Below are 71,550 nucleotides of genomic sequence, written 5' to 3' on the forward strand. Positions count from 1 at the left end.
AGTTGCTGGAGCACTAAAAGGAAGAGAAAAGTATCCGGTACGTGCTTCTACAAGAAACTAATCCAATTCTACTTTTAGGTACTAAGGACATGTACGACACATTTGCCTGCTGGTCTTTGCTGGGAGATGACCAATTAGTTTGTAGAGGAGATGGGTGACAACCCACGTGAGCACTGAAAGACTAACAATGGGAGGAGGGGGGAGGAACGGGGGGATTTAGCATGAGAAAAGAGATGCTGGCCTGGGAAAAGGTGCTAGGACCACCCTCAGGGGGGAGAGAGGAGGGACCACACATGAGCGAGCTGGGGCAGAGAAGGTTCAGGGCCGCTCGACACCACGGCATTCCACACTGCGCTGAGCCTAAAAACAGCCTCCTGTGTTTGTTTGAGTTGGGAGACTGGCAAAACTGACCATCTGAATCACTGCAGTCTCTATGTAAACCTGACAATAAACAGAGGAACACTACAAAATCTTCCTGTTAAAGCGATGGTGAAGTGTTTTCACAGGAGAAGTGTACACACAACTCAGTGTCAAAAAATAACTTAATTTTGTTTACAAAACAAATGTCTTACACATTTGTGTGTCGATTTGTTTTTCTAAAAAAAGTCTGGCTAGATATTTGAATGTGCATGTTTGAAACGGGTTCACAAATGTCTTTCTCCAGAGTCCAGACCAAGCCATTTAAAGCAGCAGCAGCAAGGATTATTATTTGAACACTGGGAAGCTAGCCATCTGAAAGGTGTATAGAAACCTGTACCAGAAATAACCACCCACTAAACTCCACCATGCTGATAAAGCATGTCAATTTCTTTTTTTCAGGATATAGTTGGCTGTAATGATAATTTCTTTGCTACCCATTGATGACTAGTGATAATGATGTCCTTGCATCAAATTAATTTGAAGATATTAAAACTAGTTGCCATTAATATGGCAATATGTATATATACAACGTGTATGTGTGTATATATTGCATATGTATATATACAATGTGGCATATATATGCAATATTTACACTCCATTGTCTTGCCCATGGTGTTAAAGTAACAATGTTTACACTTCATTGTCTTGTCTTCATGAAGTCACAAATAGATTTGTTCTAGTTATTAAATGAGCTTTAGTTAAGACTTGAAAATTTGCAATCAAATGAGGTCCCACTATGTGTTGGGTTTCAGAACAAGAACCTCCACAGTAGAATGGACTGAGACCCTACACGCACTAGGTGGGGGAAATGTTTTATTGTTATACGACCCATCTAAATCCCCCACAGAAGGGTTGAACAGTTAACATGGCCAGCGAAAGCTCTGCAGTCCAGTTCTGATGGAGGCTGCCGGGTTGGGTTGGGTTGGGTTGGGTTGGGTTGGGGTGGGGTGGGGCAGGGGGCACTCTTTCCTTCCCACAATGGCCATCCATATCCTTGATACCCCAAACTAGATACTGTATACAAGGCCCCCCACCAGCCATTCTGCTCAAGGGCAACGGGCCCTGCTGCTTGTAGTTCTCTTCAAGACGTCGGATGTGGTCCTTCATGGGGGGTGGGGGAGGGGACTTTGAGGTCAGTTGGAGCAGTTGTGCGTTGGGTGGGGTGGAGGAGCGTCACTTGCGCTGGACCTGCGTGAAACTGGAGGGCAGCTGGATGGGCTGTAAGGGGGCAGCAGGCTGGTACGGTGGCGGCTTCTTGCGTAGGTCTGGCGATGACGTGCTCTTGAGTGATGGCAGGAGCTGATTGCGCTTGATGATCTGGAGGGCTAGCTGTGTATTGCCTGTAACAGTTTGCCAGAGAATTGCCTTAATGTTTGATTAAGGACAGAAATGTAGATGTGTGTGTAAGTACTGCTTCCTAAAGGCATACATGTGCATGTGTGCATCCACTAGTCATCTTCAGACATACCATTCTGTAGCTCCAAGTAGACACCCAGGAGAATGGCTTCTGGAGGAATCTCCTTTGTGTTCACCATGGATGCAGCCTAGGGAAGCAGAGCAGCCTGAGCTTCATGTCTCTACTCAAAAGTTAACCACTGAAACGCACTTTACACTGCAGCCTACCCACTGCACCCGACCATCAAGCCATGTTTGCAGGGCACAGACAAATTCAGAAGGGAATGGTACATCTGTCTGGCTGCTGAGCATTCAACCAACAAACATCATCTGCAAGTTCCGCGGAGCAAAGACTGAAGTGAGAATGCGAAAAGTGTGTGGAGTAGAACAGGAGTGTACCTGGTGCAGGCACTTGCGGGCCTTCTCATACTCGCTCCTCAGGCAGTAGGCACTGCCCAGGTTGAAGAGCATCATGGCGCGTGCTGAGGTTACAGTGCTGGGGTAACACAGAGGAGTCTGCTTCCCTGCTGCACACACACACACTTTTTTTTTTTATTGCAGCAGACTTAAGGGCCTGTAGTCTAATTAATTTCTTTCCATAGGAGCAACAAAGGCTCTGATAGGCTCAAATAGGACTAATAGGCAAATTCTATTTGCTCATTACTACAGAGAAAGCTGTGTGAGTCATGGTTAATAAGCCATGTCAGAATAATCAAATTTCAATAAACTGTCAAGTATCTGTACAGTACATACACACATACAAAGCAGCTAAAAAAACATTGCTTTAAACTGCTATAAAACATGTTGATGTATCTAAATGCTGATGGTAATAATGGCACTCTCATGTTTGAATATATGTTTTGGCTGCTGTTGTGAAGATGGCGTAGAAGACTTGTACTCACAAGACTCCACTGGCTCCAGGTCTCCTTTATCAGTGCCTGTGGGAGAACACACACACACACACACACACACACACACACACACACACACACACACACACACACACACACACACACACACACACACACACACACACACACACACACACACACACACACACACACACACACACACACACACACACACACACACACACACACACACACACACACACACACACCATGCTTCTCATGTTACTCTGCACAATGTGTCAAAGAGTTAGTATTTAGTGCTGCAAATGACATCTGAGCCCTTCATATATAGATCTTACACATCCCTCATAATAAATCCTACTGATTTAGCAGTTTTTCTGTCTTGTTATACGTCAGCGTAGCCTTTTCTTGCAGCAGTGAAAATAGGCTAGTGTGTGAGCATTACGCTTGCTCACGTGGTGGCCAGAGCCATACATGAGCAGTGTTTCCCATACATTGACTTATTTGTGGCGGCCCACCACAATATCAACACTGACCACCAAACAATGATTTTCTATGTTGTACTGTTTAAATTGGATGGAATTCGTTCTTTGAAGAGCTATGTGCACCTTTGCGCAGCCTTTCCTTGTCTCTCAACAAACCTACATGCACGTTTAAAGAAAACAAAAAATCCTGCAGTTGACTGGCTAAACCGTGCTTAAATCTGCATCATAACCACGCTGCGTTAATTTGTTAAAAACTGTTGCATTCATCACAAATAGAATTCAATTCTGTGGGAAACACTGATGAGTAAGACATGAGTTCCAGCCCTTGAGGGATTACCATGTCCATGTGCACTAATGCTTTACTTAACCGTCTCACAGACGCGCCAAACGAGAGGACGTGCAACACTGACTCTTAAAGCTGTGCCTAGGCCCCTCCCCTTAATCTTGGCCATCCACTCAGTAGCATTTGTGTGGAAGAGAACGCAGCTCAATGGAATAGTTGCTGAATGGGTCGGTTTCCTGTGCTAGAGCCAGTGGATCACCTGAGCTCACCTGATTCCTCTGTATCTATTACAGCACAGGTGGGTGGCCCTGGGCTCCTCTTACATAATCATTAAGTACATGGTGACAGTGTGTACTTCCTGTGCTTACTGTCTAATCAGACTGAATTTAAACTACTGGACACATGGAAACTGGCCCATGGCCAAGCAATGGGTTAAATTCAGCAAGCACACAGTAGGGGTGGGCGATATATATCGTCTGCGATAATATCGTGATTGTTGTTTTAAAGATGTGCAAATTTACATTATTAAGTATTTAAATTACTTATGGGGAATAAAACCTCTCGAAATCACGCATTGAAACCCCATACATTCACTAAATCCAGGAGGTGTATGCAAGAGAAGCCCCGTTGCAGCAGAGCACATGATCGCTAGTGGGTCTACGTTGTCACATGCAGGCCTAATGTCAACCAACATGATCAAGGCTATGATCAAGACATAGCCTACTTGGGATTTTGTGCAGCTACTTCTGTTCATGTAGCATTGATGAGACAGTCACATTTTTTCCTACATGGTATTATATGGAGAGAAAACATTTGCCTTTGTGTATTTTAATAGTCAGTTATAAACAAAGAACTCTTCTCATGTAACCCTTTTGTAAATGGACTGAAGTTCGCTCTAAATATCTACGTGTATCGATTATGCTAACCGTTAGCATCTCTATGGGATTTCTCATATACATTAGCCTTAAGCTAACGCATTAGTTTCTATTCTGTAACTTGGAATGCTAGCCTATATGATTTCTCTTAAACAAAACATCGAAGGAAATAACTGAGATGTACTCTGTTGGTCTGCTTAGTTTTACAGTGAATCCTAAATAAAGGTTTTTGAAAGGAACTTCAGCTTCAGACTTTCTCTTGGGAAACTGTTAGGCCTAGTCATCTTTTCTAATGTAGCTGGCTAGACCATGTCATTGCCACACACACAAGTGGGGGCAAAATTGGAAATGTGTCAGAGTGACAATGCATTGGTTGATTTGGTTAAAAAGTCACAGGTTAGGTTATTGGTTATTATTGTATTGATGCTATTCATAATGAGCTGTAAAGTAATTCAGACTTTTACATTTTTTTTTAAAGGATATCGACTAATTATCGTTATCGTCAAAATCACAAAAAAATAGAGATATTATTTTTTGTCCATATTGCCCACCCCTAGCACACAGTGTGTGTGTGCGCATGTGTGTGTGTGCGTGTGTGTGCGCATGTGTGTGCCTGTGTGTGCCTGTGTGTGCCTGTGTGTGCGTGTGTGTGCGTGTGTGTGCGTGTGTGGTTAGGAGAGGTGAACAGTAAATGCGTGTGTAGCGGTGTCTGCATGTTGGGTGAATGAGATGGCGTTTGGGTTGTAGACACTTTGAGAGCATGCGCAGGCAAGAGAGGGAGGACGCACCCTGGTCCTGCTCGCTGGGTGACACTCCTAGTGACACATCAGTCACATTCTCCGGGTTGAGGTGGGCGATGGCGTCCGAGATGCGGTCCAGCGAGATGAGCGCTTCCGCTGCATACAAGTGCCCTAAAAACCTGCGGCCACAGACAGCACCCACAAAATAGAACTGATCGGTCATGCTGATGGCACAGAATATTCCAGAATTGAAAATGCCACAGAGAATAAAAAAGGTTCTGAAAGAGAATCTCCTTAAGATCACCTCACAGTACTCATTCATTGACCAGTCACACAGTGTGACCTGACAAAATGACTGAGTAATGAATGAGTATATCCCAAGTACATCGCTATGATACAGTACTGTGAACATCAATGGCACAAAACTGGGCCCGTTGTGTTAGGAGTCACTGGGTGTTACAGTGGTATCCCAGCACATGCTTAGAGAGTAAAGGTGGAACAATGCAGGCTCCACAGCTGAACTCTGGCTCTTTGTTAAGATAGGGAGGAAGTGCATATGGGAGGGGCCCTGGGGTTGATCTGTGGAGGACAACCGCTGCTGGGGGCTGGGCAACTGACGCCACCCAATCAATCATGTGGTGTCATTTAAAGGTGCAGTCAGCTTAGGGCCCGCCCACCTATCAATCAAGATCGACAGCTAAAGAGCCGGAATGTTTGAAAGAAAAACAGCAGACCGGGAATCATGGCCAGAGTCTGTGTCCATAAAAGCTCCATGAAAGAGAGCCATGTGACGGAGGACAAGAGAAGAGTGAGAGAGAAGAGAGAGAGAGAGAGAGAGAGAGAGAAGAGAGAGAGAAGAGAGGGAGTAAAAGAGACAGAGGGGAGACAAAGAAGAGTGAGAGTGAAGAGACAGAAGAGAGAGAGAGAGGGAGAAGGAAACAAGATCTAAGCAGAGAGTCGGATAAAAGAGGAAAGGGGTGGGGGGTGGGACTTACTTTAGGGAGCCACACAGCTTGGGCTGATACAGGAGCTTCTCCGAGTGGCTGAGAGCCATCAGGTTATCCCCCAACGCCAGTGCCACATAAGCACTGCACGCTAGGATAGAACACCTACACACACACACACACACACACAATATTAATCTTATTAGATATCTCTTCCAAAACTGAGCACAGCTTACATATTAAACACATGAGAGATGTCTGAGACTGTAAAACTGAGAGCCTCGTCCAAACTGAAGGAACACAAACAGGCAGGATGTTAAGAGCCCAGCAAGGCCCCCGGCTTTTACGAGTCCTGCTGGGCTCGTAGGGTGTGTGAACGGGCGGCTAATAACATGTGGGCTTTTCTGTGACTCAGCAGCCCGGGCAGTGACAGCCTCCATTTCCCGACAACGCTCCTGTACGGCCTCCAGCGCTCACACCACAGGGGGCCCCCCCCCCCCCCCCCCCCCCCCCCCGACGGACCAGAGCATTCTCAGGTGTGGCTGTGGCCAGAGAGGACTCATTAGAGAGAGACAGAGAGAGAGAGAGAGAGAGAGAGAGAGAGAGAGAGAGAGAGAGACAGAGAGAGAGACAGAGAGAGAGAGAGAAAAAGAAAAAGAGACAGAGAAAGAGCGAGTGAGAGACTAGGAGACATTTCGAATGCTGGCTGGCAGCGTTTCTAAAGTGGCTGGCTGGTTGAAATAGGAGTGATGCGGGGAGAGATTTCTGGGAAGAGAAACTGGAGAAAGTGGCTGGCGCGCTCATAAACTTGTCAAGGTATGGAGCGCTGGAGGGTGTCACCACAAGGTCAGCCTGCTGTTGTTCACATATGAAAGAGGGGAGAGAGAAAGGGAGGGAGAGGAAGAGAGGGAGAGGGAGGGGGAGTAAGAGAGAGAGAGGAAAAGAGGGAGAGGCCTTTTTCTAATCAGCTGCAGACGAAAAACAGGAGGAGGTAGGTGACAGGAACAAGACGGGCTACAGAGAGCTGAGCGGAGGCTGTGTGTGCAACCACCAGAAGAGGGTCAGAGGCTCTGGAGGAGGTGAAGCCGTTTAATAGTCACGTTAGGAAGTGTCTGAGCTCAAGCCTGGACATACATACTCTTGCAGGTACATGCTTACATGCAAAGTAGTGAAGACAAGCAAGCTGTACACAACAACTTGTAAAAGACACAGAATACTGCAGACTTGTGCTCCTGAATGTTCTCTAAATGCCAGTGGGCACAGTAAGGGACACATTCCACTAGGCCAGTGGCCAACAGCTTACACAGTGGAAACATATTATAATACGAATATTAGAAAAAGAAGTTGTACAACAGCTCTAGGGGATCACTTGGGCTTGAACCCAAATATGTGTTGCTATGATAAAATCATAACTGAATTAATGAATGTGTCGTATAAGTGAACACACACACATGCCATGCCATAAATCAAGTCTCCATATTTAATTATATACACTCTGATTCAGGCTGTGGGACCTGGCTGGTAGTGTAAATACAATGTTAGAGCTCAGTGGATTTGCTTAGGCCTATTCTGGTAAAACTAGCACCATGCACACGTCAAACATTTACACGGAGTGGGTGAGGCGGACACTGAGCACATGAGTAACTGGAAGACTCCGTGTCTGTTTACCAGCCTAGCAGTGTAGAGGGCAGGTAAGACAGAGAGCTAAAAATGCACACTTACACGCACGCACGCACGCCTGCACGCACGCACGCACGCACATACGTGTGGTGTTAGAGAGTGTGAGCATGGACAAATGGGAGTGCATCAACATGGTTAAATATGCAGCGGGCGGCACACTTGAGCTCCTACCTCAGGTTCTCCACCTCTTGTTTCCTCAGAGGCGAGGACGGCGCAGCGGGGATGAACTTCTCTCCGTCTTGGCCCTTCCCACTGCAGGGGTCAGGTACACACCAGTTCCATTACACAATAGCAACAGAGAACTACAATACAGAACATACAAGTCTAATATCATACAAACAGAGTCAAATAAAAGTTACATTTATTTGTATCTTGTAGTGTCATAACTACTGTAGTAAATAGTCAATGCTGAGTGAGAGTGTGTGTGTGTGTGTGTGTGTGTGTGTGGGGGGGGGGGGGGGGGGGGGGCTATGTATAAGGATGTGTGATGAGCACTGATTATCGTAATCGTTTACTTGCACATTGCCAAATCAGAGCTGTCACAGCTATTGCTAGTACTCTGTGGGTGTGTGTCTTAATCTCATTGGGTGGCTCCTGTAATCTGCCCTGTGTGGGGCATCTCAATGGCTCACTGCCCCGGCTGCTCTTTGTGTGTGTGTGTGTGTGTGTGTGTGTGTGTGTGTGTGTGTGTGTGTGTGTGTGTGTGTGTGTGTGTGTGTACCTTGCTGCATCAGTGCCCTTACGGCTGCTCTTTGTGTGTGTGTGTGTGTGTATGTGTGTGTACCTTGCTGCATCAGTGCCCTCGGCGCTGCTCTCTGTACTGGGCGGCTGCTCTCTGGCCTCGGGCAGCTGGGTCTCTGGCAGCAGCAGGAGAGCGTTGCGTAGACAGATGGCTGCAAACTCCATACTGGCCACAGGGATGGCTGCTGACTGACCCTCACTGAATGCACACACAAAAATAAGACAAAAGCATGCACACACACACATGCCACACACACACACACACACACACAGGATGGTTTAAAGCACCAATTCCAAATAGGTAATACAAGCTCATGTTTCACAGAAGTTACTCTGACGCCATCTGCTGGTCAATGTCAATGATGGATGATGGAACTAGCAGACACTGAGACAACAGCCCACTACAATTCAAAAACAGCCACTGTCAGGTGGACCAGTGGGGTATACTACGAAGCACGTTAGACATATCTAGGCTATGTAGACATATCGAGGCTTGACAAAGCCTTGACTCAGGGGTATACGTTAAGTGATACTACGATAGCAGTTATGTGGTATATTTGTCACACTAGGCTTTCAGCTCAGATCTGTGCTCGTTCTCAGTGTTGGGATGACGTTGGCCAATCGTGAAACGTGGAGATGCACAAGACCGCCTATATTTAAAAACAATTACTTCCACATTCATGAGCGATAGCTTAATCTACACTGCGGTCATTTTTTGTGTTTAACCTATAACATCAAATAAATCAACTGTCATCAATTGTTGTATGGTATGCACATCCATAGTGGGATATTTGCACGCACAGCACTATTAAAGCGCATTCGAGATCCAAAATGTTAGTAGAGGCGGACCTCCACCTGTAAGATATATGACAGAATCCTACACGTGAGATAACTTTGTTTTTAAGAAAATTGATTGGTCAGTGGGTGGTAGATTACACGATTTGAGCTATAACTTAGCACATAACCTCCTCCCGACCAGGTTTGGTTGACAGCATAAGATACCATGGTGATATAGCGACACTAAAACAGATCAACTTTCGTGTCACAGCATACCCTGGCTTTGAGCGTAACATACCTCGCTAACCCACTAATCGAGATTCGTAGTACACCCCACTGGTGGAGGGGTTCTCTTTACGAACCTGTAGACTGTGTTCTGTGTGGACTGGGAGGCCAGTACTATCTTACGGTGGTAGCCCTGGCCCACAATGGACTGGACAATCCCCTTCTTGCTGGGCAGGCCCTTGTTCTCCTGTTCAGAGCTCTGAGAAAACCAAACAGGAGGGATAGCATTACCACCACAGCAGTGTGGAGTCACAATGCAGCCTTTCTGGCTGCAGAGGTGGACTATGAACCAGGGTAGAGTATGAAACTTGAATCTGAAATGGAATACTGCTAGGCACTGTGGCGGTTTTAGAAAGGCCAAAGACAAAGTAGTGTTTCCGTTATTCCAACCTGACCTGTGGGCACATATCTGTCTTTTGTACAACACAGGCAATAATTTTTATGTATCTCTCAGTCTTTATAGACCAGACTTAGACAAGAAGACTTTCAGTCACCACAGACACTACACAGCCTTGATTTGTTGTGCACTGTCTTGCATGCGCATTCTAATATTTTTTCCCTGAACACGCTGCTAACTTGCCGTCCTTGGCGGAGGATGCATATGTAACAGCGCTACGTACCCCTTTGTTGGCAGCAATGCAGCACTCTGCCAGGCGCAGCCAAAGGCGTGGGTTGGCATGGTACACTTGCACCGCCTCCATCAGGCACTCAAAGGCAGCCAGCGGCCGGCCCAGGTGCAGCAGCTGAATGCCACAGTTGTAGAGCAGCTCGTGGCGCTTGTTAGCTAGGAGGGCACACATGGGGATGCCTGTGAACTTCTTACCTGCAGAGAGGAGAACACAGGGTGCAGAGAGGAGAGAGGAGAACACAGGGTGCAGAGAGGAGAACACAGAGGGCAGAGAGGAGAACACAGGGTGCAGAGAAAAGAACACAGGGTGTAGAGAGGAGAACACAGGGTGCAGAGAGCAGAACACAGAGGAGAACACAGGGTGCAGAGAAAAGAACACAGGGTGCAGAGAGGAGAACACAGGGTGTAGAGAGGAGAACACAGGGTGCAGAGAGCAGAACACAGAGGAGAACACAGGGTGCAGAGAGGAGAACACAGGGTGCAGAGAAAAGAACACAGGGTGCAGAGAGGAGAACACAGGGTGCAGAGAGGAGAACACAGAGGGCAGAGAGGAGAACACAGAGGGCAGAGAGGAGAGAGGAGAACACAGGGTGCAGAGAGGAGAACACAGGGTGTAGAGAAAAGAACACAGGGTGCAAGTCAGCTCCCGTTTGGGGGTTTTACTATTCACCATCCCTTCTAGTCCTTTGTGCAGTCTACACATTGGCATTAAGCAATTATTCTCTTATTTCAAATGGACAAAGCAGTTTGCAGCTCAAATAAGACACATCCCTAACAGGTACATTAAGCTTAGTGCACAGCTGAAGGACAGCCAGATGCTTTGCACCAGCTGCTTTGAAGGACCTCCATAATTGCACCAAAACATTCCAGACCGTTCCACATCTCCTGTAGCCTAGAAATCTAGACCCACCCTAGCGTTACATTACATTTGCTGCCAGGGCTAGTCTAGCAACTCTCCGTTGGCTTGTGAGCTCGAAAAATTAAACTTCTATCAGGCCAATCAAATCGTGTATAGAGTCGTTAGGCAGGCTTAACATAATGATTGATGGCAGAGTTGCAACGGTTTGGCTTGAATTCTCTGCTACTTGAAAACAAAGAAAATGGATGTTGCTGTTGGCGAACAGTGTGACATGAGTTAAGCTTTTTTTAAGTTGGCAAAAGTTTGAACTAGCCAGCTCCGCTGGTGGGAAAACGCTTGGGACTCATAGTGCTGTCCTATTGCGTGCAGAGGGAATTTGAAAGACAACCGATTATCCCGCCCCTCAGACTGAGCACTGCGAACGGTGAGTGCCCAGACCCTACATTTTAATGTGGGTCTGGCTCGTCAGGCTACATCTCCTGCCCTTGAGCCAAGAAAATATTGCATAGCAAAGATGTGCACAATGCAGTTATGCGCACTAAAGCACTGATATATCACAGCAAAACCTTGACAATGTCCAAAACACAACATTGCCGTTTGCAGCATATCATGAAATCACGCTACAACAAACCTGTTAAAGCGAGAACGTCACATAAGTGATATGCAGATGCTTGCAAACAGCCCAATACAGCCTCACAGGCATTTCAGTTACACACAATCACAAACCCATATTCTTTACAAAAGAAGTCATTACTCATAGTTTAGTAAGCAGTTTGTTCCCCTTTACAGATGTGCAGGTCACTCACTCTGTCCATTGCTGCCATCGCCCAGCTGGGCGCAGGTGTGGTCGTTCTCCTGCAGGGCTTTCTTGAAGTAGAAGATGCCCAGATTGTGCTTCCCCATAGCAAAGTGGATGCAGCCCAGGTTGTTCCAGAACATGCAGCGCACACACTCTCCTGGGGGACAAAGGAGGCCGGTCACTCAGCGCAAAACACTCGGCGTCAACAAGCGTGAAAAATACTCAGATTCAGCTCTTGAGAGCCAAATTAAATGAATACCTGTTTTCAGGGGACCAGGGTGCTCTGCAATATTCGACGAATTAAGGAGCTTGATGGCTTTCCGGTAGTTTCCTCTTAGATATTCAAAGTTGCTTTTCAAGAACAGGGAGGGGGCAGACTGGAGGTCAAGAGAGAATTCAGAAGCTAGTTAGGTCATGAACATGGCAGGGCTAACCTTTTTCCATGTTAATTTCACTTCAATTACTTTGGTTAGTTTGGTTGAAAATATTGCTTAATATATATAATTAGGTTTCAAAATCATGAAACAAATGACTGGTATATTCTGCTCTCACATGCTGTGGGCAGGTACAATGACTGCAGTTATTTAGATGGGACAATGAAGAGAGACAGGAATCAAGTGGGAGAGAGAGATGACCAAGGGTTGAGTTTGAACCTGTATCCCTGTGGGGCGCTGGAATAGTTTTTTAACCTAGACACAACGTATTTCTAAACAAATCTCTGTGGCTTACAGGGTCTTTAAGTCAGAGAGGAACTCACACAGGTTACGAGGCTCAGAGAAAGAAGTCACTTCAAGTACTCACATTGCCTGCTGTGTTCATGACAGACTTGATTTCCCTCTTACAGGCCTTGAGGGACTTCATTTGAATGTAGGCTCGCACTTTATACTACAGGAGGAAAGACAAGTGTTCATCAGAAAATTGTTCATTGCACATTCTGGGAGCTTTATTACTGTTATCTACCTAAAGGTCTGTGTTTGGCCGGCAGATGTTTGAGCGACTGACAGAAGTTTGAGTACTGAATAAAGTGGGCCTCACCTGATGCATCTTTGATTTGGCTGCCTCAATCATGGCGGTGAACTCAGCTTTCTGAGTGGTGTTGTCTTTACCTGTGCTTGCATTCTGAAACAAGAAGCAGCAGGTCACACTTCAAACTGTTCCAATTAAGCCCATTACAATTCAAAGCATTAAAAGGACAGACTCCACTTGTTAACTGAACATTCAAATGCACTTCTTAATCATGAAATAAAAGAGTGAAGAGAAGTTAACTCAATCAGACTCAAACTGAGCTTGTAGGTGCTGCACTCTGTTCTTGCTACATAAACTGGATCCACATGGTTCATGGTTGAAAAACTAACACAGCAGTGAGTAAGTGAGAGAGTGATCTGCTGTAGTCTGCCTCAGTGACCTGTCCTGCCGTAAGCTCTCTGCTCCTATTCTGTATCTGGTCTGCTGCCTCTGTTACCGCATCCCTGTGAATGTAGAACTTGCATGTGGGACGACATGCCACCTGTAGGGTGGGTGAGCACATAACAGGCACCCTGAGTCTGAGTGTGGCACACAAGAAATGCACAGGGCACAGATTACACACATTACACAGACATTTTAGTACAAGTAGAGGACATGGAACATATCTTATGGTATTGGTTGGTGAACACAATCTCATGGGAGGTGGCTCAGAAAGCTGTTGGGTAACTATAGGCAAAGATGGCTTACTGGATCTTGGAACCTTCTCACATTTTTTACCACAGGACAGAGAATGATTCTGATTACAGAAACAATGCCAAATGAACCCTTTGAATGCATGCACCAGCCCAGCTATTTGTTTTACCATCAAAAACATTGAATTTTAATTCCTATTCTCTACCCCTGCAGCTAATGGAGTGTTTTGGATGGGAATGTGGCGAAAGATTATTTTTGAAGAGCAAGATGGCACACCTGCTCCTGGCTAGCTGATCCCAGTTTACAATAACACACATGGTGATTTATTATGCGATTTTTCTTCTCAGAAAGCAGCCACGGTGTAAACGATCAATACTCTGCTCACCTTTTCACCAGAAAAGTAGCAATATTTGGTCAAATGCACCAGCACACATGTTCCGATAGTATAGGGCATACTTTTGGGTGCCTTTTCCTTTCTACCAGGAGAGCTTCATTGAAGAATAATACCTGAACCACAGCTGTAGCACACACTTATTGAAAACCGTTTGATTCATGCAAATAATTCATGTTAAACCATCAGGAAAAGTTCTCGATGTAGAGTAATGGCCAACTAGCTTATTACAAGGGTAGAGGAATGCCTTAACAGCGTGCATAGAGAATGGCTCAACATTCCAGTTTTTGTATCCCTACTCACAACGCAAACCACATAGGCAATGCTTCAGCTTATTATAGCACTACCCACTCATCTCAGATAGTTCCCTCAGGACAACTATAATAACTCACCAGTACATTGCCACAAAAAAACATGGTTACTCAAAGCACTTTTGCTAATAGGACTACACAAATTTTCTCAGAGCGTTGAATGTTGTGGTGTGGTTTTGGAACGTTGTAGTGTTGAACTTCTTATCACTGTTAATCATATGCTACATAGAAGAAGAATCACAAGAGCTGGCAATAGAAAAGGTCCCACCTCTCCTTTGCCGTTCTTGCTATTGCCCTGGACTGTGAGCTTCTCCAGCACGGCGAGCAAGTGAAGGGCTTTCTCCGGCTGGAAGGTGAGCAGGTACAAGTCCACCAACAGGAAGCACACGGCCTGAGCAAACTTCTCTTCTAGGACAAAGCGCATCATCAAGCCAACATGCCAAACTAGCTTACTGTATTCCTTCACTACACTGGGAGAGGTGTTATGCTGGAATACAGCAAGAAGGAACAACACAGATTACAAATGTTGCTTTAAAGATACACAAGGTAGGCACATAACACACACTAAAAAGACACTAATAATCCCATTTTACAAGTAATTCTGTGAATAAACTTGAACCATACCAAAGGGTTCCAAAAATTGGTAGAGTTTTTCTCCAATTGCAATAGCTTCAGAGTACTGCCTCATGTGGTAGTGGATGATAGCTTGATTGTAGTACATTATGCTGTTCTCCACATCATCTAAACCATCAATATCTTCCACAGCTGTGTGAACCTTCCAGAAGAAAATAGAAAAACAATTGTTGCAACACCTTTCATGATTTCCCCCCATCTAGTTCTGAAGATATGGAACACAATGCTTTATACCTGGCTTTTCAGTGTCGTCAAAGTCTGCTTCAAGGTTCCAGTTGTGGTTTGGCCACTTCTATAGAACTCTGCGATGGCCTTATTCATTGAGATCTTATAGTCTTCCTTGTTCAGATCCTGAAGACTTTCAAGATGCATCAGGCACTCATCATATTTTCCAGCCTAGCAAACAAACAACCAGTCATTTAACCAGAAACAGCCTGGATTTTTGTGACAACAGTTAGTCATTTGGAATTTACATATGGGAGACATATGTGTTCAATTTAATTTAACGAGTATACTCTTCATTACAAAATATGTTTTTCAGGAGGCACTAGTACATTTACTGAAAAAACAACCGTCAGGAAGACTAACATATGATAAAGTAAAAATGTGACAAGTAGCCAAAGTAGTTCTCATTTTTAAGTTACACTTAGCAGTCAACATATGGGGCTTATTTCAGTACCGTGAATGCTTCATGAGCATTTGAAGCCATTTCTTTTTCTTGATCTGAAATACCAGGAGAGGAAACGTTGTCATGTTTTGTGTCAGTGTTCTGCTCTGAAATAAAAATAAATAAATAAATAAATAAGAATAGATAAACTATGAGACTGGGTGTGGGTGGGCGTGTCAATCACACAAAAAAGTTCCTTTACTAGCTAAGCAGCAGAATACCACTAGGCATCGCATCAGAACTGGCTAGTGTAACGTTAACCCAAAAGTAGTCTAGGTACATGACGCTGGGTACAATTCCCTCGGCACAATCTAAATCTCACAAGACCAGTTGCTGCCCTACTCGACCAGCTGCATAAGGCAGTTATAGGCACAGATATCTATTCAGCAGGATGTTTATAGTAGATGACTTGTTAAATAGCTAAATTGAGGCCACAATCCTTTTAGATATCAAGGTAACGTTAGCTGACAAGCTAACGTTAATGCGTCAGCCATTGAGGTAACGCTAACGTTAAGTCCTGCAGTCTGATAACTAAATACTGTGTGGTTAGAGTGGTGAAATATTCCGCTAAAACTGACTTCACAATCCAACACAGACTCGGCAAAATAAAGAAAACTGTTAAAGCAATGACTGTGGCCAGCTACAAGTCTGCTATCCAGCTAATCATGTAAGACTGCAATGTTTCCATCTAGCTGCTAGCTAAGTTAGCCAACCAGAAATGTTAGCCAGCTATATACTCACCTGCGTTGCTTTCTGCCATGTCTACTATTTGATTTGGTGTCACACACTTCAAAGTACAGAAAATAGTGGTGAGAACCTAAATTAACAAACTAGCTTTACGTATTAAACATTCACCACTACAATTCAGACGGTTGGGTTGGCTAATGCCTTCCTCAGAGTTCCGCCATGAATATTACCCAGAATGACACTGACTGCAAACACTAACGTTAGCACTAACAGCTGGCGTTCGCATAGCGAAGAAGTAGGCTAACGCCTGCTGTCATGGAGAGGAACTGCAAGATAACTAGACATAACATGCAAGTGACAGCCTTTGAGAGGAGCAAGGTTTTATCATATTCATGTTAACTCCTGATGTATTGTAAAAAATTGTTTGTTATTACAGGTCTTCAGCTGACATAATTAAGGAAAGAGGAGAGATAGATTTCTTTGCATAGTCTGTCTGCCTCTTCACCCCCTCCATGTTTGGATACTGTCTGTCCACTAGCCACTTTTTACCACTGTCTTTCTGCCTCACTGTTTGCGTGCTATATTAGCACATTAGCACATATGCATAACCCCTCCTTCCATGCCACAGCCGAACTGTGGCCACACTTATACATTTTCTTAAAATAGTTAAATATATAGATATATAGACTTTATTCTTGCACTGTTGGACTTACTCATTTGCACTATCACCATGACCACTATCACCATTGCACTATCACCATGACATGACACACTCACACAGAGCACCTTACCTTACCTTACCTTACTATGCACAGAGAATCACAGGCTCAGTCTATCTATCTATCTATCTATCTATCTATTAGAATTTGTTCAAAACGTAAAGTAAGCTTAATCCCCTTTACTCCCTAGGGTAGTCTAGCTCTAGCCTAGGCCCTTTCAACAATAAAAACAATGCTTGAACTTTCTATTTGGTTAAGAATGTTAAAAAGGAAGTCTTGTGGGGCCAGCTATGATGCTGATAATGGAACTCTCTTGAAAGGGTCTACAATATTTTTTTCATGGCAGCTTCATAGATATATCAACCATGCAGAACAGAAGCCACAAATGTATTAGTATGCATATGTCTTTATTTATGTCCTAGGGCTAGGTATATATCCTTTTTCTAAACAGAGTATGTGGATTACCATTCAAATGAAATTTCTACAAAAGCCCCTAGGTGTCAGTGAGATCCAGCAAGTCCTGTGCCTCTGACGTTTCTGTGTTTCATGTCCCATCAGTTTTCATTCATCAAACAATTGTTGTGAATGAACATAGGCCTTTGGTGTCTTATGTGGGGACATAGCCTACTACATGATTTTCACATAAACTTAATCTCCTGTCCCTCACTCCCAAAATTAAAATCAGACTCACTTCATACAGGCAATTCAGGATGTGCCACACAGTCATGTAAACAACAAGAAAGAGTCATGGGTCATCTCCTTCTTGCCTCCAGCCTTATGGTGAGTAATCAGGGCTGTGTTGTGTAACAACAATTCCAGTATGTTCAAGGAGTATTTCTTTTGTTGTTGTTGTTTATCCTAAAATAGGTCTTAGATTAATGGATGCTTGATCAAGTGCATATCTTTTCTACGGAGAGGCACTGAAGCTCAGTCAGGGTAGATTTTTTCAAGGTGCTGTATATGCATGGGGTATAGGCTACATGGTCATACAGTGCCTATAAAAAGTATTCACCCCCTTGGATATTTCCCATTTTGCCTTTTTTACAATTTAATTGAAAAAAATCCCCTCTTTAATGTCAGTGAAAGCAAATTAAAGTTTAAAGTGAAAGCAAATTTCTGTAAAGTAATATGAATTAATTAAAAATATTTAATGCAAAATAAGCGAATTGCATATTCACCCCCTTAAAGTGACTGACCTAAATCAACAGCAGTCAAGCCAATTGGTGCTTATAGTCTCACAATTAGTGAAATGGAAATCACCTGAGTGCAGTGAATGTGTATAGTAGCCTATAGTAGGCTAATATAAGACACCTGCATCTGGAAGGTCAAGTCACTGGTCAATCAGTATTCCTGGCTATAATTCCACCAGGAAGACAAAGGAACACTCCAAACAACTCAAAAGAAAAGGTTATTGAAAGGCATAAGTGAGGGGATGGATACAAAAAAAATTCAATTCAAGTCATTGAACATCCCCTGGAGTTCAGTGAAATCCATCATTGGAATGTAAGGAATATGACAAATGTGCAAATCTTCCTAGAGCAGGCCGTCACCACAAACTGAGGAACCGTTCAAGAAGAATAATGGTGGGGGAGGCCACCAAGCACCTACAGTATGACAACTCTGAAGTTAAAAGCTTCAGCAGCTGAGATGTGAGAAACTATGCATACAACAACTTTTGCCCGAGTTCTTCACCAGTGGCAAAGCTCTTATTAAATCTCGACTAAAGTTCATTCAAGACATGTGGGAGACTCCAAGGTCAAATGGAAGAAGGTTTGTTGGTCTGATGAGACCAAAAATTAGTTTTTTGGCTAACAGACTAGATGCTATTTTTTGATGGACATATCACCACTTTACATCACCAAAGATGCACCATCCCTAATTTTAAGCATGGTGGTGGTAACATCTTGCTGTGGGGATACTTTTTGACAGCAGGCTCTGGAAGGCTTGTAAATTTAAAAGTGAAATGAATTCAGCAAAATACATGAAAATCCTGGAGGATCCAAGAGAACTACGACTTGGGAGAAGATTTACATTCCAACACGACAATTAACTGAAGCATACAGCGAAAACTACACAGAAATGGTTTAAAGACAACAAGGTGAACGTTCTGGAGAGGCCGAGTCAAAGCCCAGACCTTAAAGGTACACTATGCAGGTTAAGAGCTATATCTACAGACAAGGTAATGTTTCATGATTATCGTGACATTTGTTGGGCAGCTGTTCTTGAAATTGCATGTCTGGTTTTCTCGGTAGTGAGTCGTTACGTCTATGCTGTATAGCTATGCTAGGTGAACGATTCGTCTATTAGTCTATAAGTTAATTTACCATCAAACTGGCTTCGTAAAAGGTAAAAATATCTTGCATAGTGTACCTTTTAATCCTATTGAAATTCTGTGGCTGGACTTGAAAAGGACTGTTCATACCTTATCACCTTCCAACCTGACAGAGCTTGAGTTTGCAAAGAAAAATGATGTAAAATTGCAGTATCAAGAAGTGCAATGTGCACGTAGGCTCCATGCTTTAATTGCGGCCACAGGTGCATCATTACTTTGTAAAAATCTGTTTTTATTTTGAAATTAAAGAGGAGATTTCTGTAAATTATTGTAAAAAAGGGCAAGTAAAAAAAAAAAAAAAAAAAAAATATATATATATATATATATATAATATGGAAATATCCAAGGGGGTGAATATTTTTTGCACTGTATTTTACATGAAGATATAGACAGTGGGTGATCCTTCTTAGTAGGCTAAGCAGTAATAGCAATAGCCTACCTGAAGTCAAACATCATTATTGCTGCTTTGCTAATGGATAGCTCTGAGGCCTATAGACTATTATATAAGTTAAATGCTTGTTAGTGCTCAGTTCAATGAGGAGGCAGAGGAAGGAGTCTTATTGAGCATAGAATCAACTTTCAACCAGCAGCAATAATCTTTGAGATTGATATTTAATTGTCAGTAATCAGTAATCTATTGTTAATCTAAATAATCCATTTCTGTTGCATGCTATGAAATGAATATGAGATATAAAAATAAAAAAAGTTTAGTTTCAAGTTTCAGTTGAGTTTCTTCTGTTGAGTGTTCACTTTTATTTCTCCAACATCAACACTGTACATTGCCTGATGATGTCTTACAGAGGCAGAGGCTTAAAACCTCAGCACATGAGGATCACAGCAAGGAAATACTCCCCCTTAATGAGAATACTTTGTGCAGAATATAGATCCGACACACCGAAGGGGGCATTTGTCAGAGGCCAACTCAGAAGAGAGGAATGATGAAAGCATTGTGAAGCATCTGCGCATTTCAATTCAAGCTGACGTAAGAGGCGCAGACTTCCCTAACACTCAGAAAATGACACAAGCTCTGGAATGCCTCTCCAGCCCTCGGGTCACTGAGGTTTAGCGGCTGCTGTGACGTCACTGCTGCCAATGCCTTCCACTATCTGTGTGGATTTCTCTATTCAGGCAAATCATGTGCCTTAGGCAGACACTTGTCTTCACCAGGTAAGTCTGAGGATTAATCATCTGAGCTTTAGGACTGCCTTCAAGAAGACAGAAGACTTGTTTGGAATAAGAATTCTTTGAAAGAATCGATATTGCAAGATAATGGTATGGGGCATGCAAGGCAGCTCAAGATGAACACTGATCTTATGCCACATGATTTGTTTTTCAAAAGTCATTAGTCAGTCTGTACGTAGGCCTATGTCATTGCATTACAGTCACTTTTAGATGATTCCAATATGAACACTAAATCATGTTTTGAGAGGCTGTGGGATAACTTATTTACTTGAATGAATTATTTTAAACAATTCAATGGACATACTTTTGCAGACAATTCTGGTCAGATGATAGGCATAAATGCATGGATATTTCTGTCTCACTGAAATCAAAGGTTCAGTATGCAATACTACAAGGAGAGCCTATGATCAGACAATAATTACAATCAGGGTTCTTAATTTCAGTCATTCTTTCAAAAAATTCAGTTCATAAATGCCTTGAAATCACCAGACAAGAGTTGGAAGTGTGAGCAGGAGTGAGAGGGGAAAGAGACTAAGAGAGAGCCGTAATTGACAGAGAGACAGAGAGCAGACGCACTTTAAGATGGCAGAATGGCTGATTGATTGCCGTTGGACACGGGACTATTCTGAGGATCTGTAACTATGACTGATATGTCTCTGCAGGCTCAGGGGAAATTGAAACATTCCAGCAGTCTGACTCATAATTACAGCATGATCAGTTTTGCTATGAAAATAAAGAGGGCATGCCGTAGAAATGCATTTTGCGAATGGGAGGCTTTCTTGGTTGCCTTTAAGCCCTGGTTGATGTTAACGGAGAGTTTGGTTTATGTCTGGTGATCATGTCCCCTCTGGGTGCTTTAACAATGTGTTACACTGAGACTAATGGGAGTCTAGGCTATTGGTCAAAGTCTGAATAGAGCAGAAGGTGCTGAAAGTGAATTAGAGGTGGCTACGCAGGCACAATCCTGGTAAGAAAGAAATATCCAGGAACAAGATCAAGCCAATGGCTACCATATGGCTACATCATAACCCTTGCTGTATAGTCACAATGTCACAGGTTTTTGAAGTCAAAGTTACTTGATATTTGACGTTTAGATGTCAGATCCCATTTTCAGCTATGAACTCACTTCCACCAGGCTGCAGTGATTACCTGCTTCAATGATTTTAATTAGATATGGATTTTTAATCAGCCTTTCAAGAAGTCCTTTTTAGTTTAATGTTCGGTTAAGTGCCCTCAAGTCTACACAGAGCTGGTTGGGAATCCAGGCAAAATAGACAAATGAAAATGAAAAATAATTTATATTAAAGAGGTAAACATTTCCTAATGGGTGTTGGCAACAGTAAAACACACTGATTTGTAATCCACACACAACTACACACATCTATTGTAATCTTTGTATTATTGTAACCTTCCTGTATTTTTGTATAAATGCCAAAATACAGGTAAGGAGTGGAGGATGTCCTTATCTCTTCCCTTTTCACCCTGTTTAAGTGCACTAACAGTCCAGTTACCATTTTTAATCCAGGCAATTGGGTTAAATTGCAGTCATTTGACATAGATGAACCAATCGTCTTGGATCTGGAGCAAAAGATTTAATGGGTTTACACGCACACATACACTTACTGACTCATCCACACGCACACACACCCACACCCTCTCTCTCTATCTCTCTCTCTCTCACACACAACACAGACACACAGATACTTTTACTAGGCACTTCTGGGCCTTGCAGAAATAAATGAGGGTAGAGCGGCACACTAGCCCGTTAGGATAAAGTGGTCCATTTCCATTTCAGTGGCTGCCTGGAAACACATGGTCAGGCTTGGTCCCTCAGAGCAGGAGAGCCACCGCAGCTTGCAGTTTTATAGAGACATTGAGACACAGCCACAGTAGGAAACAGGACTACATTAGCTCATTCAGAGCTTCCAGCTCTACACAGAGCATGTTAAGAGATTTTCACAAGACCACATCATCACTTGTGCAGCACATTGTAAACAATTTAACATTTTAGATATGTTTTGTTTCTTATATAATGGTCTTCCTTGTGGTCAGACCATCGGACCACATATCAGTGGTTATTTATCACTGTTAGTGATAAATTTGTTAAATCTGACTTGGCTTGAATGCATGTGTTGCCTTTGGGATTGTAAACATCATAATTTTGTGTGCGTTATATGAATAAAAAACACATTGGTGCAGACGTGGTTTTACATTACGTTTTACGTGTGTTCACCACACACAAGTTGCCACATATACACAGACAAGCTGGTTACTGGATTATAAAACAATTCAGTCAGCACAGCATGCTGACTTATTGGCAAATCTCCATACATTTATTGGAGCAGACTGGATGTTTTCTTTGCCGGGTTGTGCATACCTCAACTATATGTAGGCATGTTTGTGTATCTAGTTAGGCCTATTCAAATACATAATGCCCCACACTTGGTGGTTGACATGACATGGCCTTTTTTTGGTCCAATGTGTCAAAGATAGGTAAATTATTTAAAAAATATGTCAAAAAATATGGTGATATTGTTCAGAAAATGCTGTTTTATATGAACATACAGAGCATTCATGGGATTAATCTTCCATTTTTTCACAATTTTCAGCCAAACCAGAAAAAGCTCATATGGTGTGACTGTCCCACATTTCACAAATTTTGATTTTGAATAAAAACAAGAAAATTAATTCATTTTCTGTTTATTCAATCATATATTGATAACCCAGATGCCTACTTGTGAATCTGCTTGACTAAAAGTTCATGCATAATATTGTAAAGCCACCCTTAACTAAAACACTTTGTCCCAGACATGGATATCATATGGTGTGACGCCATATTACTTTTTTTTAAACGGGCAATTGTTTGGAGACGTTTGGGAAGTAGGGGTCCTCTTTCTTTCAGGAGGAAGAACAACACCTCAGAATGACACTGAAAGTTACAAGGTGAGTTTTCTCTCTTCATGTTTTCAAAAAAATCAAGTATATCCGGCACTCCTGCTTCAGTTTCCTTTTGCACACTGTCTTTTGGTGTGACTCATTTTACACAAAAATGCCCAAATTAAATTACCCTTTAGTCAATATTACCTTTAAAACTATATTGTCATATTGCAGTTAGCATGGTTTTAGGAGGTTAGCATAAAAGCACATTGCTTAATGTCATGCTAAGTACATGAAACCTCATATGGTGTGACCCCATATCATGTAGTGTGTAGGGTTTTCTCGTCACACCATATGATTTATTTGTCACACTATATGATAGAAACTGCATTTTCCTACATAAATAATGTTTTTTCTTACATATGTTTAACTCATAATTAAGTGTAATATATATTTTGACATATTTAACATGATTTAACATTTATTAATTAAGATGTGCAACTATTGCATGTATTGTGAATCAAAGACACATAAAACACAGAAATCACCCCCACACACACTCACTCACTCATTCTACAGCCTTGGATACAGAAGATACATAATTGACATTCTAAATATCAATAGTAGTGTGAGAAAATAAATTCTGGTATTAAAGAAAACAGTAATATTAATGTTGTCTTTAGCACTATAAGTAATTACAACAATTTAATCTGATTATAATGCAGGATATGTTTTTAAATTATCTGAATAAATTGTTGAATTTGTCTTTTAACAGATATAAAGAGAATAAACTCAAAGGGGAACTACAAACATTCAGATTGAAGCCCATCATTGAGAAGAGAAAAACTCAGGGAACCCAAGAGCTATACAATATTTGGTGGCATTCTGTTTTACATAGTTGTGATTTCTGAAAGTGAACATTTACATGATATACCTGTCTTAAACTGTCTTTTGTTGCTTGTGAAATAAATATAATACACATTTTTGTATTAACAGATTGTTATGTGGTGTTATTTATCATATGGCGTGACTCCATATCATTTGGTGTGACATCAAGAAATTATGAAAATAAAAAGGCTGTTGGGGTCTAAATCATACAAATCTCAATGGAACAGATAGAAAATAGGGTCAGCAAAATGTCAAAATGAATATGACGTTTATTGAAAGATTGAGGACATATGCCTTACTCTGTGTATTGATGAAGAAATATACTGTAAAATGTAATACATTTGCACAAGGAAATGCTAGATCTTGATGAAGTAATGATAGAAGATTATAATACATTGACTCACATTAAAAAAAATACCCCATTATAATTTTATACACAATAACTTTCATGTCACACCATATGACAATTTTAGTCACTAAAGTTTAGTCACAACTAATTAGTGAATAAATATGAATTTCAACGCAAAAGCTAAAAGACCATACATATTTTTGGGAATGGAAGGGTCAGTACAACAGGACTAAGTGATTTCCATGCCTAATATCTGAATTATTTTTCAAAAACTTTTTTTCGGCCTAAAACGTCAACCACCATATACTCTTTTGATCCCATGAGGGAAATTTGGTCTCTGCATTTATACCAATCCATGAATTAGTGAAACACACTCAGCACACAGTGAGGTGAAGCACACACTAATCCCGGCGCAGTGAGCTGTCTGCAACAACAGCGGCGCTCGGGGAGCAGTGAGGGGTTGGGTGCCTTGCTCAAGGGCACTTCAGCCGTGTCTACTGGTCGGGGTTCGAACCGGCAACCCCTTAGAACCATGTTATGGGAGAACATTTTTACATGTTTTTCAAATTTTTATTAAAAATGACTATCGGCCCATATATCGGTTATCAGTTTTTGAATAACTCAAATATCGAAATCGGTAGGTTATCAGCCTTCAAAATCCCATATTGGTCAGGCTCTATACGAGATGTAGACAAATTGACATACACACACCAAATGCATGCAGACACACATCCACACAATTAGACACACACACAGGCATGCACATACAAGCATACACAAAAGTTGCAAGAGTAGGGGTTGGAGTAGGGGATGGAGACAAATTGACAAGCGTGACAAGCGGGAGAGGATGAACAGGACTGAGGGGCAATCATATTTTGTTCCGCTATGCGGTACATCTAGTTAAGATAACTTGACATTAAACAGGATGACATTACCAGACATAATGATTATTATAATTAGATGTGCAAGGTTAGAGGCATACCCCAGTATGCTTAAAATTGAGCCAGCTTACAATGATGTCAAATCAGCATACTATATATTTTTTCCCTATAGACGAACTTAACACTTTGTGTGGTCTGACAACAACAGGCTTTGCATAAAGACTTACCCATGAACAAGTTTTAAATATATTATCTTTTTTTCAGGTTGAATTGATCAGCGGATATAGCAAACCAGCTGTGCCTGTAAAGCAGGTCTCAGTCACTCCTCACACCTTATTGGCCTCATACTCTTGCTCATTAGTCTAAATTAGGATACAAATCAGTCCCCCTAACCAAAAGTAAAACCTCCTCCCTTTGCGGTTGGCTGAAGGGACAAGAACAATGCTCTCAGTGTCTCGTAGTCCTATAAAAAATATAGAAGTATAGCGTAGAAGAAATCAGAAAATAGAAAATTGACACCTTTTATTTTTACTGTACAATACAGAGATCAGGACAATGTTAATGCACAAGGAAAATAAATTACTGTATGAGTTTTTTTTTGTCAAAGTATTGCTAATACTGTAGAAAGTACTATAGTAACAAGGCTGTAGAAAAGACTGCATGTTTGATTATTATTCACCCGAAATCCAGTGTAGAACGTCAACAACTTGAAAATGTTTTGAAAATGCTTCAAGCTGAAACGGGATGCCTTGAAGATTGTATTATCCTGCGTAAGGCGGGTCCTTCCATGCTGCTTCTAGCTGCTCTTCCAGTGACTGAGAGGGTTCAGCATAGTCATTGCACAGCATAGTCATTGAATTCACAATTAATTTATTGTTAGGTTTGTCTGCATGGAGATGGCAGCCATCATAGGTTGGCCCACTGAATGGAGAAAGATGAGAGGAATGAACTGATTTAGAAAAGGGGAGGATCAAGATGGCAGAGGGGGAGGGAAGACAGGATGCTGGCAGCTCACAGTAGAGTTGACTCGGCGAGGTCCTGAGGGATTCTGGGGCCAGGCCTCCAGTTCCCTGTTTTATGAAACAGTTTCCTCTGGAGACCTGCTAGTGGAGCCTCAGAAACTCATCAAAGCAGGCTCCTCTTCAACCACTTCCTCATCCCAACCAGTCCCCATTCCTGCATTTTAAAGCATTATTGATTGTTTTTCGCATTTAACTTATCAACTCATCATATAGAGGGTTCAGCATAGTCATGGTCAGGGTGGGGTGCTGGCTTAACAACTTGGTCTGCACTATACGAGACAATGACAAATCAAAAACGTTCAGTATCAACTGCATGTGTATCACGTAAGTTGTATAGTATACCATGTAAGTTACTACAGTGAATTTGTTTCATTAATGGAGATTACATGTTATACCCTGCTGCTACACATAGCCTATGTCTTATGTAGCAGCTGTGTGATATTTCGCAAGATGGACATAGGCAATATACTTTATAAGTGTTCTACCCAGTGTCAACTCCAGCCAGGCCTACACTTGCATCTTCTGTCTCTCCAGCATGTAGGCCTATCTTTATGTCAACTTAATGCATGGTGCATTTTCTGTTTATGTCAAGTTGTCATGACAAATACATCTTCTGGTAATGTCATCCTGGTTAATGTCAAACTGTCATTACAAAGACATCTCAAACAAATTTAATGTCAACTTGTCATGACCAAGACAACTTCTGGTAAATGCACTTTGATTAATGTCAAGTTATCATAATCAAGACAACCCAAACAATGTCAACTTGTCATGACAAAATCCGAATTACACTTAATGACATACGTCATAAACGTTTATGACTTGTTTATAATGTTTATGACACGTTCATGGCAGTATCATGCCATAGTTATTACAGTGTCATGTCACTCTTATGTAGATACCTTCAAGTAAAGTGTTGCCAAACATACTTCAGGGAATATTTGAGGCAATATACACAACAGTACTTACAGCAGGGGTCTCAAACTCAAATGAGCTGGGGGCCACTTCTGCCAATGTCATCTGATTGGAGAGCCACGTCAGTGTTAAAGAATAATACAAAAAAAGAACGGCTATTTTTAAACACAAAACTACAAACAGAAAATACTGAAAGTCTTTTTAGCTATTTTTAGACACCTGTGCTTGCAACCTTAGCTTATAAATAAAATAATGATAAAATAAATGTTAATAAAAATTATAAAAACAAACAAAAAAGCATAAAAACAGGTAGGCCTGTGTGTGTGTGTTTCACACCAAATAAAAATATTTTCCTCTCAATTTTTTTAAACCTGGCAAACAAGGCGTCAGGGTTAAGTAAGCAACACCATTGGATTTTTATATTAAAATTTCAAAAGGCCATGGCTTGAAAGTGGTCAGAGATAAAGTCCTACTGTAAAGATGGTCCTGGACCAATATTGTAATGACAGTCCTGGACAAACACGACAATGTGGGTCCAGGACCAACATTGTAAAGACGGTGCTGGACAAACATGACAATGTGGGTCCTGGACCAACATTGTAAAGCCGGTCCTGGACCAACATTGTAATGACAGTCCTGGACAAACACGACAATGTGGGTCCTGGACCAACATTCCCAGGTAAAAAAGTAGTATACTTTAGTGTGTTAGAAATATGATTAAAGTACATGAAGTATAAAGCAAGTATGCTTACACGTTTTGTACTTTATGTAAAGTATGTTTAATGTGTACTTTTAGAAAGTATACTTCAAAGTAGATGTTATTAAGTTCAACTTCAGTGTACTAAAATTAAATATACTTATTGTGCAATATTCAAAGTGTTTTTGTAATGTACTTTTAAAAAGTGTACTTTGTTGTTAGTGTATTTTAAATGGTAGAGAAGTTTATTTGTTTTAAGAGTATTAAATTGCTAATACTTAGAGTTGTAATATAGTGTACTTATGGAAAGTATATTTTTTGGTAGGCCTAATACATTGTTTGTATAGTTTCATAGTCATAGTATTAAGTTCAACTTCAGTGTACTAAAATTAAATATACTTATTGTGCAATATTCAAAGTGTTTTTGTAATGTAGTTTTTAAAAGTGTACTTTGTTGTTAGTGTATTTTAAATGGTAAAGAAGTTTATTTAGTTTAAGTGTATTAAATTGCTAATACTTAGAGTTGTAATATAGTGTACTTATGGAAAGTATATATTTTTGGTAGGCCTAATACATTGTTTGCATAGTTTCATAGTCATCTCACCTTTAATAAAATACTAATGTGTGTAGCTTTTAGGCCTGATATGTCAGCCGCATGGATGGCAATGTGCAATAACCTAGCCTAGAGACATACTGATCTATCAGTTTTGGTCATCAAATAATATTTTTTCTTTTGTTGATTTTGTGTCTTAGTAAGGTAGTAGCCTATACGTTTGTGATGTAGTAGAGGTTGTGAGAGGATGAATGTGGCACTTTGTTACATTTATAGGCAACACAGTTAAATGTATAGGCAGTCCAGTTGACCAATAACATGGCTGTTTGAATTTGAAATGAGTGGGCGGATCTGTGCAGCTTTCGAGCAAAACGTGGTGTGAGCAAACATTAACGTTATTTCATACAGTCTATGCTTGTAACTTTATTTGCAAGACAGATGGACTGTAGAGACCAGAAAATGCATACGTTTACGGTCCGTATAAGGTTACAGGTTTGTCCAAATTAAAGATACCATAAATTCTAGTCATGCCAGAGACGTTGGTCCTACAGAGCCAGAAGGACTCGTCATATGAGATAACAAGGACTGAAGCCAGTTGGATCTAAAGTGCCAAGTTATTCGTTATCAGGTGAGTCCCAAAGCATATTGTTAAATGATTCTGATGTAGCTTACTCTTTATGACCTTCGGTAGTCTTTGGAGAAGTTAAATTGATGGCTTAGCAATCTTTCAAGAGTTTATTTTTATCCTTGCTAGTACAAGCTAGCAATGCCAGATCACGTTAGCTAATTTAGCTAACGTTAACGTCATATACGTCGACCAGATCCCTATCAAGAAGAAAACTACATTAGCCTGCTTTGTGTTTGTGGGATTATTGACAAGCGTTGGCTAGCACTAACGTCAGACAAACTATGATGGAGGAAAGTGTGTTCTTTATTAAGCAACGTTTGCCTAAAGTTCACCAATGTTCTTTAATATTATGTGTGGTGTAGGCTAAGTTAACTCACAGAAAGGAGGATAGTGCTAGGCTAGTCACACTTCTCATTCATTAGGCATGCTAATGACATTGTAGCTGTTTTTTTCTTTAATCGTGGAGACATCTTTTAAAATGAGTCTACAGGACAAATTACATGCATTTTATGAAGTAGAATGTTTTTTTTCACCATTGATATTAGAGGGGGAATTAAACCTGGTGTTCTACTAAGTTAGTGCTATGAAGCTTAGGCTATATGATTGATATTATGCCTTGGTTTATGTGATAGATTTAGTTTTTTTTTTTAATTATTTGTGTTTGACAGAGCATTCAAGTTCATTTCATGGTAGTGTTTGTAATTTACCTAGTTTTAATCTGTAGCCTAACTATGTTTTTACACTGTATTGTCGTTTCTGGGTCAAATGCCATTTTGAATGGGAGTCGTAGGGGCAGAACTATTTTGATACATGATGATTTTGATTCATGCATCAAAATAGTAGGCTAGTGCCCCTACGACTCCCATTTAAAATGCCATTTGACCCGAAAACGATAATACGGTTGTATTGGAAACAAAGGAATCTAAGGTAATCAAATGCAGAAAACAGGGTGGTTGCACTCATATCGGTGCCAAGGTCAAAGTCAAAGTCAAAGTCAAAGTCAGCTTTATTGTCAATTTCTTCACATGTTCCAGACATACAAAGAGATCGAAATTACGTTTCTCACTATCCCACGGTGGAGACAAGACATATTTTACCAATTTTAAGTCCACAGACAAACATAACATTCAAGTAAACAAAAAAATAAGTAAATAAGTAAATAAGAGGGCACATATAATGAAAAAATAAGAGCAGCAAAATTTGGTTGAAATTGTGCATAGACAGTCAATAAAATAAAATACTAGTGCAAAGTCAGGCCAATAAGAGGCTGAGGTAGTTCTGTTTGACCTAAGTAAGAAATAAAGTGGCATAGTGGTGCAAGTTATGTAAGAGCAGCAGAAGTGTTGTGTTTTCAGGACAACAGCAACAAGTTGCAAAGTGTACAAGTGTGCAAGTGGAGTGGTGCAGGCGGCCATTGTGGGTCCAATGTCCAGGATGTTATGTAGCTGAGGGTGGAGGGGGGAGAGGAGGGAGAGAGTTCAGCATCCTAACAGCTTGGTGTATGAAGCTGTTGGTGAGTCTGGTAGTGCGGGAGCGCAGGCTTCTGTACCTCTTCCCAGAGGGCAGTAGATCAAACAGATTGTGAGCGGGGTGACTTGCATCACTCACAATTTTGGTCGCCTTGCGGGTGAGTTGGGTGGTGTAAATGTCCTTCAGGGAGGGGAGTGAAGCACCAATAATCCTTCCAGCTGTGTTCACTATGCGCTGCAGGGCTTTCCTGTTGTATTCAGTGCAGCTTCCGCCCCACACAGCGATACAGCTGGAGAGGATGCTCTCAATGGTGCCTCGGTAGAATGTGGTCATGATGGCTGGTGGAGCACTTGCACAACGCTTTAAGGTGCACAACGCTTTAAGGAAAGACTACCTGGCCAGGTCTACCCATACCAGGATGGCAAACAGATGGTGTCAATACCTATTTGACCCATAAAAAGTAAATGTCAAATAGGTACAGATAATCTGTATTAATCTCATCATTGCCAATGGATTTCTGTGTAAAATATTGTTTATCTTGTAAAATGTTTTCCATCTTTCTGTTCACAGACAACAGAGACAAATTCTCTAATACCAAGGTCAATGCATTTGACTGCTGTCCAGCCCCGGGTTGCCACCGAAAACTTTATGCATCTTGGACTGGAAGATGGTGTGCTAGTAAGGAAGCTAGCTACCACAGCTTTTGCCACCACATCTCAGTATTGGGAGGGAAGTTCACTCACTGCACAACTCTACCAGCTGTACCTTTCCTCCTCAGCCATGATCCGTATCCACCATGGTTTTCTTTCTGGGCCAGAAGACTTTGCAAACAAATAAGCAATAAATTATCATGCATTACACATTTAGCCATGTTAGACTGTTACGTTGTTGGCTGTAGGCTGGGTGTCCAGTAAACAATTTCAAGCTTAGAGGGCAAATTCTCTCACCTAGGAGGGTAAACAACTTTTGTTTTTCATGAAATCTGCATTTTGAATTGATGGTCTACCAATGAGGCTGTAGAGTATCGCGACACAATAGTGGCAAAAAGCACTTGCGCGATGAAACATGCATTCGGGTGTATTATATTATATATTATTTCACACACGTAGATATTAAATGTGTGCGCCAAATTCTCTCTGCACGTGCGCACTCAGAGGAAACTGCTCCCCAAGCATGGAAAAAAATGCTGCGAGCGAGGAGGAATCTGACCAGCGCTCCAAACAGCCACTCGAAAAATCTATGCATGTGAAATAATATAATACGGCCAAATGCATGTTTTATCGCGTTACCACATCCAACTTGAAAAGATATGCTCAAGAGATCCATAACTTTCAGAAAAATGTTTTACTTTTGTTATGGATGAATATTATGTTTTGTTTTCATTCATGTCAATAAAATGTTTTTCTCATAATCAAAGTGTAATTTGTCATGTAACAGAATAGGTAGGAGAGTACTAATAGTACAATTTTAAAGCACACTAATATTATACTTAAATTGCATGCCTTTATAATGCTTAAAGTATCTTAAGACTATACTTTTATTAACATAACTGCAAACTTTCAAGGCACTTATTGTAGTCAGGAAGTACATTTGAAGTTAATTTAAAATATTACAGAAGCATGCCAAATGAATAGGAATGAGGATGATAAGAGTGTATTCAAAATACACTACTACACTATTATTAGTTATATTGTAATGCCTTTTAAGTACATTTCCAATACACTTGGGATGTTACAAAATTGTACTGCGACTGTTTCGAATGCTCATAAAATATTTTTTTGTATAATGTACTTAAGAACACTTAAAGTTTGAAAAAAGTTGTTCTATTTTAGCACACTAATTACACTCAAAGTATAGTCAAGTTGGTATTAAGTTGCACTTAATACATAATTCAATACACTTAATTACACTTGGATTTGACGAAAAAAGTACAAACGGTACTTAGTACACTTTCAAAAAGTATACTTTTAAAGTGCCCATATTATGCAAAAATCACTTTTTCTGGGATTTGGGGTGTTATTGTGTGTCTCTGGTGCTTCCACATGCATACAAACTTGTAAGAAAAACCATCCATGCTGTTTTGAGTGAGATACAGGTTTCAGAATTGATCCCACCTTCAGCCTCTGGGTGAGCTGTTCAAAATCGCCACGGGTTTTCTACGTCACAAACCGAAATATTTGAATATTTCCACCCCCTCAGAGCATACGTACAGTGTCTCCACCCACCAGGTTCAGCAGTAAACTTCTCGGATAGCAGCCATTTTGTTACCGATTTGGAAGCACTGGTTCGGGTTAGACACCATGTCGAAGTCCCATGCGAAATGCTCTGTTGTTGGCTGTACAAAAGAGCACAAAACACTACATCGTGTCCCAGCCGAAGAGGACAGAAGAGCGGCATGGATTGAGTTCATTTTTGATGGCAATATCCCTGCTACAGTTGGCAAGAAACTGGCAACAATCATTTCGAGACTGACTATTTCTCAAACTACTGTCAGTACAAGGCAGGATTAGCCGGGAAACTCATCTTAAACGACGGCGCAGTTCCAACTTTGCGCGAAATACCTGCAGATGAGGAACATGTAAGTAGTTCTATACAATTTCATTTGTAAATTAGGGTAAACTCGTGTGTGTTGTAGCAGTGTTTTGCCATTGACACCGAGGCGGCTAACCGCTTGCGCTAGCTTCTAACATTAGTTAGTTTACAAGTCTGCTTGGTTTCTCCTGCAAAGCCATTGTCCAGCGAAACTTTCGAAAGTTGTGCATTTGTAAAATATTTCTATGCTGTAATTGGTTGCGCAACAAAAAGTCAGTTTAAAACAAGTGTGTGTGTGGGCGAGATTACAAGTTTGGTCGTCAAGCTACAGTAGATTTTTGCCCACCACATCAGAAGATACAGTAGCTAGGCCTAGCTCGCCCCTAATCCAAACATATGTTTCTGATCTTTTTAGCAGCTAATTCATGTATAAGGGAGATGTCAAATTGTGCACGTATTTACCTGTGTTTATTTTGCAATTCTACACGAACTAACCAAGCAGTGTTTTGCTAAACTAACCAAGTAGGTAGTGTTTTGCCACCGTACAAGGCAACGCTAACCGCTAGCTTAGCAATCTGCATTGTCTCGACATTCAAACCCTGTGACAAAATCGGTCATGCAGTACACATCCTCGGCGGTTTCGGGGAATTTGCTAAAATAATGCGTTTGGAAATGTTTTCTGAACTGGAATATGTTAGTGTTGTCCAGGGTAGAACGAGTGTATGGTTGAAATTGCTACATCACTGGACAATTTACACTCAAAGCCAACCATTATTTGTAATTAGTTTCTTCTCTTGTGTAGTATTTATTAGTGATCCTTTTTTTTGATGTAGCTGTTGGCATACATGTAAGATGAAGTTGATGTCATTTCTCTTTTTGTATAGGCCAGTACATCATAAACATTACATACAGAAGAAAGACCAGCTACAAAATATATTGGTTGCCAGACTGAGCCCCCTGAAAGAAAGAGTGTTGGCACACAACTGTCTTCTTGGTCATTACCAAAAATATGATATGTACTATATATATTTTTTTTGTCTTGCAGGAACTCCTGCATTCTACAATCTAGAAAAAGGAGCTGACCAAGAAGACTGTCCTGAAGGATATTGCCAAACTCGGTCCCCACTATCAGACGTCCTCTTTGGAGGCGTTCCATAGTGTCATTCTGCGGTTCGCACCCAAAAACATGGTCTATCCATATCTGGGAATGCTGTGCAGGTAAATGAAACTGTTTATTCTTTGATAATATTTGCCCATTCCTTGAAATTGTCTTCATGTCTGATTTTCTTTTTACTGTCCAAGACTGGCTGCACTGCATTATAATGAGAATGCTAATCGAGGACAAGCCACCACATCTTCAGGGGATCCTCTTTACAAACTGCGCTTTCCAAAATCCAGGAAGGGAGAGTGCAGAGCCAGACCAGTGAAGACAGATGCTACATTCCGTAAGTTTTTTTTTTTTTTTTACACAAAAACAAACATTTACATTGTACATGACAAATTACTGCAACAGTGCTTTCAACACAATAAATAAAACCAAACAAACGTATTTAAATACCTGAGAAACTACAAAATCTCATGTGCAAAATGAACAGTTGTTGAATAATGTAGTAAATTATACTAGTGATTCACTTTTTTGTGTGTATGTGTATTGCACAGGGTATGTTGATTTGATGGACATGATCATGGAGAAAGTCTTTGTTGACCCATCATCGTATGGAGACAAGATTCTGAAGATAAACATCCCGCCGGACCTGTCTTCACAATATGAGCATCCAGACAAGGAGGAGGTCATCGCCAGCTATGTCTCAAGATTCAATCAAGGGGCGGGAGTTTGAAGCCTACATATCTTCCATGGGCGTCAGGAAACTCCCGTCACGACACATGAGGCGATCACTACCCGTATCTTTCTACCAAGGAAGCCCCAGCACCAGCTCACAAAACTTCTGTAGGCTTAATACCTGTAACGACTGAGAAAAATGAACATTGCTAGTCAAAAGGTTTTATAATGTATGTCTAATTTGGAATCAGTGAATCATTCAATACTGTATTTTTATGTACAATGACAGTGGTAAATAAATGTTTATTGCATGTGTAAAATGCTTCATGTGAATTTGTGTAATATACAGTTTGCTAAGGAAATACTTGGCTATGTTCAAGAAAAAAATCTGAAAGAGGCTTTGGCAGACTATATTTGCTTTATTATGTTGTATGAACAGTGAATGTAAGTAGGTTATTACAGATAACTCACTGCTCTATTCCCCATAACTGTAAAGGACCGTAGTCAGCCCTGTAAATGTTGCATGCATTCTGCAGTGAGAACACATTTAGACCGTCCAGGTTTAGAACCTGTTTGCCTATCATACATGGAGGCCTTTCATCCAGCTGCTGCAGCCGTCTTGTAACCTGTTATGCATAACATAAGGTAAGTATCTGCAGTGGCATCTTGTCTGCAATCATACATTGCTGACATAAGTATAGGAAAGATCATGTTACCTGTGGTACCTCCTGGCAGCATAAATTCTCAGGCTCTGACAGCATTGTTGCACAATTTCCACATGTGCACCTAAACAAACAAATACAAAAGGAGTCATGCATGAATAAAGCTAAAGAAATAATAAACCTGGTATTTTTTACCCAATAATAGCACCCACGATTACATTTGAACGAGCGTGCTCCAGCTAGCTAGTACTTTTTCTCAGCCTGACGTAAGTAGGTGAATGGTAAGTAGTGCTAGGCTAGACTTTCTCAAGTTTACAATGCGAACACATCAGTATACACCAATATATCAAGCGCATACATGCAAGTCTCATAAGTATGACAGAAAAATACTACTGTACTTTAGGAACACTCAGTACAGTGAAAAAACTAACGTTAACGTTATTAAATATTATAAGTTAGAGCAGGTTACAGGATCTGCCAACCGAGCGAAGCTTGAAGCAGCGGGGTGTTTACAAGACATAACTTCACGTTTAGTGAACAAGAAGCACAATATAGTTTACTACTGTGTGAATACAAATTCATTAAGTTTAATAAATAATGAATAATAATTCATAATAGTGCCTGACCTGGCACTAACGTTAGCTATCGATAGCTAGACTAGCCTAACTTAGCTTTCACGGGCTAAACACTGACTATCTAAGTTTCAAAAAAATAGAAAGTTTCACTAACCATTTAGAAGCGTCTTGCTGAATTCTCTGAGTCTAGGGTAGTGCAGGAGACTCCCCTCCTTCAGGATCAGATTCTGGTTCGAACATGTATGGTTGAACTACTGCTGCCATGTCCATGTGAAAGTTAACGTAGTAGTAGTGGTAAGAGTCAGTGGGGCGTGGGCAAAGATTCTAGAAGCTTTGGGCGTGGCCAAATTAGCTGCAGATCATGAATATGTAATGAGCAGCAGAAAACAGCACACTCTGGAAGGGGCTGAAACAGAGGGTAATAGAGGTAGGTAACAATCGTTTCCTACACGCTATTTCCACCAAACAACTTCTGAAACATGTTTTATGGAACTCAAAGACCTATTTGAACTTGTTGAAAAATAGTCAAAATATGGGCACTTTAATAGTTTTTTTTTTTACCTGGGTTGTAAAGACGGTCCTGGACAAACATGACAATGTGGGTCCTGGACCAACATTGTAATGACGGTCCTGCACAAACATGACAATGTGGGTCCTGGACCAACATTGTAAAGACGGTCCAAGACCAACATGGCAATGTCGCTACTGCTTTAGCCTATTACCAAGCTACATTAGTAGTCCAAAAGTGTGCTCCTTAGCAAGTGAACTAACATAACACCGGCTTGGCACTTCATAGTTGCATGCTGCACCTACCTATTAGCAAGCTAATTTGGTAGCATAAATTTATGTTCCCTAGCCTAGCCTCTAACATAATAACAGCGGCACCAAGATTGCTAAATGAGCTTCAAAGCTACTTCAACTACTGTATCCCTTCGAAATAAGTTATTTAAAAGATGCATAGCCACTGAATTACCTATTAGGAAGCTAATGTATTACAGTAAATGTATGGTTCCTAGCCTGGCAGCTGACATTGGACAAATATGGAACCAAGTCAACTAAAACGAAAATAAAAAAATTCTAAGGTGCATATATTCAGATTCCACTCGGAATTACTTTATTTTACAACTATTTTACACAAAAAATATGCAAGGACCTACCTTTATTGAGATACAAGTTGGTGATCCACTGGTTGTTTCTGGAGGGAAATTTCAAAATGGCCATAGACCTCTCCAGAATAAGTCCCGCCTCCGTAACTTCCGTATCCATCCAACTTCCGGGCGTGGATTGTCTATGGGGAATAACATGGCGTTTCGAAATATCATACCGGTAAAACATCTGTAGGTAGCGAAGTTGAAAAAGCCGGTGGGCAGATTGGCCTACACACTTCTGCCATATAGTTTCCACTGGATTTTTTGATTGTCGGTGCCGTTTAAATAGTATACTATAGACTATACTACTCAAACGCCACCGAAAATAAAAAAATCCAGTGGAAACCTAGATGGCAGAAGTGTGTAGGCCAATCGGCCCAGCAGCTTTTTCTACTTTGTCACTTACAGAGTTTGACAGGTACGATCTTTCAAAACGCCATGTTATTTCCCATAGACAATCCACGCCCGGAAGTTGGATGGATACGGAAGTTAGGAGGCGGGATATATTCTGGAGAGGTCTATGGGAGAAGCAGAAGACTCACATTGATGACATCACAAGGCTGTGATTGGTTAAAGAGTTGTTGGTCCAGGAACAACTGGAGTGTTCCTCTTCTAGTAGTCGTCTGTAGGAGGATGGAGGTACAGGGGCCATGGGCTGAGCAGTGTATGAATGAGCAGGGCCCATGTGTTGTGGTGTGTATGGATGTGCAGGGTCCATGGGTAGTGGTGTGTATGTATGTGCGGGGGCCATGGGTGGTGGTGTGTATGTATGTGCGGGGGCCATGGGTAGTGGTGTGTATGTATGTGCAGGGGCCATGGGTGGTGGTGTGTATGTATGTGCGGGGGCCATGGGTGGTGGTGGTGTGTATGAATGTGTGGGGGCGATGGGTGGTGGTGGCTGAGAGGTGATGTGTCTCACAAGGAAATCAAAGCTATGGCTTATCCTTATTTCCTCTGCAATGGTGTCCAGTCTCTCTCTGTTGCTCCTTTCAGCCTGCTCAATGATGTCTACGATCTTCTTTTTCATGTCCAGGTCAGGGTTTCCGTTGTCCGGTAATTACCGGACATTGGCCGGAAAAAAAATGAAATGTCCGACAAAATTAGATCTCTCCGGTCAAATTGTCCGATTGAAATTGGCTAATAATCCCGTCCCCTAACGCATTCTGAATTTGAGAATAAGCCTTAATATGTAAGCCTATATTATACGTCCTCTGGCTATGTTTTTAAATGAACAGGCTCTATCATTTAAAAAGAAGGCTATTAAACAACACGCATAGCCTATGCTGCATTTCAAATAGGAAGCGCACGCGGCTTAAAACGACGAACAAATGAGTGAGGCGGTTCAAACATGGCCAGGCCCAGGCAGACTAGCCTTGAAAGTTTTTTTAGAGGCCAGACGCGATGGATGATGATAAATTAGTAACGTCTGAAGCCTCAGATGTCCGGTCAACTCCACCACCATAAAAAGTAGAAGTGTCGGTATCTGTCGGAATCAGTTGCGGGGGATGCGGCCGCTCCAAGACACTGTCATTCTCCGTGTACACTGGACATGGAAAGTGTTCTTTACCCAAAGCATACAGTAGGCCTATGCGTTCTCTGTCTATGATCTGCAGGGTTAGGGCCTCCTCGACGAGGCGATTACTGGTCCGCGGATAATTTCTGGCACAATTAAGGCGAGACACGGCAGGTGAAAACATCGTTTTTTCATGCACTGGTCAATTTCGAGATTTTGGGCTAATTTGCTACCTTAGCATGTATTCTTTCACACTACTACAACAACAAAGCCCGATTTACACATTTAGGTGTTTATTTCATTACATTTTGTCTACTCGCGCCTGTATATTTCTCCTAAATTCCCCAAAAGTTAGTCTTCTAACGTTTCATGCTCTACCGCGACCGTGATACAAAACATAACATGTGTAGTACCGTTGGAAAGCTCTGTTTTTCCTGCATGACGTTGTGCTATCCAAATATGGACACTTCCTTTGTAACCGCAACCAATCGCGAAAGTTCAAAGGCGAGTCTAGGCTGAGAACGGAATCTCTTGGCTGTGTTCCCAGGCTGTTTTCTCAAATTGAGTTTTTATCATTTTCCAGTAGAAACATCTCAGCCTATGTAGCACCTATGTACACCAAACTTTCCAGATATACACTTAGCAGTATTCTGAAGATATTTACAGAGGGATTTGTTAATAAATCATTCCTGGCCTGATTTATGTGACATTTTAATCAAAAATATAAGGCAAAAATCGATTTTTTAAGGCTATGGACAGTATATTCTGATTTCCTAGGTAATGAAAGAAGATATCCTGAAATCCCTCTGTAATTTTATTTTTATCTTGTATGCAAACAAAATGAAAGAATCATTTTGTACCAGGCTTTATCATATGTTCAGATCTATCTACCGAAAATATATGCACATTTGCGCATATTTAATGAGATAATGCCTAATTTGCATAATTAAACATTCGAATTTCAAAAACTTGTAATACATTTTTTGTTCATACTTGTGTAAGTAATCAACTGAGGAAGTTTCATGGTGATGTCTATTATTTAACATTTTTACCCTATTCACCTGTAGTGTCTCGCCTTAAACGGTATCATTGAACCGCGGCCGAAAGAAAAAGAAACTAAACATTTCCCAGAATAGGAAACATTTCTTAATTTATTGTTATCAAATAAAGAGGCATAGCATTAGGGGGTAGTGGTGTGAGCGCTCATTCGTGTGTGTGCGCATCTGTGTAAGTTAAACAGTCACTACTGGAGATAACGTGGGTAGCAGCAACAAACAACGTAGCCTTTTTAAAACAACAAACGAAGCGGACTCTTGCTGTCCATGAAAATATACTGGCTAGATCTTGTTAGGCATGTTTAAGTTAGGCTAATGAACATGTTGCATTCTATACAGCCTAATTATGTAATTCTTTACACTGCACTGGATCCACCCTTAGTCTCTTCTGGAGCCTTTGACTTCTATGGCCATCGAGCCTTGCCTTAAGAAGAGCAGAGAGCAGTCATTAGCTAATGATATCTTTGGTATTGATAGTGATGAAACCTATACTCCACTCTTTTGCTATTTATTAAATTACTTCCGGACATTCTTTCTATCAACCCTGCACAAAAAGTTGAACATCCAAATGCTATTTAACTACATGTAATACATCTAGTATGTAGATAGATAGATAGATAGATAGATAGATATAAACATTATTTATCCCTAGAGAGAAATTCATGTGACAAATAAACTCTATGTATTTTTGTATTGTCTTATAAACATACCTGAAGTAGATCTCTCCTGGACTGGACTGAGGTCCGGGGGCTGACTATTGACTCTTCCGGCGGATCAGACAATATAATGCTCGACTCGCTAGCACTATCCACGGTGTTGTTTACTTCAGATGTTTCGACACTAGCCTCTATTGTGCTGGTGGCTGGCGACCCACCCCATATGTCATTGTGTAGCGGGTAGGACGTAGGCAGTGGGATTTGGGCCTCGATTGGATGCCTTAATTTGAATCAGGTGGTGGCCGCTTGGCGCTACACCTTTAAATCCAGCAAACTGCCGGTGCCTCATTAGTGTGTCTCGCCACCCAGACTCTTGGTTCCTTGGACTCTTGGTTGATCATAATCTTGGCCTGGTGTTTATGCGGTTAGTGCCGTGGTTGCGTCCAGCTCCTTGTCTCCACAAGCCCTCGCCGGCTACAAATTGTGTCTGCGTGTTTCAATGAAAATTCACCTGTTTAGAGTGTGATCGCTAACTTGCTGAGTGCTGTTTGTTGTGCTGAGAGTTTTTGCCTGGGTATGCATGTATACCAGACGGCTTAAAGTGATCGCTACGAAATTACAACTTAACAAGCTCCTGACTAGACGCCGCGGCCTGCGTTCATACAGGAGGACCGTCGTATGCCACCTTGGCCACTGTTTTTCCTGTGCCCTGTTTTAGTATTCAGTTGTGTGTGTGTGTGTGTGAGAGAGAGCGAGCGTGTGTGTGGGAGGGAGGCCCACCGTGCTGCCCATCAGCCTCTTGTATGTGTTGCTGTAAGTTTCATGTTTGTCTGTTGTATGTTGTATTCTAGGCCATTGGGTTAATGCAATATTCGGGAGGGGTAACAATCTTGTTGTGTGGTCACGGATTGCTGTGTATAGTAAATTAATTGCTGTGTATAGTAAATTAATTGCTGTGTGTGTGACCTGTGACGTGCCCTATATATTCTGTGTTTGCTGATTGAAACTTGCTGAAATCTTTGAGTGTTACTTATCCAAACACCTTAATTTTGCATATTGTTGTCCCTGTGAGGTTTGCTGTCCAGAGGCCTAGTGTCTGTTTTAATGTATGCATCTACGTGGATAATAAAATAAACTGTTTTTTTACTTTTATAATACTCCAGTCCCTCTCTCCATTTATTTCCCTTTATTGGGATAGCCTGCTTGTACACATCTAAAACTCAGATTGTTGGTTACAAACTGTAACTGGTTTAAAGACCCCCCTAGGGGTCACATTTGGCGTAGTCGGGGCAGGATTGATTGGGACTGGTGTATATCTTTTTTTTTTCTTCCAATGTTTTGTCTGTGTGTGTATTGAGTGCAGGTAGAGTACAGGAAAGACAGTGGTTGAGGACAGAGCCTCGACAACAGTTCTGCAAGGACAAGTGGGTTTGTGTGTGTATATATATATAAAAAAGAAACGTAACCTTTTCTTTGTCCATTTTGGTTTTGTCCGATTTGAAATGTCTCAGGAGCTGGAGGAACGGGTCAGCAGCTAATGGAGCAGATTAAACAGTTGCAGGCTGACAATGAAAGGCTACGACAGGGCAATGTAGCATCTGCTGTGGATGTAGAACAGGGAGAGCAGAGTCAACCAGAGCCAAATCGCCAAGAGCCAAATCCTCAGGAGCCAGGGTCTTCTGGACTAAGGTATGTGTATGTTCCTAGAGAACGCAAATATCCCAGGTTCTCTGGTGGTTCAGAGTCTCCTCCAGTGGAGGAATGGATTGAGGAAGTCCGTCGATGTTTACAGGTTAGGCATATGTCCAAAGGTGAGCAGGCGCATTTTGTGTATGACCTTCTGGATGGGGAGGCAAAGCTAGAAATTAAACTCCGTCCAGCTGCAGCTAGAGCCGAGCCTGAAAACATTTTCTGTATACTGACTGAGACTTTTGGCTGCAGTCAGTCTTATATTGATGCCCAACAAAAATTCTTCCAATGTCGTCAACGGGAGGGAGAAACGTTGCGTGAATTTTCACACTCATTAATGTAATTTATGGAAGTCATACAACGTAAAAATACAACGGCAATTGCTAATCCGGACTGTGTTCTCCGTGATCAATTTGCAGAAAACGTTAGAGACAAAATGCTGCGGAGAGAGTTAAAACAGTACATCCGCCTTAATCCTAACTCTACCTTTTTGGACTTGTGTCGTGAGGCATTTCGCTGGGCCGATGATGGCGAGGGGCCGCGCCCTGTCCGTGCAAGGGCTTTTTCATGTGACGCTAGCTCAGGAGTGGCAGGAGCACAGCAGGCAGAAGCCCAGGCCGTTGTAGCACAACCAACCAATGAATTGACCGAACTCAAAGACTGTTTACGTAGGCAGCAGGCCCAATTAGATACTATTCTTAAACATCTGGGCCATCCAATCTACCAAATAGGCAGATTAATCCTCAGAGGCGGTTTCGGTTTGATGTGGATGGCCGACCTATTTGTCTGCGTTGCGAACAGGTAGGCCACATGGCTAGGGATTGCCAGGTTAACTCACGGCAGACACAGCGTGTGGGGGTGGGGTCCAGGCCACCCACTGGGAATGGGAGGGATGACTCTTCTAGCAAGCAGCAGGGAAACTAGCACCCTCTAGTGCAAGGAGCCAAGCACTAGAAGGGGGTTTGATGGGCTCAGATTCGTTTACATCTTTTTTGTCCTGTCCTTCTGCATTGGTGGGCGAGTGTCCAGTGGCGGATGTTCGGATGGGTGGTGTAACTGTTACTTGCCTTATAGATACCGGTTCGATGGTATCTACCATCACTGAGTCCTTCTTCAATAGGCACTTCCGAGTCTTGGGGTGTGACCAGCTACGCTCCTGTGGTTGGTTACAGTTAAAAGCGGCCAACGGTCTAGATATCCCATATCGCGGTTACTTAGAATTGGATGTAGAAGTCTTAGGAAAAGTTCTTTCTTCCATAGGCGTCTTGGTGGTCCAGGATCCACCTGAGTCTGGACTCAGAATAAAGAAAAACTCTGTTCCAGGATTGATCGGGATGAATGTCCTCCTGCCTGCAAGAGTTCTTTTGCCAAGACGGTGCAAGTTTGTTTACCTCTTCTGGGCCAACAGTCCCAGCCGTTTGGGAACATGCCTTATTAGCGTGCCAACGCCTTGAGGACTTTTCTACCTCTGGTGTTTTAGGCAGGGTTTTGACTGCCCCTGGGTCCTCCACCTGTGTTCCAGCTGGATCTTTAAAGTTCGTGCCAGCCACCTGTAGGCAGGGGCTTGGTCCATTGATTTCCTCTGTACTGTTAGAACCAGCAGGGGCAGAGTGGCAGTTGCCACCAGACTTACTTATCCCAACCTCATTGCTCCCCGTGGGAAATGGTACAGTACAAGTGCCAGTTGTTAACGTGGGCCATGTAGATCAGTGGATTAAACCACGCACCCTGTTGGGCGAAATGCACTTGATCACTGCATGTTCTGCTAGTAAGTCCATCTTCTTTCAGGAAGAAAATGACACCCAAGGCCCTGTTGCATTCATTCGGTCAATGGAGGCTACTACAACCCCTTCATTGGGATTTTCTGACCTTTCCTGGCCTAATCTAACTGAGTCCGAGCAATGGGAAGCCAAGGCTTTACTTCAGAAGTATAGTGACACTTTTAGCTGTAGTGAGGCACTCTTAGGCTGCACTGACTTGATCGAGCACGAGATTCCTTTGATTGATGACACTCCAGTACGGCAGCGCTATAGACGACTTCCACCATCCCGATATGATGTAGTGAAGGCACATATCCAGGAGCTGCAGTCCTTATTCTTCACCCATCGTAGTTGTTGAAAAAAAAAGATGGGTCTATTCGTCTTTGTGTCGATTACAGACAACTAAATGCAAAGACGAGGAAAGACGCCTTCCCATTACCAAGAATCGAAGAGTCTTTGGATGCCCTCACAGGTGCGTCACTTTTCTCCACTCTCGACCTTGCGAGCGGCTATAACCAGGTGGCAGTTGCTGAGAAGGATCGGGCTAAAACCGCTTTTTGCACGCCATTTGGCCTGTTTGAGTTCCAGAGAATGCCATATGGGTTGTGCAACGCACCCGGGACTTCTCAGCGACTGATGGAAAGAATATTTGGGGACCAACGTTTTCATTCCCTCCTCCTGTATTTAGATGATGTGGTCATTTTTTCATCCACATTCAAACAACATCTGGAACGTTTGGAGGTGGTATTTAGTCGAGTACAATCTCAAGCTCAAACTAAAGAAGTGTCATTTTTTTCAACCTGAAGTAAAGTTCTTGGGCCACGTTGTTTCGGCCTCTGGGGTCTCCACGGACCCTGACAAGATCAGCGCAGTTAGGGATTGGAGCACTCCATCTACAGTTGCAGAGCTACGGTCATTTCTTGGGTTCGCGTCGTATTATCGGCGTTTTGTGCAGGGGTTTGCGCACTATGTGGCCCCTCTACATAAATTGGTGGCAAAGCTGCAGCCACACCCTAAAAGGAATAGGACGGGCCGTAATGCCACTTTGCGGGACCATTGGGACTGGGGCTGCGACCAAGCATTCAACACTTTGAGGGACAAACTGATAAGCGCACCAGTGTTGGGTTACGCTGATTTTAGCAAACCATTTGTCCTTGAGGTAGATGCTAGCGGACTTGGGCTTGGCGCAGTTTTATCTCAAGAGCAGGACGGAGGGCCTCGGCGTCCAGTCGCTTATGCAAGCAGGGGCTTGCGCCCAACCGAGCGAAATATGGATAACTACTCAGCCATGAAACTTGAACTGTTGGCACTCAAGTGGGCAGTAACAGACAAGTTTCGGGATTATCTGCTGGGTACCAAATTTACTGTTCTGACTGATAACAACCCGCTGTGCTATCTACGGACAGCTAAGTTAGGAGCCGTAGAGCAACGTTGGGCTGCGCAACTAGCTCTTTTTGATTTCACCATAGAGTACTGCCCTGGTGCATGTAACAAGAATGCGGATGCGATATCCCGCTTGCCCGCACCACCAGTCCCAGTCTCTATGGATGGGGTGGCCTCGGGGATCTCTGTGCCAGCTGAAATTAAGAGTGTGGTCATGTCCCCTTCTGTTGAAATACAGGCCATAGATGCATGCCCTACAAGAACTAGGGCAAACCTCCAACTCTTGCAGGCTGAGGACCCTGTTTTGAAGGCCTTCCTTGTATATTGGAAGAGGGGCAGTCCTCCTACAGCCCCAGAGAGGTCCAATGAGTCCCCAGCTGTTGTGGAGCTTGCCCGTCAATGGGCAGACCTAGTAGTCCACGAAGGTGTCCTATACAGGAAAACACATGTCCCTGGCAGCATTAAAGAGGTCTTGCAGCTATTGCTGCCTCAGGCTCTACAGACCGAAGTGCTCAAAGCCTTACATTATGATCATGGCCACCAAGGGGTAGAGCGAACGACTAGTCTTGTCCGCCAGCGATGTTATTGGCCTTTTATGCAGAAGGATGTCGACCGGTGGTGCCGTGAATGTCGGCGCTGTGTGGTGGCCAAGTCAACTCAGCCAAAACTGAGGACCTTTATGGGTAGTCTGTTGGCATCAAGGCCCCTAGAAATTTTAGCTGTTGACTTTTCCATATTGGACAAATCTAGTGATGGGAAAGAGAATCTTTTGGTTGCGCAGGCATATCCAACGGCAGACCAGAAGTCATCAACGGTAGCTCGAGTCTTGACAGAGCAGTGGTTTTACACTTATGGTGTCCCACTACGTATCCATACTGATCAAGGGCGCAATTTTGAAGGTGAGCTGTTTCAACAATTGTGCAGAGTGTACGGAATTCGTAAATCCCGCACTAGCCCATACCATCCAGAGGGCAACGGACAATGTGAGCGATTTAATCGCACATTGCATGACTTGCTTCGTACACTATTCCCTGACAAGAAGAGACGGTGGCCTTACCATTTGCCACAGGTTCTGTTTGCTTATAACACCACAGCCCATCAGTCTACGGGGTTTTCTCCGTATGAACTGATGTTTGGGCGTAAGCCCACCCTTCCACTTGATTCATTGTTGGGCACAATCGACATTCCATCAGCTTCTACTACTGCCGAGTGGGTTCAAGAACACCAGGAACATCTCTCTGCCATTTATAGTCAGGCCCGAGCTCATTTGGAGGCAGCCGCTCAACAACGAGCAAAGAATCATTTGGTTCCTTTGCCACTCCTGCCCCCTGGCACACTAGTGTATCGTCGCAGCCACCCGCATGGACGGCACAAGATTAGTGATCATTGGGAAAATGTGGTGTATGAGGTTGTGAGGTGCCTTGATGAGGTTGGTACACTTTATACAATTAGGCCCAGGGATCAGTCAGGTCCCGAGAAGAATATCAACCGAAAAGAACTGCGCCCCCTCCCATCTGACCCAGGTATGCCCCATCTTGTACCTGGGGGTGAAATGCTTAATGTAAGCATGCCAGACCCTATAGTGCAGGGATTCCCAAACTGTGGTACGCGTACCCCCGGTGGTACGCGAGCTGCTTCTAGGGGGTACGCGAGATGAAAAGGGCTATGGCGGACAGGTGTAAAATTAACATTTTAAATCTTTTGTGATTAATTCATGAATAAATACACAATTTCGAATCAGGTCATAATGATATGGAAACATGAAATTAAAGGATATCATTTACAGGCGTTGTTGTAGGCCTATTATAAGATATTGTATGTGGATGTAACTTTTTAACTGACCAAATGCACACACCTAAAACCGGGGGGGGGGGGGGGGGGTTATAGAATTCGTTACGTTTTTATGTGTTTATGTGTCGGATGGTGGGGGTACGCGAGCCGAGTCGGAATGTAGGCGGTGGTACGCGGGGGGAAAAGTTTGGGAACCGCTGCTATAGTGGATGATGTTGATGGCAGTATAGATGAAGGTGATGACTTAGGAGTATTGGTGGCAATTGATGCACCTCCAAGGAGGACTGCTAGAACAAATGCAGGCCATCACCCCAACCCCCATAACCTTCCATGCACAACTGTTGGAATACCCCGTGGCCGCGGCAGAAAGTGCTCTAACCATTTCTTCCCATAGTGCTGTTTTCAGGCCTTGGGTTTGACCCTTGCCCTGTCACCGGGACGGTGACATTTAAGGGGGGGGTGAATGTAGCGGGTAGGACGTAGGCAGTGGGATTTGGGCCTCGATTGGATGCCTTAATTTGAATCAGGGGGTGGCCGCTTGGCGCTACACCTTTAAATCCAGCAAACTGCCGGTGCCTCATTAGTGTGTCTCGCCACCCAGACTCTTGGTTCTTTGGACTTTTGGTTGATCATAATCTTGGCCTGGTGTTTATGCGGTTAGTGCCGTGGTTGCGTCCAGCTCCTTGTCTCCACAAGCCCTCGCCGGCTACAAATTGTGTCTGCGTGTTTCAATGAAAATTCACCTGTTTAGAGTGTGATCGCTAACTTGCTGAGTGCTGTTTGTTGTGCTGAGAGTTTTGGCCTGGGTATGCATGTATACCAGACGGCTTAAAGTGATCGCTACGAACTTACAACTTAACAAGCTCCTGACTAGACGCCGCGGCCTGCGTTCATACAGGAGGACCGTCGTATGCCACCTTGGCCACTGTTTTTCCTGTGCCCTGTTTTAGTATTCAGTTGTGTGTGTGTGTGTGTGAGAGAGAGCGAGTGTGTGTGTGGGAGGGAGGCCCACCGTGCTGCCCATCAGCCTCTTGTATGTGTTGCTGTACGTTTCATGTTTGTCTGTTGTATGTTGTATTCTAGGCCATTGGGTTAATGCAATATTCGGGAGGGGTAACAATCTTGTTGTGTGGTCACGGATTGCTGTGTATAGTAAATTAATTGCTGTGTATAGTAAATGAATTGCTGTGTGTGTGACCTGTGACATGCCCTATATATATTCTGTGTTTGCTGATTGAAACTTGCTGAAATCTTTGAGTGTTACTTATCCAAACACCTTAATTTTGCATATTGTTGTCCCTGTGAGGTTTGCTGCCCAGAGGCCTAGTGTCTGTTTTAATGTATGCATCTACGTGGATAATAAAATAAACTGTTTTTTTACTTTTATAATACTCCAGTCCCTCTCTCCATTTATTTCCCTTTATTGGGATAGCCTGCTTGTACACATCTAAAACTCAGATTGTTGGTTACAAACTGTAACTGGTTTAAAGACCCCCCTAGGGGTCACAATTGCATAAATCAAAATAAAGAGAGATCACTCTCCCATGGCCACTCCGCCGCTGAGTATCGACAGCCTGCCTATACTTTGCCCGCACTCCTTTTAGTTTTGATGCTATCTGCAGATAGCCTCCTTCTCATGTGGATATGCCGTCCCTCCAGGTACAGGATACTGACGTAGAAATTCGGTCCATATATCCACATATTTTGACTGACAGGACTCCCAGTCCACTCCCTCTTGTGCCTTTGTGGCCTTGTAATCCAGGGTTGTTTGCAATAACATCTCGACCTCCTCGTCTGTCCACAGGGCCGGAGTGGGGCCACTTTTCAGCCCGGGAGTTTCAGGCCCAAGACCGGCCCACTTTTTTAGTGGTGGTTGAAATTGGATAAATAAGGCAACATTTCAGCTTTCTATCCTGTAGTTTTTATTATAGGCTAATATTCCACTATTCCACAAGGATAGGTTGATAAGTTAACAAAAACAGGAAGGAAGAAATAAAGCATTTGAAATGTATCCCACAATTCCAAGAGGCATATTGAACTACTGTATTGTTTACATGTTTTTTTCTGCATGGGTCAGCTATCATGTTGTTTGGTGATTTGCTCCTTTACTACACCCCCTTCTGAGCAAACAAGCCATATAGGTTGATCATGTAGCCTACTGCTGTCATAGCCTACTGTTCTTTCTTCCATAAAATAACTTGAATTCATATGGTTAACTCTATTATCCTTTCTACTTGTCCCTATAGTCATAGTTAATTTCGGGCTCATCATTTTCAGCGGGGGACTGGCTGATCTGCTGCTTAGGCTACTTTTGTTTTTAGGCCTATAGGCTACTGCACACACAGATCAAGCTTGAGTTTTGTTATCAATATTTGCATAATATTTGCAAAGTCTATGAATAGCCATATTGGATGATACCAAAATGATAATATTTTAATTCATTTAATATGTTACTTGCGAATAGGTTGACAAGGCTACAACGTCCAGTAGGTTATCAGCCCAATTACGCCGTTATAATCATGGCTAGCTCTCTTTACCAGTTGCCACCTATGTCTGTCCTCTTCAAAAAAAATTGGAAGCATAGCACATTTGGCAGCATTTCCCTCCAATACTTTGTCTTTTTTACCTGGCCTCATGGCATCTTTCTACCATCCATCCTCCCTGACGCTTATCACTACGGTAGGGCCGGCCCAGCTGGTATCTGAGAAAACTTTTTAGGAAAGACTGGCTATATGGACCCAACCAATTAACTCTTCTTGGGAGGGGAGAACAACCCATGCAGAGGCTGCGGTGTTAGGCATAGAATGCGAACGTGTGTAGCCAACTATAGGAGAAGATAGATTAACGTGACAAATGCCAATATTTTTCCCTCGACCGGCCCAAAAGTGAAGCGGCCCACCGGGAATTCTCCCGATTACCCACTCCGGGCCTGTCTGTCCAGACAAAGTTGTCTGTCTTACCGGCTCGCTTCTTCGCCATGTTTTGATTTTCGGCTATTTCGCGCTACTACGGAGAGAAGTAGAAGGAAGTTTCAACGCATGCGCGCGCTCTTGGTGTTGTTGTATGGCAGTGCTTCACAGTACCACCTAGCCACCTGGCATGCAAACTACATCAAATTTCACACACTTTTGCGTCACCGTGTGCATGCAAATTTCCACCCAAAGACGCTCGTCTAAACATGAAATAAAAAGTGGGAACGCAACGCCACTTTTGCGGATTGTGTTCAGATCGTTGTCGTGTAAAGCTAGCCTAAGAGATCATACCGCTTTCAGGTTCGTAACTACACAGAGGAGACATGAATTCCAGGAAAACAATGTTTATTAAGACAAAGGTTGGGCAGTGGGGATCTGAGGGTGGCAACTATGGACGTCCACACAAATATTTTACATGCAAGCATCAAGAAAGGCTCACCTGTTACACAGCAAAGGCACACCGCAAAGCGATAAGCAATACACAAAACCACACCACACGTGTGCTTAGACTAGCCCCCCTCAGAGCCACCTCCCTACTAAATAAACATAAAAGTTACAAACAAAAGGACAAGACAGGCAACACAAAAACCAAACACAAAATAACCAAAGCAAAACCAAGACAAGACAAGACAGCAGCACAACCCATGTTACCCCACCAGCATGACTGTGCTGCCTAAAAGAACAGAACACAGAAGATTAAACAATGAAAACACCACAATATACATAACATAAAACCACAAATGTCTACGGGGAGCCAGCATACCTGACGGTAGCACGGACAGGGGCTACACCAAATGGAGTCTACATTGCTACTGGCTACTGCCCCTCTTAAGTAGCACTCCACTGGTGCCAGATTGATTAATTGCCTAAGCCCATGCCCTGCCCCCTTCATTAGCACTGGCAGGTGCTATTGGAAATAGCAGGCAGAGAAGGTCTACCTGCTACACATGGTATGCTTGGTGGACACCGTCATAGGCTATACACGCAAAGACGCACCTCCATTCACAGACGCACCGTGACTATAACTGTCAATAGACGATCGATCATAATCTCCAAAAGGATATTCTCCTTCAGAATCAGAATAGGTGAACAACATAGCCTACCCAAGACTTCATCACACGTGAAAGTTTTTCAACATTTGGTGTAGGCCTATTTCTGCTTCAATTTGTGCAAAACTATGGCCTGCATCGCTTCCGCGTCATTAATGCACGTCTTCGTGTTTCTCGCGTGTAGCCAGAGCCCGTTTACGGAGAGCCGGATCACTCCCTATTAACTCCATTGTACCTGCAATCTGTTGCAGTTCAGCTAGGAGCGATCACGAATAAGTGCAAAAACAATGGGGGTCTATGGAGCTAGACGGCTAAATTTGTCTCTTTCACCTGGTTGTAGTTGAGAAATAGAAGATTTGATTGTGGTTTCTGCAAGCTCAATATGGATTATAGGTCAAAAGTTGAATGAACGAGTAGTCACGTCCTATCGATTTCTTACAGGTTGGGTCGTTGTTGACCACAACACACTAGCTTTCTGCTAATGAATCACGTCATTGACACATTTGAAAGACAACATTCGAATTTCTGTGCAAAAAATTATATCCCAAGAAAAGGTATGCTCAAAGACGTGATAGGGCCATTTGGGAGGAATGTCCTCATGACGATTATGACGGGAGTCTCATGCTGCTTCCTTATGTTGGAATATGCGAAAATAAACAGAAATCGAAGGGATACCTTCTTATACGTGATTTCTGCAACAATGGTAGGCTAGCCTACTGAAAACGTTTGGATATTCTGTTATTTCCTGCTGTTGGTTAAATAGATAGACACACATATAGGGGAAACACTTGATATTGAATTTATGTGCTACAATGCAGGCCTGTTAACTGTATGACAACAGTGGTTTATTTAAACTACATCATAAGAATTTATTTCGTCAGTCATCATGCTCATTTTAATGAGTAAGAATGAAAGTTCTGCTGTGTTTATTGCAAACAAAATTCCGCAATATCTCCCGCAATGTCTCCCGCGAGTCACGTCAGGCAGACTGTAGCCTGTCTGTCCGGGATGAGCTGCCCTCTGTTGTAGCTCTGAAGATCACGTTTACGTAGAAAGCCAGACCAAGTCAGATCTGCCTCAAGTCGGACTTGAGGCAGATCTGTGCAGATCTGACTTGATGTGATGCATGCTGGGTTGAACACAATGCATACTGGGATGGACGCAATGCTTGCTGGTTAGAAATTCTGTCCGACTTCTGTCAGCCGGGGAGGGACTTACCACCGTGACACTTACCACCGTGACACCATGTCACACGACCTTAAAATATCGCGGGAGTCTTAGCCTGCAGACAGATCTTGCAGTTGCCTTCCACGAGCTGCACGAGCTAAAACACGCCCTCATGACGTCAGTTCAAAGACGTGATAGGGCCATTTGGGAGGAATGTTACTTTGTTGTGGCATCCGTGTTTGTCACACATTCCGATGGCAAAGCACATGAACACTTGCTGTCGGAAAAACAAAGTAGCCATGGGGGCGGTCCTTGTCATTCCGAGGTGCTCTGAATGCACCATAATACAAGTATTTCCTGAAAACTTTGTGCAGCTATTTTGGGTTTGAATCAAGCTCTGGATGTCTAGCAAATAGTGGAGGAGAGTACAACTGAGATCTGTCACCATACTAGGATATATCGTCTATTTTAATCAGTATCGTTGTTTGTCGCAATTAAAAATACCCTCAAGGGCCGGATTACATTATTATTTTGACATAGGTCGCGGGCCGGAATTGGGCCGGGCGTGGGCCGGGAGTTTGAGACCCCTGACTTACAGTATCTTCTTTAGGCAGTTGGTGTGCATGGTTTGTATGCATGTGGAATGTAAACCAATTATGTGACTCAACCCTGAATCTTAACTAATTTGTCAAACCCCATAGCAAGTCATTTAAAGGAATTAATGATGTCATGTTTGCCTGTGTGGGTGAAGGATTGCTGAAAAAACAACAGCAATGCAATTGCCACTCTGCTTTCAATGGCCCATTTCAAATGTCAATATCAACGCAGGGCAATCCCAACACTATATCCTGCTGATTTGAAAATCTCAGACACATTTAGCTATGACTGTTCTACTAAGTCTGTAACACTGAAAACGGTAATCTGTGAATAAAGGTGTTTATTGTGACAAGGTATGTCATTTAAAAACTGTAGATACATTTAAATTGCACATAAATGCATAATAAATCAAGTACATTACTTGTCACAATACATACAAATCCCACAGCCAACCAGATTGCAGGAATCTGGGAGCCAATCAGATTGCAGGATTCCATGAGCCAATCAGATTGCAGGATTCCGAGAGCCAATCAGATTGCAGAATTCTGAGAGACAATCAGATTGCAGGATTCCCACAGCCAATCAGATTGCAGGATTCAGGGAGCCAATCAGATGACAGGATTCCAGGAGCCAATCAGATTGCAGGATTCTAGGAGCCAATAAGATTGCAGGATTCCCACAGCCAATTAGATTGCAGAATTCTGAGAGCCAATCAGATTGCAGAATTCCGGAAGTCAATCAGATTGCAGGATTCCAGGAGCCAATTAGATTGCAGGATTCCAACAGCCAATCAGATTGCAGGATTCCCACAGCCAATCAGATTGCAGAATTCTGAGAGCCAATCAGATTGCAGGATTTTGTGAGCCAATCAGATTGCAGGATTCAAGGAGCCAATCAGATTGCAGGATTCTGGGAGCCAAACACAATACATACAGCAATACACAAACCATTATCAAGGCTCAAGTTATAGGCCAGCTAACTAACCCTGGTCATTACTTACATCTACATTGTGAATTTGATCAGTGCAGTTAATCAAACCAGATTTCTCTCAAGGGTAGCTTTCCAGTTAAGTAATTGGTGCCTTAAAGCTATGTTTTAAAAATTCTCAACACAGGCAACAAACCCTGTGATGTGCAACAGTGCAGCAATATATTTACAGGTAATATATGTTTGCAGAAGAAGCTAAATCAGCAGTATACACACACAGACACACACACACACACACATACTCACACATACTCACACATCCCTCATTTGGCCGGTGATGGATTGGTGCAATCATTCTCTACATTGAATTCACAATTCATTTATTGTTAGGTTTGTCTGCATGGAGATGGCAGCCATCATAGGTTGGCCCACTGAATGGAGAAAGATGAGAGGAATGAACTGATTTAGAAAAGGGGAGGATCAAGATGGCAGAGGGGGAGGGAAGACAGGATGCTGGCAGCTCACAGTAGAGTTGACTCGGCGAGGTCCTGAGGGATTCTGGGGCCAGGCCTCCAGTTCCCTGTTTTATGAAACAGTTTCCTCTGGAGACCTGCTAGTGGAGCCTCAGAAACTCATCAAAGCAGGCTCCTCTTCAACCACTTCCTCATCCCAACCAGTCCCCATTCCTGCATTTTAAAGCATTATTGATTGTCTTTTGCATTTAACTTATCATACATTACCATCTCATCCTCACTAAAATGCACAAAATGCCTCTTGTTTCTCTAAAACGAAAGAAAAACTGCAGTTTGTCATATACCAACTAGCACTATTGCTACAAATGAAACAAAAATATTTAGTTATAGAAACACCTGTTTCCACACAAAGACATAGTTTGCATTGCAACAAAACATTACTAGCAACAATAGCTGCAGAAAAAGAAAGTAATTCAATCTAAGATGCCAAAGATATCAATGAATTAAATATCAATCAAGTACTGTAGATGCCCAGTTATGTATGAATGTTATTCTCAGTCTGTGCACACCTAGTTTTCTGCTTGTTCCCTGAATCAGTGGGCCGTGTAGCCAGCTCATTTAAAGCAGCAGGCGATCACCACTTGATTCCACAGGAGAGCTCGGTCTGGCAGTAAGAGGTCTGGGAGCTGGTTTCCACTCTCATTCGGAATGCATTTGTCAATTCAAAGGTTGTTGCAAAGTCACTTCAGACATTGAGTCAGAATGGCTAAATAAGAAAGAAATTTCTGTAATTTCCCCAGCTGCCAATATATATCTCCCCTTATTCCCAGACGAAGACTTCACTACAGGTGAGTGACAATAATAATAATGCTTACATTTTACAACTTGCTGTAGAGTACATGTTAAGACAGTTGCCTTGCAAAGAGAGAAAAAAGAAACTTTTTCAGTATGCTTGTTTCACCAACAAAATTTTCTCAACAAATATCAGAGGCACAGTGAAAGGTTTACAGCCTTGAGTTGTACTCCAGCACTTTCTTGAAAAACATGGTTGAATGTGAGTACATTTGGGTCTTGAAGCACTCTCCACAGCCATAAGTGACCCAGACACAGGAAGTCTCCTGAGCATCTCCTTTAATCATATGCTGCATCCAGCTATTCCCCTCGTGGATGTTCCCCTGGGATCAGATGGACTCTTGAAACGCTTGTCACTTCAGGATATGAGCTCACTGTGTTTTTGTCACTCCTCTCACAAATGCTTCCCTCATGTCTCCATGACTCTCGACTCAGAGACACAGCTCTTGATGACTGAGGTGGTCATATGGATGCACAGGTCTCCTATCTCGCAAAATGAAAGCGCACAGCATGTGTTAGGGGTAGATAGATAACAATAAACAGTTGACAATAAGAGGAGTCCAAGACTCACATGTTAAGATAAAAACCACCGTGTCTGTAAAATAGCCACAGAATGTGTGGTTGTGAATGTGTAAGTTATTTTCCACTTAGTACTGTCTAGTAGTATAATAACAAAACTAGGATTAAACCATAACACAAAGTTCTAAAGTATATGAAACATGGTTTTGTGAAATTCTATGATTTGGCAACTGGCAATTGGCATTAAAAATAAAAATTTATATTTTTTTAACATATATATTATATTAATATTGTACTAATGTATAGTAATATCTGCTGCGGTAACAGTTTGTGGCAAACACTCAATCAATAGCACAATTATTAGTGTTGCAAGAGCATGTTTCTGCACTGACCCTGGCCACCTTATTGATTGGCTTCCTCTGCCCTGAGTACGGAGAGTGTTTTGGCATGCTGAAATGAGTCATTTATGGAGCTCATATCACTCAGACAGTCTCAGCAAGACACTGGGAAACCGATGAGGAAAAGGTGGAACGTTCAGTTTTCATCTTCCACTAGTTATGTGTCCGCTTTCTGAGGAGGCTTGCAATTTTCTGAAGATGTGCATTCAATTCCAGTGGTACATGAACCAAGATGACTCTTCCTTTGCTTGTGGATTGATATCGATATGGTTTTGAGAGTGAGGAAAACAGAAGACACTACACAAAAGTTGTCTTTAACTTCACTCGCAATTTCTCTCATCCCCTCGATGTATGGATGTGTGAGATGCACAAGGATTCTTTGAAACTGCTGCCATTTCCTTGTGAAAACCTTGTTGTTGTAGTAGTGCTGGTTCCACTCCAGTCTAATGTGCACTCTACAGAGCCCTGTGGTTGAACACTTATCTGGTGGGTAGCCTGAAGAGGGCTGTGGTTTCCACAATCATCTGGGGAGGAGGGGGCGCCTTTAGAGTTGGGGGGGGGGGGGCTGTCTTCATTATCGTTGCCCTCCCAGCGAGCACAGCGTCAGCTCTGTCGGATACACCCCATGCTCCGTCTGTATTTGACATTTACTGTTTGTTAACAAAACGGAATAGCAGTCAAACAGGATAAGTGAGTGAGGTCCTATCATGCTTAAATCCATACATGATTAATTCTTGGTTTAACAACAGTTAAAGTTATAATCTGGTGCTCCCCAATATAAGCATGATTGAATTAGTAAACTCTGCAATTTCACAACCACACCCAATCTTAGTAACCTGTAGTCATTAAGCGCTGAAATTCCATTTTAGTTTGCATCTGCTGATTTGATAAGGGTGGTAATTATCTGCCTGCAGTAAGAGAATAATTGCTCCCTGAAATAAATGCATTTTCAAAGCCCTTGTATAGAATCCAACCTTTTGTAAAGACAGGCCAACTAGAAAACAATATTAAGAAATGCCCCAAGTATCTTAGGTTTCTGGTCCAACATTGTTCATAGTCACCTTTACCTAGAAAAATAATCATGCATGTAAATACCCAACAGCTCTCTCAAACTGAGCCATATGTATATAGCGTTAAACTACAATGAAAATCTGACTCTGCGAATGTGTGACCACAGCCTGGCAATTAAGGCCTTCCAAAGAGTAATATGGTTTGTGAGCACGGCCAGGCAGAGTGCTACTAGTACCACAGAGACATTTCCCCCTCACACTCCTCTTGGCAATGCAACACGTCTGGTTGATTGAAAATAAAGTACATATCTGACATTGCACAGGGACGAGCACCTACACATACCACCAAATATATACAGACACGAGGGGTGTCAGAGTTTGTCTATCAGTGACAGGGGTTTTGTGTTGTCATGCTTTGTTTCATTTTGTGCGCACAGAATGGTCATCACAAGTTCACAAAATGCTGAAAGATTCCAAAATATTTTGCCATGAAATTGTTTCCCTGCAATAAAAACAGAGAGTGTTACCTGACAGAGAGTGTTTGAAATCTGTCTCTGCTGTTGCTGCACAATGTCACATGAAGAATCTGTATGTTTTATATCAACAGTTTTTAACAATAGTTGTCAGTCCCTTTTATAAATGTTAAAACAACGTAGCTCTGGAAACTGTGGGTGGTTGAACGTCAAACATTTGCTGGAGCTCAGTGGAGCCTGTGGTGACACATACATTCAAAGGATGATGAGTTGCGCTATCTGCACCCTGTGTCACATGACTGTGGTGTACCGTAGACAATGAGTTTTATTTATTCTGATTTAGCCATGAATCATGGTGAGGTCACCTGGACATCACCCAGTAACCATGTAACGGATGATCTCTAGTCTCAATGTGTACAACCAAGCAGCAGTGTGGAGCCATTGTCATCACAATGTTATTTGAGACATATCATTTCAAAGAAGTTAATACTCCTTAGTGATAGAGAATAGTCCATCAAGCATCAAAAATAGCAGGTAAAACAGACAGGCAGGTTAAGGCTAAATATGAAACTTGATTGTTATGAGCTGACAGGCCACAAATGCAATTTAATCTACAATAAATATCTATCACTGCCAGTAGCCTACTCGAAGGGATATCATTATGTGGATTCAAAGGAAATGTATGCAATTGAAAGCTCATAGCTACTAGTAAATTAGAAGATTTTGGGTGTATTTCTTAAAAATAAAATGACATGACATTGTTTGTGCATTACTTGCATTATTTTGAGATGCTTGATTTCAAAGATGCTTTGCTAAATTATCACTGACAGTTACATATCCCTTCAATGTCTATTTAATGGCCGTTTTGTTCACATAATTTAATCACCTGCTGTCTGATATTGGGGTTGGTTTCCCATTAATTGTGTCTGAGCATTTTAGAAAAAGTCTGAAGATGCTGAATCAATTTTTCAAGCATCATTAGTATCATTTATACTAGTGTGAGCATCCATAAGACCATAGACTTGGATTGTAGCGCATGTGATCAGTATTAGGTAGAACATCAACAAGAAATACTACACATAAAATCTCAAATTATGACGACAGGAGGCTAGATATTATTAATAGATTATGGCTTATTAATGTACCCATATTTTAATGTTTTATTAAAGATTTCTACAGGGTCTAAATTTCACATTTGTGTTATGATTTTTAATAAATAAACAGTTTTTATAACCAGTGAAAAAATAAAACAGCAAATTCATACATGTCTGTATTACAGTTTGAGACAAACATATCCTTCAGTTTGACATGTTTTGACATGCAATGACACTGATCATGGAATATGACCTCTGTGAGTTTGATAAAGCGGCTCTCTTAAAGTCTTTGCTTTGTTGTCTAAACAGGGGCTTGGCACAAGATCCTGGGCCCCTGCATAGGCAGTCCTGATAGGCCCCCATGTTCCTCAACCCAGGTAAAATAAAATGTATTCCAGACTTTTCTTGGGCCCTCTCTCCACTTGGGCCCCTATAATCAGTAGTGGTTTTACCCCCAGTCCGACGCCCCTGTGTCTGAGTGGCAAGAACCTCAGCATTGTTGTGCTGACAGACCCCATTCTGATAATATTTCACTTATTGTGTCATCCTAAACCTTCTAATTAGCATAGTAATAAGGAACTGCAGAGATAATATCCTGAATCAGTCTATATTAATGTGTTTGTGATGGGTTTGACCTGCACAGAAATGCTATGATACACCAGCCTGTATCAGACACATTCACACTTGAATATGTAATGCTGTGTGTGTGTGTGTGTGTGTGTGTGTGTGTGTGTCTGTGTGTGTGTCTGTGTGTGTGTCTGTGTGTCTGTGTGTGTGTGTGTGTGTGTGTGTGTGTGTGTGTGTGTGCATGCGTGTGTGTATGTCAGAGGTGTTCTCTGACACCAAGTAATAAACTTGTTGTCTCTTTGCCATTATCTGAAAGCTAAATACAATTTGTTTTGATTGAGAGATCTGGAACATCACCCAGTGGTTGCTTAAAGCTATATGTCTATTAGCATTTCAGTTTGTGTTTTACTGGAACATTCCAATTTGTTTGAATGAATGGAGACAGGGGAGACAAGCGAATATGCCACAATATCCAACATCAGTTTCTATTAATGTCTTTGTGAGATTGTGGCCAGCAGGAGAATGTCATTATGCGTCACCTCACTCAATAACTTGTTTCAGAGTTAGGCTAAAAATTGAAATGGCTCTCAAATGAATATGCCTTATTTCATAACCTTAATGAAATGGGATTAAAATAAATGTTATGTGTATTAATATGTTAGCACACATATCAGTGTAGATGCGCTTTACTTGAGTCATGTCCAAATACTGTGCTACATCAAACTATTTTTAGAATATTAATTGTGTATCCCTCTAACTGTCGAGGAACATGAATAGCCATGAGTGATATTATGGGAACACGATCCAATCAACAGAGAAAAGCCAATTTAACAACATTTGTTTTCATTTAGATACTGTGGTGAGCTTTGAAATTCCCCTGAATCCCCAAATGTTGATATTTGCGATATGAAAGTGAGCTCCCATACCTTGTGCTCACCCATGCAGTGGTGTAGATGAGACCCAGACGTGTTGAGCTGAATGCAGCACTGCCATTTGTGAGTCGCTTGTGAGCAGCTGATGTGACAAATCTCTGTAATCGGCAGTCCAATTAGGCTGACACACAGATCCTGCAAGCAAACACATGAAGCGTAAAGCGCTAGGCGGATGCATCTCTGACCAATTTGCCCAATCCATTCAAAGCAAGGCTTTAGAAAAATACTTCTGAAAAATTCAGAATGCAGTAATTGATAGTTCAATGGCCAAACTCAATGTAAAAACACAAAGTCTTCTTAACTAAATGCGGGGAAGAACGCATACAGTGGCCTTAAATTATATTTGTTTTGCATACACGTCATTTGCCAAAAATGGATTTGAACAGATTCCTAATCTGTGTCACTGTTTTTCACTCTCACTTTTGTTTAATATGTTTGTTGGTGCATACTATTAAATCATTGTGGCTATTACAATATCTTTTAATTTCCTTAAACCCTGTATATTGTGAAGCTATATTTCATAGCATGCAGGCTATAGACCATTGTTGCTCTCTAAGAACTCAGGGTATGGTGACAAAGGACACGACATTGAGCGTCTCCTCGAGTCATCCACTTTGTCCTTATGTATTGTTGAGAGAGTGTTGAGAGGACGAAAGTGACCAAAGCCCTCGGTGCTGAGAACTGAGAGTCAGGAGCCGGGCGGTGACTGATTTCTCCTCTCAGCATGGACACTTCACAGAAGATGACCTAGAGGACAAGATATCATTACACGTGCCACAGAACAGCATACTCTCCAGTAATCAGAGAGCCATAGTCAGTGCTAACTGTAGATTTGAAATGAAACTTTGGACTTCCTAGCCACCCAAGTAATGGGGTGACAGACGACTGTGTTAATCACCCTGTTTGATTGAGTGTGTTTGATCTTTGTGTTTGGAATGATTGCAACACAGACTCCAGCACACACACACACACACACACAGACACACACAGACACACACACACACACACACACAAACACACACACACACACACACACACCACACACACACACACACACACACACACACACACACACACACACACACACACACACACAGACACTAACATTATGCTTGCAATGATTGATACTTTTCCATTAACTAGGATCTTGAACATCTGAACATCTGGTTCCCTAATCATCATTATCCATTTGCCCTGCCTTACACTCATATATAAAGGTTTCTGAAATCACTTTGGTCACAAGAAAACCTTTCTAGAATGTCTGATAGTACCACACATAAGATGTACTTGGTAGTCGTCAGAAGTGTGAATATTTGTCTGACGTGTTCTCTGACATCACAGATCCATGAATAGCCCATCTAGTGCAAAAGTGACATGAAGATACCGCTGGACACGCTGGAAAAGGACAAAGGGACAAACGAGAGACAGCAGCACAGCGTCACAGGTGCAGGAAGAAAGACAGAAGTGTTCAAAATCTTCTTCAAACACATTCTGAGCCAAACATAGTCCACTTTTGCTACATGACAAATATTAAATATGCAACATTTTGGAATACCAGGGCATTTCTGTCTCATAGCTGCAAACAGAACAGTAATCAGCTGTGCAGTTAGTAGAGGGACCTCAAGATGCAGAATATGTTCTGCTGTGACCATGCATCATGCTATCTCTCTGTCTCTCTGTCTCTCTCCTATCTATCTAGGCATAATTCAGAATGTGCTAAGTCAGAGATTTAGCTAATGAGGGCTACAGGCTTCATGCCGAGCTAATCATATCTGACATTTGAGATATCACTTTACATGTATCCTCATGCTTATCATGCTTTTCTCCTACAGTGTGTAATGGACACCCCTTATCAAAGCTGCCAATATTTTAACAAATGGCCTCATCTTGATCCTTGTAATAAAGACATTTGTTGTATTGATTGCTCCCTGTGAGGCCATTCTTCCACATGATCATCAAACTAATTGCTTCCTAACAGAATGCTTAATGACATTGTACACAAGCACCCTTATCGGGGCAGGTCTGGGGTCCAGAGCTCATAAATCTTGAGGCAGACGTGGAACATTAAGATTACAGGGATGTGTACATGTTCCCAACGTAGATAGGTCATGTCAAAGGTCTGCAATTATAATATGAGTGATGACAAATACAATGAACAGCACATCAATCGTTGATCAATTTCCGGTCCACCTATCCTCACAGGACTATTTGTGCTGACCTTAAAACCCTTTAAATTAAAGGTGTAAATAAAATATATTAAAAACAAAACTATTTTTTGCTAATGGACTACAAATGGAAATCCATACTTTTGAATGTGTCCCATGTGATCCACTACAGATAGTCATAGTGGGGGTCCAGAGAGTGAATGACTTATGGTGAGAGGTGATCATGTTTTGTTTTCAGGGATCATGAATAAGGTCAGATGACGTGTCATATCATACCACAGAAGATGGCACTGCTCTGAGAAATGCCTGTTATTGCATCAGACACTTTGACATTTGTATGTCTGTGATGCTGCCTTATTGCTGCCCTGGCTGAAAGCTTACCTGATTCACTGTGACGCATTTCTGCGAGAGGCAACATGGCTTCATGTGATGTTTTTATATTTCCATACAACCATATCAAACTCCACTGGCCTCGAATGAATTGTCAACCACATGTGGGACTAGAATTACAAAAAGGTGACAACTCCACCTCATATAGAAAAACTGGCTAATAAGAGAAACTGCTAGTTCCAGTAAATTGAACATAAGGTAGCACAGCGGACGTTTTTGCTGAATGGCAGCACATTGACCCTTGTATTTTTATCCGTCCACATCCCAGACGTGAGTGACGAAGTGACTTATAACTGCTTGAGTGGTTCTAATGGCAGCACAAATGCTGTAAGCAGGAGGGCCACCGTAGCATTAGCATCCATCAACTGTGCGCTGCCGCAGAACAGCGCTGATGTCACCAGTCTTATTAAAAAGTCCTCGAACTCTTCAAGCCCTTGCTGTTTGAACCAAGCGTCCCCTCCTGGGAAAATGTTTGTCATAATTGTTCCTCTTACATCCTTTATGAGATTGCCCTACATAATTAGAGTTCAGCTAAATGTTATTGTTCATTTTCATGTCCCCGAGCACTATACACCAGATCCGAGACACAATAAGTAGGGGTACAACCAAAGCTGCAGGCTAATATTTGCAAGCAGTCAACTGTATGAGCAACCCCTCTTCCACAAGTTCAATACAGCTTGCATGTAAGTTGTGCAGCTCCATGCAAAAGAGAGGATTGATTCGTAATTGCATCAGGCTTGCAAGCCGCTTATTGGAGCCCATTAGAGTAGCACCAGAACTTCATTCCCTGGGCACCTCAGTGCTGAGATGTGAACGTCTGGCAGATAGGAGAATGCCAGTCATGCATACAGACCCTGCCCATGCTGTTGCCATCGCTTTTCACATGAAATGACAATGAGTCACTAAGAAATTACTATTTTTGTGAAACTGCATCACCTCAAAATCCCCTCACAGTTTTGTGGACAAAAAACAGTATGAGCAAAGATCCTTGATTACTCCGCTTTAACCCTCTCTGATATGAGATTGTGAAGATATTATGTATCACCATTCTGTGGTCTTGTCTTGCTAGTAAATATGTATATCTAAATTGTATGAATTTCAGATGGAGACGGCTCATGGAGACAGGAGCAGGTGATGAGAAATGTCCCTTTCACTGCTCAGTACTGCGCCATTGCTGTCTTCTCGTCTCAGCCGCTGTTTGCATTCCCACCCTGCATATTGATGATCTCGCAGTAATAAAGTCATTAGGACAGACACTCAGTCATAAACAGCTCTCATAAAACAGGCCTCTGTCACGGGAGCAGTTACTGTCTCTCTCCACCCCCCACCAACGACCCAAACAAACAGGCACCTGATTAGCATGAAGGCAGAACACAAGAAAAAATTGTGTTCTCTGATTAACAAATGACAGTCCAATTTGCACTTCCGTTATTAGAAGTTTATTACACTTCTTTTGAAGAGCGGGCTCTCTTAATGGCAGGTTGTTATCCTCCCTAGGTCCTTCATTGGTGTGTTAGTGTGTTCAGAGGCAACAGAAATGTACTTTTGGAATGCTCGATGTGCTCTTTGATTGTCCTAAGCAGCCAAATCTGGTTTGAAAGTGGGGTTATGGAAATGATGCTCTTCTGAATGAAAAGTGACTTTCAAATGAGATTAATCTGCGCTTGAGTATTAAAGAGTCTATAAGAAAGTTATGTGTTGTTGACCCACATGTAATTTTCCATTCGCCTGCATGCATGAGAGATTCTCTGTTTTGGCAAAATAAATTCTGTTTGTTTCTCAGCTACAGAAACTCACCCACCACCCTTCATAATGTAACCTAGCTCAAAGCCTGCTGACCGGCTGAAAAGCCTGTAGGCTTACATTTGAAATCGCCTCGAATCCTGATGGGGCAATTTGATCCTTGTCTCTGCGATGTTCACTCCATCAGTAAACACTTCTGGTCCCCCGTTACCTGTGATTTACCCCTCTGACTGGAGGGGATTCCAGGGGCAGGGAGGGGTGTGAATGGACCTGGGTGTCCAAAAAGCCCCTCTCTCTCTCTCTCTCTCTCTCTCTCTCTCTCTCTCTCTCGCTCTCTCTCTCTCTCTCTCTCTCTCTCTCTCTCTCTCTCTGTTCATTGCAGCTGTGCTGATGGATGCCCTCAACAGCATCTGGCCACAAACAAACAACACATACCACACAACCCCCCTGCTCCCTGCCAGAGGAGAGGATAGTGTAATGACCACTAAGGAGTGGGGATGAGGGGGATGAGTGTGTTTGGATCACCACGCATACTGGTTCAAGTGATCCAAATAGCAGGTCAGTATTATGAAGGGGGAATTTGATATGTTGTAAAGGCAGTTAAAAGTGAATACGTGAGACAGAAAAAAACAAATGTCTGGGTTCCGTTTTGGCAGGCAGAGTCTCTGAATACATTCAGATTCACTTCACAGTTTCTGTACGGGTGGTTGATAAACCATGCCATTCCATTACTGTCCAAAATAAAACGCAAACGACCTCCAGACCAGTGAGCAAAAAGACAGATGCGTTCAGTGAGCGGTTCTATACTAATAGAGTGTCCACTAATGGTTCTCTGATGTGTGCTACTGCTGCTGAGAGAGATGCCTTCCAATATCAACCTGGAGCAAATGACATCTGACCACAGTGTCCAGCATCCTTCCTGTGGTACTGGCCACATCCTGACCGTCTGACAAGACAGAGTGAAGTTTCAGAGCTTGCCTCCAACCTGCTGATAAAAGACTCACGCTAGAGCTGCAATGTCTCCGCAGGGTTGGGGGGACAGAGCAGATAATTGTTCTGTGTCCAGGGGAAGGAGAGCAGATGATGTGTCTCCGTGGTGACTGAGAGGGACGTTTCCTGGGGACCGTGGGGAGAAGAGAGGGAGAGCAAGAGGGAGTCAAGACCCATGGCACTGGAAAATTAGGGCTGAGACAAACAAATGAGAGCACCCTCACATGGCCAAGAGGATATTGATCCAGGAAGATCCCCTCAAATCTAAAAGTGGCCATTGAGGAAGAGTCTGTGGGCTATAAGAAAATGTCAAGATGTGTTTCAGCAGTATGACACGGAAGTAGCTATGGAAACAGCCTGGAAAGAATTCTGAGCCGTGGTGCATCATTATTTGTTGTTTCACTTTATGACTTCTTTTTTTCAATTTGAGCTGAACGATTTGTATCCCTTGCCAGCAGAGGCACATCCAAAGACATACAATGTGGGGGTTACATTCTACAAACACGGCCACAGTCTGACTTCAATGTTTTCATTAAGAATAGCGTATCCACAAGATTGATGTCATGGTTTTCTCTGTATCTCCAAATTCTCATAGCGTGTGTCTCAAACAGCAGATGTGATAAGCACACCCTGAGCAGTGGGAGAATTACTCTTTTTTTCTGACGGCAACATCTAGATAGCAGTTTTGTTTGGAATGCCTAAAAAACTTCCTGTGATTCATTCATAATTCATCAGATGATTTCCAATGTTAAACTTAGCACAGCTTGACCAGAACAGGCTGACTCTTCTCTCAGCATAAATTGCAGTCTCCAGAGCAGAACATACGGACCAGAGACGAAGATTCATTCACTCTTTATAGAACCCACGCATAGAGTGGACGGTCAAGATGCTCTGGTCATTAGCTAAGGTTTAGTATGACATGGGACATTGTTCTGTTCTTTTTGGGGATATTCTGGCTTGGTTTATCTACCAAAACTGCTCTGTGACTTGCAAACTGTAATACTCCAAAAATCTATTCCATCTAATGACTGCATTAATTCAGCATGCCATTTGATTTACACACACCTCATTTTGAATGGACCAAAGGGTACAGAATTCTCTTTGTTGAGCAATGCCTTTAAAGAACAAAAACAGGAGAAAGAATGTGGCAGCAAATTGAATCAATGGGAATATGGGAATCAGTAGTACATAAGATGCTGGTGTCTTTTGGGAGGATGCTGATGAAAGCCAACTCCATCTCCAATGTAGCACACGCTGAGACATTGTGAATCTGAGCCCATGCCCTTGGGTTCTCAAGACGTGCGTCCATCCACCCACCACCTCAAAACCCCTCTGATGCTACAGCTGAAGAGACACAGTCGGCCACCCCCACACTGAGTGGGAGTCAGCTGCTGAAAACACAAGCCACCCACAGCACAGCTGAGAAAGCTCACCTAAACAGCTACCGCTAATTCAGACTGCAACACAACTGCAGCCACAAGACTCACATAATAGGCCAGGCAACCACAGCTAGCCTACTTACAACTCACAACACAACTGTCAACTGTTTTGCAACTACACACACCTTCTACTGAGCAGACAGCAGCACATAAGAGGCTGAGCAGATATCTCAACAAGTGTCCCTCCCTGTGTTGGGCTAATTATACATGCCAGTATTCATGTGAGAAACTAGGTAGTGCCAATAATGTTACATCTTTTAATACCTGTTAAAAATACACTCATGATACATTCTTGAAAAGCTCTGTGACACCATTTTTATTGCATGGGCTTCTGACCACATTCACTGTCGAGCTCCTTGCAGGTCTGGCTCTGTCATCTGTGGTTTCAAAGGTTCCAGAGAGCAAACCCAGCTGGGTGGAGGTGGAGGTGGACACGCAAGGAGACATGGATAGAGCTTCTCCCCCTTATTTGGCAGGTCGCTCTAAATAGTGGCACCTGGAGAATGGCCAAGTGAAGCGGATGCCCTGCCAGCTTTTTCATTTCAAAGTGTCCAAGATCACATTTTAATTCAGTGCACACCGGAGTGTCGTTCTGCTCTGTCAAAGCTGCCAGTGCCGGGAGCCCCGCCGACCAGGTGGGGAGGAGAATGCTGTGAACGCCTCGGGAGAGCAGCGGCTGATCGAGAAGAGAAATTGTCAGAGGTTGGCGAATTGTTCCGGAGGCGCTGATGTTTAATGTGGTAAAGAGCACTTTCCTGAATCCTGTTTATGAGCTCAGCAGCAGCAGACGCCTCCTGCTTCAGGACCATGGACAGCACCTATTGTATACATGCAACGCTCATTAGATAAACTGTCACATTAGTGGTGATATCATATACTGATGACATTTTTATCATTTCTTACTTTGTTATATATTAATTTCTTTTATTTGGTTATGTGAAATGATATATGTTATGGTCCTGTGAATTATGGGCAGAACAAATTGTGTACAATCAGTGTGTTGACTGCATATCTCACTGCCATCTTACTAGACAAGAAAAGTCTCCTTCCCCAATCCAAAGGCCACTAATGGATCAATAGTTTACATCCACGTTATCAGTGCTGCCTACTTTGCACTGTCCGTTAACCTCGATTTCCTCTGTGAATTGTGGCCAACACACTGCAGTAATGTGCTTTTGTTTTCTGAGAAGAGATTATCCCACTTGAAGCATTACCTAAGTCAATTATCAAAATGTGGTCCATCTAAAAACAAGGCCATTAAACTTTTTTCTTTTTTTGAAAGTGGAATTTCCAATGGTAGCAGCTCTTAATTTGTTATCTAATTGAAAAACAGAATTTAGAAAGTTACAGGAATAAGACAGTAGGACATGACTTGTCCTCAGCTGCTTATTCAAACAATGCTTCAGCTGCAAGCCATGCTGGAAGACATTGCCTTTGTTGAAGGATATTTGCATATATGGATGCAAATATCCGCTTTTTCATCCCTTCAGTGCTCCCCTTCAGAGAAACCCCATGCAGTATTTTGCTATAGTTTGGGGGACAGGCTTACTTCACCTTGTTTGTTTCAGTTCACAGAGTCTGGGCACAGTCACAGTGTACTCAGAGAATGGATGCCTAGTGGATTGTGAGGAGATATCCACTGAATGTGACAAAAAGTGTTACAGGTTAGAAATCGTTTAGAATCACAGTACATTTAAAGAGAGACAACTGAGTGAGCGGGTTAAACCTCTCCACCTGGTTTCAGAACTCAATCAAGCACATGTGTGTGGTTAGCACTGTCCTCCACCAATTGAGTTACAGAAGTAACTTGTTAGATGAGGATGCTTTTCCCCCAGTCTCGTTTTGAAACTCGATTAATCATCGCCCCTCCTTTCCACTGCTTGTAGAATGATTGGGGTTTGGGGTCCCTGGCCACCCAAATTGCCCTAGCCTCATGACTATTGAATCCTCAGAGCATGCCAACGCTATCCATGATGGGAACAATACCTTGGAAAAAAGGCCACAGTCTGCCTGACTCAGGCACTTGAGGTAATTGCAACACTCATAGACCCGCACTCTGCAGCCACTCAAAAAGATGGGCCCTGCCACAGAATCATTTATTGAATAATGTTTTTTTCCAGGGATTGTTATTGCTCATGTGATTTAATCTCAGTGCTAGTCATTTTAATACAATTGTACAATAAGAATGAAGCTCAGCTTTGTGTAAGCATCATGTAGGTGGTCTTTATTGAAGAGAAAGTGGTGCCAGCTGGAGAGGCATTGCTAGGATCTTATAATAAACACAATAATGGCTGCTCTTTGGTTTGAGGTCTGAGTCCTGACTGAAATGAAAGCTGCTGTCATATTATGCCTGAAATCCTATTAGTCTCATGAGGGAGAATGACCAGACACACTCAAGCATTAAAAGCATTAAAAATGAGGTGCATTTCAAACAGTGGCCATTAAGTTATTTAATGTTAAATAGCAAAAGGTGAAATATTACAAATCACATGGCATTCATGTTTGGTAATCAAATAGAAATGAACTATACCATTTCTAAAGTTATACTGTTTTGTATGAATATGCTTACAATGATAATAGAACTCGTCTTAGTTTCCAAATCATTCAACAGAGCAACAATAATTGTTGAAGGAAAACCGAGTAGACACTCTGGAGAACAACGTCAGAGCAGCAAAGGAAGGCTGGCCGATGTTTTGAGGGTTCAGTGGTCTGCTGACAGTTCAAAGGGACGCTAGATGGTTGGAACAATTAAATGACTATACGATTTACAGACAGACAAGTGGATTGCTGCTCACACATACTTGTTACATTTCTTCAGCTATTGACTCCATGTCAGGGGATGTAGGTTATTAAAACCTGAGAAAAAGGATAAACCCGGGTTTCATGTATTCGGTTTCTGTTTTTATGGACCTCCATGGCTGTAAGCTGAGAGGAATTCTGCCAATGCATCTCCCGCCCACTTACAGAGCAGTTTACTTTGCCACATTGTATTAGTGTCAGAGACTTATTTCAAGGCCATGTTATCTTCAGACCACCCGAATTAATATTTCAGAACCAAGAAAACAACAGCCGCCAGATAAATCTGTTTGTTTATGTGCCTGTGCTTCCTTTACCTCAATTGCTGTGATATTTCATCGACTGTCAAATGAAACACTTTTATAGGACAAAGCCGTGGAGGGTTGTGTTCAGTATGGGGGTAACCACATCTAACAATTAGCTTCTTTCAATTCATTTTGTAGGATGGGGTGGGGACGCTGACATCTTGATGTCATTCTCAGGGACCCTAGACAAGCCATGCCCCAGTCAAAATGTGTGTCTGATGTTTGTTTAGTTTACTGTACTGTTTTCGGTATTGTTCATTTGAAGGAAACACAATCCACACCTGGCACTTTTATTCCCCGTGACTGAGGGAAAAAAATCTCCCTTTCAGAGTGAGTAGAACACTGAGTGAGTAGAACCCTCTGAGTGAATGTCAATGCGCTAATCTCACTGGAGTGCTGGAAGATCTTGGCCTCATAGATGGTGCTCATAGTGCGTGGTGGCCCTCCATCTGAAGCATTTGAGTTCATACCTACAGTGCAGTAGGTTGGAGGAGTTCTCAAGTGAGTGGTACCCTTTTATCAGTAACAGGTCTATTGTGTAGTAACACAGAGCTGTGATGACACATGCAGGATAGTGTCCACACAGCACTCTGAAGCACTACAGAGAGCACTATTTTAAATAAAGATGAGACAGACAGGTATGGCCATTTCATTTCACGCCAACACCTGTGATAGCATTCCTACTTTGCTTTTTTCCCCTGCAATGAGGAAATCTTAAGAAGTAAACACTTTCGACAAATCAGACCAGTAATGAATTCAGGAGATGCGACAGTTCCATAAATATGCCTCACCTCCCCTCATCTTCAACTTCTCATTTTTGCACAGTGTCTTTTCTGATATGGACAGGGGCTTCAGTGGAACTGCTAGGGTTGTGACTCTATCAAAATGCAATTTAGTCCCGATCACTTTCATGTTGAGCACATCGTAATTAGATGAAGAACATGGCAATTAGTGTGGCACCTAGTAATTAGTCCGATACTGATGTTCCTACCACATTTTATATTTAAACTTGAACCCTTCTATGGTCACTGCACCACGTGGTGGGTATTATTGGCTCTTGGTAGAAGGTTTACGAGACATCATAACTCATCCTGATTCTCATGAACACATCATCATCTCAGGTGTTAGACTTCTTTGGGTTTCATATAGTGAATGTGTTGTGTTCCACAGGTATGTGAATGCCTGTACCATGTTGCACTGGGTTATGAACATGAAAGCACACACGCCGCCACTCTGGGGGGCACATGAATTATTGAGCGGCGTCCTTGGTCTTCATCAAGCCATCTCTGAGGAGCTCCTCCAGCCGTCACGAGCCCGGAGCACGTAGTGGCGCCTCCCCCCGCACCAGCTGCTAATCCCAGTGCTAATCACAGTGAGGGGGTTTCACGGGTGAGGCCCTCTCCGCTACGTGAGGTGGCACATGGATGCTCTCTCACACACGCCACTCACGTCAGCGCGGGCAGATCCGCCTCAAAGCCATGGAGATCACGCCGCCCAGCGTTGC

The 71,550-nt window shown here is 42.3% G+C and overlaps 1 protein-coding gene and 2 long non-coding RNA genes across 5 annotated transcripts; 1 reads left to right on the forward strand and 2 right to left on the reverse strand.

The window, feature by feature from the left end:
- Window positions 1–1,216: 1,216 nt before the first annotated feature.
- cnot10 (CCR4-NOT transcription complex, subunit 10) lies at window positions 1,217–16,357 on the reverse strand. 3 transcript variants are annotated; one of them, XM_076281117.1, is made up of 19 exons: window positions 16,186–16,357; window positions 15,457–15,500; window positions 15,012–15,173; window positions 14,769–14,919; window positions 14,413–14,549; window positions 12,819–12,902; window positions 12,585–12,668; window positions 12,043–12,160; window positions 11,791–11,940; window positions 10,118–10,320; window positions 9,575–9,696; window positions 8,479–8,634; window positions 7,866–7,946; window positions 6,066–6,179; window positions 5,119–5,249; window positions 2,718–2,753; window positions 2,215–2,342; window positions 1,889–1,964; window positions 1,217–1,760 (listed from the first exon to the last, which is right to left on the reverse strand). In XM_076281117.1, exons 1-19 carry the CDS (start codon window positions 16,202–16,204, stop codon window positions 1,594–1,596), a joined length of 2,163 nt encoding a protein of 720 aa, XP_076137232.1. In that variant the 5' UTR covers window positions 16,205–16,357; the 3' UTR covers window positions 1,217–1,593. The 3 variants fall into 3 exon arrangements, with proteins under 3 accessions (XP_076137232.1, XP_076137233.1, XP_076137231.1); XM_076281118.1 differs by having other exon boundaries at window positions 15,457–15,546; XM_076281116.1 differs by having other exon boundaries at window positions 15,457–15,551.
- A 16,484-nt stretch (window positions 16,358–32,841) lies between these two features.
- On the forward strand, window positions 32,842–35,276 carry LOC143118509 (uncharacterized). The gene is made up of 4 exons (XR_012986163.1): window positions 32,842–33,222; window positions 34,222–34,394; window positions 34,479–34,621; window positions 34,836–35,276. It is a non-coding gene; the product is annotated as an uncharacterized LOC143118509 (long non-coding RNA).
- Window positions 35,055–36,698, reverse strand: LOC143118508 (uncharacterized). Its single transcript, XR_012986162.1, has 4 exons — window positions 36,348–36,698; window positions 35,673–35,742; window positions 35,428–35,582; window positions 35,055–35,146 (listed from the first exon to the last, which is right to left on the reverse strand). It is a non-coding gene; the product is annotated as an uncharacterized LOC143118508 (long non-coding RNA).
- Window positions 36,699–71,550: the final 34,852 nt, after the last annotated feature.

The sequence above is a fragment of the Alosa pseudoharengus genome, unplaced genomic scaffold (assembly GCF_046254945.1).
Source record: "Alosa pseudoharengus isolate Yale_2024_CS ecotype anadromous, Long Island Sound unplaced genomic scaffold, YU_APseudo_1.1 YU_APseudo_1.1_scf_12, whole genome shotgun sequence".
NCBI lineage: Eukaryota > Metazoa > Chordata > Actinopteri > Clupeiformes > Clupeidae > Alosa > Alosa pseudoharengus.

What these genes read in the sequence shown, in the direction of transcription:
- cnot10 (XM_076281116.1), bottom strand. An exon ending in CCCTGGTCCCCTGAAAACAG is followed by an intron (nt 11,941 to 12,042) that starts GTATTCATTTAA and finishes TTTGTCCCCCAG; the next exon opens with GAGAGTGTGTGCGCTGCATG. An exon ending in ACCCAGCGAGCAGGACCAGG is followed by an intron (nt 2,754 to 5,118) that starts GTGCGTCCTCCC and finishes GTTCTCCCACAG; the next exon opens with GCACTGATAAAGGAGACCTG.